The following is a 58661-nucleotide window of genomic DNA, read 5'->3' on the forward strand; positions in this document are numbered from 1 at the left end:
GGTGGGGTGAGTGTGGGGTGTGTAGAAGGGTGTGTGTTAGGGTGTGGGTGTGTGTGGGGGGCGCCTGTGGGGGTGGGGTGTGTGTGTGTGGGGGATATGGGTGTGGGTGTGTGTGTGTGGCTGCTGCCCATGAAATGTACCGGGAGAGTTTGGTACTGACTCTCCAAGATGAAGGTCTGGAGGGGTAAGCAGCCAACTGGAGTCACCAGGTACCCACCCTGCTTTTCACGCCAAAAATTCATAACATCTGGTTTCTATCTGGTGGGTTGCAGAATGGGAGCCTGCATGTTAATGAGATAGTAACGAGGGTGACTTTGGGTAATCACCCCATTGACTGGCTTCTCGCAGCTCACTGTTTTGGGGGCTTGGGACAGTGGGGAGAGAGGAGGTGAATGGGCAAATGTTAGAGCTTCTGCAATTGCACGAGAAAGTGCCATATGGGAGTGAGGACTTGTTAGGAGTGGAGCAGGGCATAAGTCCCTGCAGAATGCTGACAGCAGAGGGGAGGGGAAGATGGGGTTGACAGTGGTATCCTGCTGGAGATGGAATAAGTGGATGGAGGACAATCCTTTGAATTAAGAGTCTGTTGATGTGGAAAGTGAGGAAAAGTGGAACCCTATCATTGTTCTGGGAGGAAGGGGAAGGGGTGAGGGCAGAACTGCAGGAAATGGGTTGAACACATCATGAGGGATAGTCAAACACAATGGGGGAAAACTGAGGCCATGTTGGAGGTAGCCCAGTGGAAAGTCATAGTTGGAACTGATGAGATGGAGATGGATAATTTGGGAGAATGGAATGGAGGACCCTTGTAGGAAGCAGGGTGCAAGGAGGTGTAGGCAAGGTAACTGTGGGATTCGATGGGTCTATAACGGATACTGGTGGACAGCCTATTCCCAGAAACGGAAATAGCAAAGTCAAGCGAGAGAAGGGAAAAGTCAGAGATGGACACAAGTGAAGGTGAGAGGACGGAAATTAGAAGCAAAACTGATCATTTTTTTCAATTCCAGGCAAGATCTGGATGTTTAATGTGCTCAGTGCTGCCCCACTGAGCTTGCTACATTGCAAAGTAGCTGTAAAATCTTTCTCGTACGCTCTTAACTAAATAAGAGAGTCAAAGGTCAGTAGGAATGTGAAAGTGAGGCCATAATTTGATCAACCCTGAGTTTATTGAATGACAAAGCAGGCTTGAAGGGTTTTCTCTAACTCCTAAGTTGTACGTTTGTAGTAGGTTTTTCTTCTGAATCATTAATCAGGACATGTGTCTATGCTAGACATACACATATATAATCATGGATAAAGACAGTTACAAGTTTGGCAATAACATTCCCAATGACTGAACACCCTAGGGAAACTGAATACGAAATGACTTCAAGGAAAACTAGAGTTCAGACTCACATTCTGGGGGCCAGACAGCAGCCTCATAATGAAGGGCTCTAAGAGTGGTAGCTGGCTCCAATTAATGACGGAGCCTGGTGGACGCAGGCTGTAAAGACACAATCCCACAGGTAATTTATATTGCCTAGATTAGGTAAAGAACAGAATGACCTGAAGGTGTTCTGTGGGTTGTTATGTTAAGGTAAGGAAGTAAAACCTGAGAAGCTGCTAGCTTGTCTTTCACTGAATAATTAAAATTTGTTCATAACTGTTTAACGAACATTTAAAGTGGTAGCCTTCCTAAGACAGTGAAAGTTCAAGAAGTTCACAAAGCATAGTCAACTATCATCCAATGTTTTACTTGCAATTTCAGTACAGTAGGAAAAGGAAATAATGTTGTATGTGGTTTCAGGACACTTTAAAGACTGAGAGAAAGACAACTTTAATTGGGGAGCTCTCAGAAACATTCTAAAATGCTTCACTTAGAACCTCTACATCAAGCTGATGTTCCAATATTTCTTGAGAATAACTACAAAAGTCATCTTGTTCACTGCAATGTCTCAAGAACAGCAAGAAGACACAGATCCACTGGGAAGAGGTTTTGGTGGCATAAACGAGGGAAGAGGGGAAATCCTAGCCTTCCTCAAATGTTGCCATAGAATCTTTATGCATTGATTTTTCTAAGGTAGATGCTGTCTGGGAGCAATCAGTCTGTCACCAACAAGCCAGTGCATCTGTAAGAACGAAGCAGGCTATGAGTTTCCTCTGGACCTTCATCTACCTATTGACAATGAATATCAGATGGACACATATTATTTGACACAGGGCCAGCATGGTTCTTAATAATGAGCACTGCTGTCTCACAGCGCCAAGAACCCGGGTTCGATTCCAGCCTTGGGAAACTGTTTGTGTGGAGTTTCCACATTCTCCTCGTGTCTGCACAGGTTTCCTCCGGTTTCTTCCCACAGTCCAAAGATGTGCAGGTCAGGTGGATTGACCATACTAAATTTCCCATCGTGTTCAGATATGTGAAGGTTAGGTGCATTCGTCAGGGGCAATGTAAAGTAATAGTTTAGCGAAATGGATTTGGATGGGTCACTCTTTGGAGGGTCGGTGTGGACCTGTTGGGCCAAATAGCCTGTTTCCACACTGTAGGGATCCTATGATTAAAGCAACATATAGTATAGTAATATGCCTATACTGTACTCATTTCGTATTGTTCATTGAAGCTTAATTTTCCGGCAGGTAGTTTTGAATTGAGTAATCCATTGTTAGCCTAAAGCATAATGTATGAACGTCCCAATAGTTCCAAAATCCTTATCTTCCACAACATCAACTTCATTCTGCTGGAACTGCAGCAACTTAAGAAAGATCTGAAGTATCTTGGCAGACTGCATTAGAGTAAACTGGCAACAGGGTACCAATTGAGAGCTAAGAGAGGAAGTAAGTTAATGTGTGAAAAATGGTGGTGTCTGGAAAGGAGGGGGCTGTTGATTTGACTCAAGGCTTTGATTTTTATTCTGAGAATCAGGGGGTAGGTGGACAGTAAGGTTGAGAGGCAATTCCTATGTTGAAGCAGGAAAGCAATTGTTGCTGATGCTCAAGATGCCCAAAGCTCTGACAGGATTTTGTGGAAGTTGTTACTCAAGTGCTTCAAAATAAAGCACATCATAAAAACTAAGCTACAGGTACACAAGTGAATACAAAACCCATCAGCAAATGAGAAGCAGTAACATTGTTCTGCAATAAGTATTGAAGCAGTAAAATACAGACTTTTCTTGACAATAATAGCGCACTGTTTAAAATAGCAACTCTTGATACAGTGGCATTGGGCTTTTCTGGGAGAGGTCTGACCTCTCAGCAATGCAGCAGTTGTACAGAAATTTTTAATACACATACATCAGATGCAGTTGTACCTCAGCACAGTTAGGTTATCCACACAGAATGCCATCGTGAAAACTCAGAGTATGTTAGTCAGGTACAGAATGGCAAGAACAATTAGCACCTGGAAAAGTGATTTCTAAATACTGAAACACAATGATGATTCAAGGTCTCAGGTGAAGGGTTGTACATTCCAAAACACAGCATTCCTTGGTTGTGTATTCAAGTTCTGGACACTGGCTTGAGCAAGCAATCATCTCTCCGAAGTGAGAGTGTTCTTGACTGAGGCAATTTGGAGGAAGAGGGGTGTCAGGAGGGAATTCCAAAGGCCAGGGGCCAGAATCCTAATGATAGGCCATTGTTCCTTGAGCAGAGAAAGATGGTGAGGAAAAGCAGCAATTGACTGCTATGGTTAGAGAAGATCAGGCAGGTTGGTCTGTTTGTGGTAATGAAAGAACTTGAAACTGGGGTCAAGGACCTCAAAAGTAATTAATCAGAGGGTTAGATAGGGTGGACAGGGAGAGCCTTTTTCCAAGTATGGGGACGGCAAACACGAGGGGACACAACTTTAAAGTGAGGGGAGATAGGTATAAGACAGATGTCAGAGGTAGTTTCTTTACTCAGAGTAGTAAGGGTATGGAATGCTTTGCCTGCAACGGTAGTAGATTCACCAAGTTTAAGTGCATTTAAGTCGTCATTGGACAGGCATATGGTCGTACATGGAATAGTGTAGGTGGGATGGGCTTCAGATTAGTTTGACAGGGCGGTGCAACATCGACGGCTGAAGGGCCTGGACTGCGCTGTAATGTTCTATGTTCTATGTTAATTTGACATGTGGAACTTGGGCTGAATGGAGCATTGGATATGAAGGATAAAGTCTGAAAAGTATTGAATGTATGAAAGCTCTTCTGTTATTACATAGATTCCAAACCACACTCTTAGGTGACATGTGAAATTCCAGGACAAAGCTACCCAGCTCACTTTCAGTAGTAGACAGTCAGTGCTAGTTCATAGCAGTAGCAGTCACTGTAGCTTTGGTCTTTGTATTCAGTAAGTGCAGAGCTCCCAGACTGTATGTAAGGCTGAGATCTTATAGCAGTTTGCATAGTTAACATTGATAATAAATTTCAAGGCATCTGCCTCACCAAGCATCCTGTCTTCATTACAAGATTTAACATGAAGGGAACATTCAGATCATGTCATATTGAAAGTATGTTTTATAAAAGGAACCAAATAAGTAGCAGCTGTGTATCTAATCTACAAGATGCACTGCAAATATTCACCAATAATCCTTACACAGCACCTTCCAAACCCATAGCCACTATCATTTAGAAGCACAAGGGCAGCAGATACATGGGAACACTGCCAAGGTCCTCACCACCCTGACCTGGAAGTGCATCACTGTTCCTTCAGAGCCACAAGTTCAAACATTTGGAACCTCCTCAAATGACATTAGGGGTGTGCCTACACCAAATGGATTGCAGTGGTTCAAAAAGGCAACTCACCACCACCTTCTCATGAGCAATTAGGGATAGACAATAAATGCTGAACCAGCCAGCAATATTCACATCCCCTGAATTAATTTTTTAAAAAGCAACAAAAGGAGGGTTTTGGAGAAGTTCACCCTAAAATGATTAAGTCATGGATGTGATGGCAACAGTAAAAAGTCAGTTCCAAATGGTGAAAGAATGAGAACAAATATATTGTAACAGCCTGGCAAGTGAACAAAAAGATCATTTTCATTCTTTAAATTTCAGCTGGAAGGATAGAAGGGAAGGCGATAGACTTGCAGCCAGAGAAACGTTGAGCTGGATGGCATCTGTCTTGCCATCTTTGAGCTGAAATTAATTTGAATTCTTTCAGGATCCAGAATTGAACACACACTCAGTGGGAATGGTTAGAGACTTGGATTCAGCAACAAGAGATCTCTTCACTTATCCTTCTGTTTATGAATTCCATCCTAGTTCAATCAATACAGACAATCTCTTCATCAAATCTATTCTTTCTCAATAGTTCATATCTGTGAAATTTCGCAACTAATTTTTGAAAAGACTTCATGACTGTACATTCTGACTTGTTGGTGTGTGTGAAATAATGTGATATTACACAGCAACAGTGTGTTCGCTGCCAGTAGACAGTGAGGAGGAATGATCTCCTTGATATAATTGTTAAATCTTAAATGAAACTAACCACTTGATAGATGTTAATGTTCAGACCCAGTGACTGTGAAAAGAAAACAACCAAAAACCGTACAAACTGTGTCTTCCTGCTTGTACACGGTACTCTATTTCAAGATTCCTTCACACCCCCACCCTCACCTTGTAAGCATCTGATAAAATTTCTTCCTGCTTAGGTCAAGTAAGAAAAGTAGATATTGAACTTAAGCCAGGAAGTCAGTTACTAGAAGCTAAAGTGAGAGAAATGTGGAACTCCACTGCTGCCCACAGTGTTTTATAAATGATTAAAAATTGACTGACAGAATTATATTGAAGAGAAATAAGAAAGAATGGTATTAAAGTCAGGTGATATTTACAGGCACTCAGATCAGTTTTAAACACAGGCATAAAGACAGAGCGCAGGCTGTCTACCCAGGCCTTGTGACCTAAAAACTCATCTGAATTTTGTTTTGCAGCAGGGATCCAACTGGAAAGACAAATTACATTCACCCTTCTGGATTGCATTATCATTATATAAGAAATATTAAGCAACAAGTGCACATCATACCTGTGGAATCATATCATGAACCTTTTCCACGTTTGCTGCTTCAGATGTATCCTCACCACCATTTATGGGACAAGGACACCAAGTCAGGATCCTGGAATGTACTAATTCCATCAGCATTCCCTCATGGCTAAACCGACAAACTCTACATTAGCTCAGGCTGAATTGGCCATTGTGAATGAGCTCCTAGGCATCCATATTCTGCTATAAGGACAGCTGTAAGTGAAGTAAGAAACTTGTAGACAATCACAATGATTACTGGGAGACAGTTGCTGACAGGCATGACCTCTAGGCACTAATGGTTTGGAAGTTTGAAGTTCAGAAAAGATTTACAAGGATTTTGCCAGAGTTGGAGGATTGGAGCTATAGGGAGAGGCTGAATAGGCTGGGGCTGTTTTCCCTGGAGCGTTGAAGGCTGTGGGTTGACCTTGTAGAGGTTTATAAAATGATAAGGGGCATGGATAGGATAGAAAAGGACTTTTCCCTCGGCTGGGGGAGTCCAGAACTAGAGGACATAGATTTAGGGTGAGAGGGAAAAGATTCAAAAGGCACCTAAGGGGCAACATTTTCACACAAGGGGTGGTGCGTGTATGAACTGAGGTGCCAGAGGAAGTATTGGAGGCTGGTACAATTACAATATTTAAAAGGCATCCGGATGGGTATATGAATAGAAAGGGTTTAGAGGGATATGGGCTGGGTGCTTGCAAATAGGACTAGATTGCGTTAGGATACCTGGTCGGCATGGACGAGAAGGACCGAGGGGTCTGTTTCCGTGCTGTACATCTCTATGATTCTATAACTCTAAGAGGGAGAGAGCAGAAATGAAAGTCTCAACTGGCCATGAAGATGGTCCAAAGGAAACAAAGGCCAGTGAATCACTTCTCAGCTCACTGTCGTCGTCTGCAATAAACACAGCAGAAACTGCCCTGTCAGAATGGGGCTGCTGAACCACACAGAGTTGACGATAATCGCACATACTGACATCTTATATTAATCAACTGCTGCCACCCTGATATATTCTTTTTTTTAAGGAGAATTTGGTTATGAGTAACAGCTTTTTTCTAGTTTTATAGAGTGTACAGGTCTGTAGCCTAGTGTAGAACACTATTTCCCTTCTTTGGTTTTAGTAATGTCTGTTACTGATAGTGATTAAGTTACTTGGTTGCATATGTTGCACGTTTCTGATGAAGGGCTAATGTCGGAAACATTGACTCTCCTGCTCCTCGGATGCTGCCTGACCAGCTGTGCTTTTTCTCGCACCAAGCTTTTCGACTCTGACTCTCCAGCATCTGCAGTCTTCACTTTCTCCTATTATGGTACTCAGTGTCTACTAATCCAAGTCAGATCTTGTAGAAAAAAGTAGAATGCGTTAAGGAAAAGTAAACTTTGCTTTTATGCACTTTCTGTACAGTTAAAAGCAGTGCCTTTCAATTCTTAAACTCACTGTATAAGGACTCTGTACACTGAGTGCCACCATGTGGCATGCCATTGCATTGCATATAGTAAAGTTCATTGGGTATCCAGAGATGATTTGACAGACTGTCAAAATCATGTGATTGTATGGTTCAGTTGAAGTGTGGACACTGACAGAAAAAAAAGACTTGCATTTATATAGTGTCTATCATAATCTTAGGACACTTCAAAGTACTTTATAATGAATGTTCGAAGTGCAATCACTTTGTAGGAAACATGGTAGACACAAATAGCAATGCAATAGTAAAAACTGAAAGAATGGTGAATACTGTAAATCAGAAACAAAAAATAGAGGAAAAGCTTAGTAGGTCAGGCAGCATCTGTGGAGAGAAATGACCAGTGGTGTGTCCCAAGAATTGGTGCTGGGTCTACTGCTATTCATCATTTATATAAATTATTTGGATGTGAACACAGGAAGTGTGGTTATTAAGTTTGCAGATGACACCAAAATTCGAGATGTAGTGCACAGCAAAGAAGGTTATTTCAGAGTATAATGGGATCTCGATCAGATGGGCCAATGGGCCGAGGAGTGGCAGATGGAGTCTAATTTAGATAAATGTAAGGTGCTGCATTTTGGAAAGGCAAATCAGGGCAGAACATATAGACTTAATGGTAAGGTCCTGGGGAGTGTTGCTGAACAAAGACTGCAGATTCATAGTTCCTCAAAAGTGGAGTTGCAGGTAGACAAGATAGAGAAGAAAGCATTTGGTATGCTTATCTTTATTGGTCAGCGCATTGAGTATAGGAGTTGGGAGGTCATGTTGAGGCTGTACAGGACATTGGTTAGGCCACTTTTGGAATACTGCATGCAGTTCTGGTCTCCATGCTCTAAGGGGGATGTTTTGAAACTTGAAAGGGTTCAGAAAAGATTTACAAGAATGTTGTCAGGGTTAGGGGTGTGTTTGACCTATAGCGAGAAGCTGAAAAGGCTGGGGCTATTTTCCCTGGAGGTCAGAGGCTTAGGGGTGACCTTATAGAAGTTGATAAAATCATGAGGGGCATGGATAGGGTAAAAAAACAAGGTGTTTTCCCCAGGGTGGTGAGTCCAAAACTAAAGGGCATAGGTTTAAGGAGAGAAGGGAAAAATTTTAAAGGGGCCTAAAGGACAACTTTTTCACACAGAGAGTGGTGTGTATACGGCATGAGCTGCCAGAGAAAACGGTGGAGGCTGGTACAATTACAATATTTAAATATCATCTGGATGGGTAAATGAATAGGAAGGGTGTAGAGGAATATGGGCCAAATGCTGGCAAAAGGGACTAGATTTATTTAGGATATCCAGTTGACATGGACGAGTTGGACTGAAGGGTCTCTTTCCACACCGAATATCTTTCTGACTTTATGACTCTAAATCAGAGTTTACATTTTGGGTCAGTTCTGAGGAAGGATCATTTGATCTGAACCGTTAACTCTGATTTCTCTCCACAGATGCTGCCAGGCCTGCTGAGATTTTCCATTAATCTCTAGCAATGTAATAGTAACTAGTTGCTACATTTTCGTGGTGTTGGCTGAAAGGTAATTATTGTCCAGATTAACAGGGAGATCCCCCCTACTCTAGACTGACTGCAATGTGATTGACTCTTACCTGTCCTCTGGGCAATAGGGATGGAAAATAAATACTGCCTAGCCAGCAATGCCCACATCCTGTGATTAAAAAATAAATAAAAGTATAACATGTAAATGTTAAAACACTGTTGTAATTAAAACATGAACATTCACTGACAATGCAGCATTACCTCAATGTTGAACTGAAGTGTCCATCAACACAATGTGTTCAAGTGATGAAATAGAACTTAGTACTAGAACATTCTGACACAGATGTATCATGGTCAAGTAGCAGCATAGTTCATGCTCTTAGACACAAAATAGAGAAGTTCCCTTTATACCACATGGAAGACTCAGCACCAAATTCACGGTGGATTAGTGTCAAAGAGAAACCAATGCAAGGAAGAAAGGCTCTGATCTGCATAACCTTATGATAAAGGACTCTGGAATGGGCATAAGTCACACAACAAGTCAACCATTTTACCAAAAGTTCCTTTTGTAGGGGTGACACAGTGGATCAGTGGTTAGCACTGCTGCCTCACAGTGCCAGGAACTTGGATTTGACTGTCTGTGTGGAGATTGCACATTCTCCCTTTGTCTGGGTGTTCCAGTTCCCTCCCACAGCCCTAAGATGTGCAGGTCAGGTGGATTGGCTGTGGGGTTGCAGGGATAGGGTGGGAAGTGGATCTGAGTGATATGCTGTTCATAGGATCAATGTGGACTCGATGGGCCAAATGGCCTGCTTCCACACTGTAGGGATTCTATGGTTAAGGCATGTTAAACCTGAAGAGCTTGTGCCCCAATCATGGATTCTCCTGTTCCTCGGGATGCTGCCTGGCCTACTGTGCTTTTCCAGTGCCACACTCTCAACTCTGAAGAATACCAGTCAACATGTGATGATGTAAATGTTCCATTCATGTTCTGTAGTATTCTATGACTCGATAATTAGTCATGGTACTTACCACTGAGTTTAGGCATCCAGGTGGGTAACACAAGATGAATTGTCCCATGCACATCCATTCACCAGCCTGACGAGGAGACTCAGACCAGGTAGGACAGCTGCTGGGAAATATTATCCAGAGGTTGGGTACAGAAATATCCACTCCAGGGCTTGGTAAATACCATGTTAAATTTGTAAAGGAGCACAGAGTTTCTGCTAATCTCTAGTGCTATTCATTCACTCTTAATTGACTCACCAGTGAGGAGATGTGTCATTGGGGGCAGGAATACTTCCCGTTTGACTCCAGGTAACCTGGCAGACAAGTTAAACTTCAACAGGTCCACAGTCTGGGAGGGCAGGAGAGGTGGGAAACCTCACAATCTTTAAATAGTGTGTGGCGAAGCCATTGAAGTGTCACCACATTCAAGGCTGTGGGCCAACTGCTGGAAAGTGGGATTGGTGGAGATAGATCGGCACAGACTATATGGGCCAAAGGGCCTTTTCTGTGCTGCATGACTCTATGAGTTTTCCTTAACACATTATGCTCTCCTAAACCTTGGCCTTACTGATTTGCACTTGTATGAGTGAGATGTGGTCTGCTGAGAACAATTTGGAGGTGTTGGTGTTGGACTGGGGAAGCACAAAGTTAAAAATCATACAAAACCAGATTATAGTCCAACAGGTTTATTTGGAAGCACTAGCTTTTGGAGCGCTGCTCCTTCATCAGATGGTTGTCCAACATTATTCTTAAACTTTTAATTGACACAACCACCTGATAAAGGAGCAATGCTCCGAAAGCTAGTGCTTCCAATAATCCTGCTGGACTATAACCTGGTGTTGTGTGATTTTTAACTCTGCTGGAGAAGGGTGCATGCACTCTACTACAGGCAGAACAGAAAATTACAGTTGCCTGAAGGTTTCTCAATAGTTGGAACTGCAGACTTTTAATGATGGTTTGTGGTTTTTGCCATTACAAACAATCAACTTCCAGTACTTAATGTGAACGTGAATAATTCAACACCCATGCAAGGTGAGGGGACTGCTCATGCTGATAGTCTCCAAGTAGAGGTGATGGCCCATTGGTGTTATCACTGGGCTGTTGACCCAGAAACTGTTCTGGGGACCTGGGTTTGAATCCTGCCATGACAGGCTGATGGATTTGAATTCAATAAAAGTCTGGAATTAGGAGCCTACTGGTGACCATGAATCCATTATCAGGAGAAAACCTATTTGGTTCATGAATATCCTTTAGGGAAAGAAGCTGCCTTTTTTACCTGGTCTGGTCCAAATGTGACTCCAGACCCACAGCAAAGTGGTTGACTCTTATTTGCCTTTTGGGCAATTAAGGATGGGTAATGAAACTGGCCTAGCCAGTGACACCCACGTCCTGTGAATGAATAACTTAAAAACTGTTGACTCTTTCAGGAAAGGAAAGAATGATGCATGTGTTATCATGTCTAGTATTTTGCCCTATATCAAACTGATGCCAGTACATGCCCAAAGTATCATTTAATGATCAAGATAGTATTCCAGCAACATTCATTCTGGTTTCTTTGATAATCTGCATTATCACTTTCAGTGAAATGAACCTTCCATGTCAGCGAGCAAACCTACATCCAAAACCTCAACCTGAGCTACAAATCTTCTCAAAACTCACTAAGACATACGGGCGCAAAAAGCTAAACCGGGCCCGAAAATGGGAAACGAATGCCATCCAACAGAGTGCCACCCGCGAACAGCTGTACATCCTGCACAAATGCCAAAGGAAACGGTTACTACCTAAATGTCTTCAATGCAAACCTCCCCTTAACACCCCACTAGCCGTAAGAATAACAGAGCAAAACAGCTGCAGAATGCTTAGAGAAATGATTAATGATGACAACCGGGAAATTTTGTGTCAAAAAATCTTTACTCAGTCATGCAACAGACCATGAATGGGCATACACAGTCCAAGCCATAGATATTAGACAACGACAAATACAGAAAATGAAAAAACTAGACCTGCAGAAAAACTAGACAAACTTACACGAAGTAACAACACTGACAACACAGAAGCATGGGTAAAAAACCTTACCTGACCGAACCTTAATAGACACTGAAAAAGCTGTCTTAGTAAGAGAATAAAATTACTACTTCCAGGATGCAGACAAGAAAGATTTCTTAGCAGCATTAAAAACAACACTAGAAGACAACCAAATCTCAGAAGAAACCAAACAATCCATCAGACAGGTAGTCGCACTAACATTAAGCAGAAAAAAGGAAGGAAACACAGTCAATACACAAGAAAGGAAGGCACTGGAAAGACTAAAAAAAGATAAAAACATTGTTATCCTACCTGCAGACAAAGGACACTTGACAGTTATTCTAAATCAAGGAGACTACATTAAAAAAGCAAACGCACTACTTACAGATACCAACACTTACCAACAAGTGGTGATAGACCCAACCCAACCGCTAGAGAACCGAATCACAGCCCTACTCAAACAACTTCAGAAATCTGGACAAATAAATAAGACCGACCTCCAAAGAAAATGAAACCAGACAGATCCAACACACCACGCTTCTACAGATTACCCGAAATTCACAAACCAGGAGCCCCCCTCAGACCCATAGTCTCGCTACCTGGAAACACCAACCTACAGACTGGCCAAGGAGCTACATCAAAGACTAAAACACCTAGTAGAAGACTCACACCACTCCAAGAATTCCTGAAGACCAAAGGCACTAAGAGAGAAGAGGATGAGTAATGGTCTCCTTTGATGTGACAGCCCTGTTTACTTCAATCAACATTAACCTGGCCAAGGAAACACTGACTACACTATTAGGAGACCCAAAGACACATACATCATACACCACTAACTTCATCAGCAAGGACAGTATCGTCAAGTTAGTGGACCTAGGCCTTACCACCCACTTCACCTTCAACAACAAAACTTACAGACAAATCAATGGAACACCCATGGGATCTCCGATTTCAGGGTTCTTAGCAGAGGCAGTAATGCAGAGACCTGAGCAAACAGCTCTGCCAACCATCCAACCCAAACTCTGGGTCCACCACATGGATGACACCTTTGTCATCACTAAACGAAACAAGTTAGAGGAAACCTTCAAGAGCATCAATAATACCCTTACTGGCATAAAATTCACTAAAGAGGAGGAAAACAGAAAATCACCTATACCGTGTATTCAAAAAGAATAGGTACCCAATGAACACAGTTTGCCGATTTCTCAGCAACAAACCTAAACAAGCAGACAAAACATATCCAGAAACCCTAGCCACTCTCCCTTACATCAAAGACATCTCAGAAATGACTGCCAGACTACTCAGACCCCTTGGCATCATGAAAGCCCACAAACCCACCAACATGCTAAAACAGCAGGTAATGAACTTGAAAGACCCTGTACAGATAATGAGCAAAACTAATGTCATTTACCAAAATACCATGCAAGGACTATAACAAACACTACATTGGACAAACAGGCAGAAAACTAGCCACCAGGATACATGAATACGAGCCACAAAAAGACATGACCCTCTCTCTAGTATCTTCTCATATGGATGAGGGAAGGACACCACTTTGACTGGGACAATACATACATCCTAGGACAAGCCAAACAAAGACATGCACAAGAATTCCTACAAGCATGGCATTTCAACCAGAACTCTATCAGCAAACACATCGAGTTCAACCCCATCTATCACCCCAGAGAAAAGGAACAGGAAGTTACCTCACCACAGGAAATGACATCACCAACCCAAAGAAACCCAAACATATAAATAGAAAGCAGGAATTTTCAGTATTGCTTCACATGAGGTCTACTGAAGATGTTACCTAGTAAGGTAACAAAATGTCTGGAAATGGACCTTTCAGCTTAGCGAGAAACCTACATCCAGTGCAGATATATATTTGGTAGTGCCAAGAAACATTAGATTGCATAAATAACCAGTTGCATTGGAAGACTGAAGGTATTTTAAGACATTCTATTTTTGATGAATGCCATTTGTCATAATGAAATAGTATTATCACACACGAAAGTGGCGGGACCTATCACATTGTTAGAAAGACAATGTGAATAGTCTGCTGGCTGACCATAAAATCTCATTGATAGTGACCATGAAGAACCATTTTCAAACTGGTCAGAGTGGGTTAGCTAATCTCAGCACAGAGTTTAAATAAAATGGAGAAATAATGAGCAGGAACAACTCGACATGTTTGCTTCGGCCAGACAACTGTAGTGATTAAAGTCAATCAGGAGAAATCAGAGAAAACGTTTTCACCAGAAATACTTCTTACACGAAAAAGTCAGGCTGAATTTTAGGTGCCTACACTGGATAGGTTTTTGGTGGGTTGGCAGGGACACCAACTAGCTAGCTCACCTTCTGTGCACACCCAAGCTCCCCCCATAATATGACAAGTGGGCCTGCCATTCTTAATTTAATAAATCAAGAGCATAGGAGTTGTTTAACAAGACATTTGACCTGAATAACACATTGCCTGTGCTAAAATACAATCCCCGATGAAGGGCTTATGCCTGGAATGTCAACTCTCCTGTTCCTTGGATGCCGCCTGACCTGCTATGCTTTTCCAGCACCACACTGTTCGACTCTAACTCTCTGACATCTGCAGTCCTCACTTTCTCCAAAATACAATTGGTATGGGTGGTAGAGCAGGAGTAGGCAAGTTATCTTTAATAGCACAGGCGAGAAATGGCAGGAGGCAGGTGGCTCCTCATTCAGGACCCAACTGCCAAGCCATTCTCCCCCTCCCTGGGCCCCCCAGGATTTACCTTCCAGAGCCATGATCCTTTTTGGGCCTCTGCCTGCATTCCCAGCAACACCCAATGCTAAGCTCTGGCACTGCAAGGAGTGATGGAGCGAGGGTGGATGTTTCGTTTGAGTGAGGGGTAGGATTCCCACTGACAACCAATTTCACTTTCCCGCAGCATGTAGCAGCCGCAGGATGGGCTTGCCAAGAGTGAATCGGCTCATGGTCAACTTTCCTGCTGGGAGATGGTGAGCAGTTTACCCTCCCCTACCCCACTCCACCCCCGTTAAATGCAGCCCATTGCACATCGATTGTATTGATCACTTTTGTGTCAGTGCTTCTGATAAACTGAATTCACAGAAGATATTTATTCCCATGACAGGAAGTTGCATTCCATCAGATTATAACAACCCAGATACAAATGACTTACTACCTGTTTCGACTCTTTCATTTGACACTTGATAACACTTAACAACTGGGCATCTACTCAGAGAGATCTGTCACAATGACATTCGAAGGCTCAAACGTCTCATTATTGTGTGATGTCCTTGTCATTAGCAGGAAGTTAATGATTCTATATTTCCTTCTTCTATACCAATGCATGAAAGTGAGAGAGCAAGACAATAACCAAAAAAATCAATTATCTCAATTATCAGCTGAATTTCTGATGTGTATTGATAGTGATGTTTTTTTAAAACAATAGGAATAAGTATATAATTATAAAAATAATTTTAGCATCCTTTTGTTTCATTACCTGTTTGTTTCAATTATATTTTTAAACTAAATGAATGTTGAATTGAGGGAATGAAGCTTGGCAGGTGGAGAGTAACAGTGAGAGAGAACGGATTTGTGGGAATGATAACAGAGCTCAATGCTCAAGACCTTGCCTTTTTGTAGTTTATGTTAATGATTTAGACTCCACTGTAGGGGGCATGATGTTTGTAGATGATTGATAATGATTGCTGCTGTTGATACGGAGGAAGGAAGCTTTAAGCTGTAGGAAGGTATCAAAGACTTGGTTGGTTAGGCAGAAAAGTGGATTTTCATCTGGGAGACATGAGGTAATGCATTTTGGGAGCTGTAACAGGACAAAGAGTACACAATACATGAGCTGGTACTGAGAAATGTGGAGAAACATTGAACTGATTGTCCACAGATCCAGGAAATTAACTGGACAAGTCATTAAGGTAGTTAAGATGACATAGGACATGCTTTAATTTATAAACCAAAACATAGAAAATAAAAGCAGTGTGATTATGTTAGAACTTCATAAAACATTCTTTCAAACACAACTCGATTTCAACAGACAGTTATGGTCATCACATTATTGGAAAGACTACAGAGTGTTCTAAAGAGACTGACAAGAATGTTGCCAGGACTGGAAACAATTAGCCCCAAGGAGAAAAGATTGATTTAGACTAGGGCTGTTTTTCTTGGAACAGAAGAGGCTGAGAATGACTTGATTGAGGTCTATAAAGTTATGTGAGGCCTAAATAGGGTAAATTGGAATGCACAGCAGTCAAAAACTAAGGGGCATGGATTTAAAATAATTGATAGAAAATGAGAGGTGAGATAAGGAAATATTTCCTTAAGGTAGAGGGTGGTAAAGAAGTTCCTGACATTGACAGTATGTGAAAGGTGAACTATCAATAAATATGCAATAAATCCAAAATAATGCATGGCCTTCCATTTGCAACCATTCAATTCCCTCTCATTGTTCAGTTGAAACTTATTATCCCCCAGAAAATCATTAAAAACCATATTGATATTTCAAAGAGCTATTGCCATCAAACACCTACTGCTTGTCTTGACAGCAATGTTTACATTTTAAAATGAAAACATAGATAGAATCATGTATAGATTAAGAATGTTTTTCTACAATTGGAAAATCAAAATTAATACAGACTTAACCCATTTTTAATTCAATTTAGTGCTTAGTGCTGGAAATTCTTAATGCTGGTGAGGCTGGCATTTTACACATTGATTTATTTATGCTATTATGAAAATGTAATATAGGACTGAACACAAAACTGGGAAATTGGGGATTATTGTTCTCTAATGCTGAATAGTCAGCATACAATCTGGATACAGTGAGAAATGCAAAAGTATCTCTTTCCTCAATTTTCCTCAGAAACAATTTCCGCTGAAGAATCTTCAAAATGTAACTTTTACATGAAAGGCACAGTGAATTCACTTTGTAAGCAATGGACTACAAGGAACAGGAAGCTGATGATAAATGTCATACGCCCTTTTCTTAGGTATAGGAGCAGATTTAAGACATTCAGCCCATCTAATCTGCTCTACTATTCAATCAGAGCTGATATGTTTTGCGACTCTGTTCTCCTGCCTTCTCTCTGTCATCTTTTGATCCCCATTCTAATCAAGAACGTATCTATCTTGTTTTAAATACACTCAATGACTTGGCCTCCACAGGCTTTTGTGACAATGAGTTCCACAGATTGACCAGCACCTGGCTGATGAAATTCCTCAGCATCTCAGTTCAAAAGGGTCATACCTTCATCCTGAGGCTATGCCATAGGTCCTGGTCTCTACTACTGGTGGAAACATCTTCTCCATTTTATTCAGACTTCTCAATATTCTGTAAGCTTCAATAATATACTCTGCCTCCTTCTAAACTCCATCGAGAACAGACAAAGGATCCTCAACCTTTCCTCACATGACAAACTCTTCATCTCCAGGATCATTCTTGTGAAAATTCTCTGGACCCCCTCCAATGCGAGCACATCCTTTCTTAGATAGAGGCCCAAAACTGCTCACAATATTCCAAATGCAGTCTGATGAGAGCTTCATACACCACCAGGACATCTCTGTTCTTATATTCTAGCCTTCTCAAAATAAATGCTAACATTGCATTTGCCTTTATAACTGCCAACTGAACCATGTTAACCTTAAGAAAATCCTAAATCCCTTTGTGTTTCAGTTTTCTGAAGCCTTTCCCCATTTAGAAAATAGACGTTTCTATTCTTCCTACCAAAGTGCATAACCTCACACTTTCCCACATTGTATCCCATTGCCTGTCCAAGTCCTTCTGCAGCCTTCCTTCCTCCCCAAAACTACCTAACACCACCCTCCCACCTATTTTTGTGTCATCTGCAAATTTAGTGACAAGGCCCTCTGTTCCTTTGTCCAGAATGAAAATACTTTTTAAACAATCTAAAACATACATAAAGTTTATGTCAGAAGTAAATCATGACTTTTTAAAAATATTTAAATCCCTTTCTCTTGCTCCACTGGGTTTGCATCTTCCCTTTCTGCCACTTACTGATTTTCATTTTTAATTAAGCATTTTCACAACAATTTTGGAAAGTAAATTCCAAATTGCTTGTCCCCTAATTTACCACAGACTTAGAGATTAAGCACTTTGTAAAATCTCCAGCCTTAGAACAGCAAGTGGATTTTTTAGTTCCTCAAATAGTGTCTCCTTTACGCTGAAAGCTTTGTTAATTTTCTAATTAATTTCAAATAAAAACAAGATGGATAATATTGAAGAAAAACATCTGGTAATTGCCAACAATTTGCTTACATGAAGAATTTGCTTATCAGGATTGCACAAAAGGTGAATTAATTTTGTGTTTCAGGAATTTACAGTCTCAATTAATTTGGCAAAATGTCTCATCTAAATTTAACAGATGGTCAAAAGGCCATAAAAGACTGACATAAATACCAAATTGTCCTCGGAATGACAAAGTGTTGGCTTTGGCCCAGTTACATTCTCAGCAGAAACAAGCAGCTGCTTTCCGAAACAGTGCCAATAACAGAAGTTCTGAGACTCACAGGTCAATGACAGGCAGTTTGAAAACTTCAAGTGCTTTGTCATTTGATCTGGAGCTGCCCATTTCCACAGGAGATTTAATAGTGCCTAATGTGAATGAATAACAGAGCAAGTGATTAAGATGCCAAATCTCACCTCATGACATAGCGGGAATAAAATGTGACCGTCAATTGAGAACTAATCACACAATTATTTTTCTTAATTTTTCCTGGGATGCAGGAGTCACTGGCAAGGCCAGGATTTGTAGCCCATCCCCAGTTTCCCATGAACTGAATAGCTTGCTCGACCACTTCAGAGGGCAGTTGGAGCCAACTATTTTTTTGTGGATCTGCAAACACATGACCAGATAAAGACAGCAGATATGCTTGCCTAAAAGACATCAGAGAAATAGATAGGTTTATGTTTACAACAATCAACAATAGTTCGATGGTCACCATTCCTGAGACTAGCTTTGTGTTGTATTGACTGAACTTGAATTCCACCAGCTGTCTTAGAAAGAAAAATGAAAGTACATGATATAAGGTAAGAAGATCAATAAGATTATATTTAACATTATCTGTAGTAAAATGCCCATTTTTCTCCACTTTATAACTTTTAAATAAAAATATAATTGTGATGTCATACAGACAGAGCAGAGCTATCCCCCTTGAGGGAAGATCATATCAATAAGGAATTGGGTAAAATAATGGAGTTGTCTCACTGCTCCTATAAAAGAAAATAAGTTTCCAGTCATCTATGTTATCACATTCTACTCTTCTCATTTGGAAGCTGGCAGGATCCCAAGAGTTCAGGCTATTCAAGAAACAACGCTGATTATAATCAGAAGTGGAAATTGCGATATTTCTCCACCAACACCGGCACGGAACACCAATACCATTTACAGCCTGAGTGGGCTCTCTCTGAATTAGCAAATACATCACACCCTGAAAATCACATCTAGGTCCCTCCCACATTGTGTAATTCTTTGAAATACAATATAACCTTCTAATTGCATATACATGCTATCACAAAGGTCGCTATACCCATCTTTGTAACATTGCCCTACTCTACCCCTGCCTTAGCTCATCTGTTGCTGAAGCCCTCATCCATGCTATCTTTAGACCAGACTGTTCTAATGCACTCTTAGCTGGCCTACAACATCGTACTTTCTAGTGCTTGAGATTATCCAAAATTTGATCTGTTTACTCCACCCATCATCTGACTCATAAAGTATAATAACTTAATAGCTCCCACTTAAGCACATCTCAATTTTAAAATATTTACCCTTGCTTACAAATCCCTCTGTGGCCTCATCCCTCTCTAGTTCTGCAATCTCTTGAAAACATGCATGTCTATATTTCAGGAATTTTGGCCTCTCGAGAATTTCTCCACCGTGGTCAATTGTGCCTTCAGCTGCCAAGATCATAAGATTTGAAATTTCCTTCCTACATGGTTCCACCTCTTATAATCTCATTCCTCATTTGGGATATTCATTAAGACTTACCTCAATGACCCCACTTTTACTCATCTCTCCCAAAATATCATTGTGGCTCTGTCCAGTTTTATTGGATAATGCTCCTGTGAAGTACCTTGAGACTTGTTGCTATGCTAAGGATGTTGTACAAGATTTTTGATCCTGTTATAGTGTATTTAGAAACTCACCATAATCCCTTTACTTCTTAACAAAGAAAAAGTAGTTTTAGAAGATTTGGTAGTGAATAAAAGAGGTTTGAAATAGTTAAGTAACTTTCTGTTCTTGTAATTTGTGGCTGAAGGTCAGATTGCCATGTTGTCACTCAACATTTTGCATTCAAAGACCTTGTCTGGTTGTATCACATAAGTCCTGGTGAAAGAATAATTTGTCCTTCCAAATTAGAAATTAATTTATCAAGGTTGAACTGTTGAAGGATATTGTTACAATAATTCAAAGACGTGCAGTCAATAGTGTCCTGACCATGGACCATAACTAGATCACTTACAGACACACTGAACTTTTAATTACAACATGTGCTGGTTAAATAAAAGGATATCCAGCCAAAAGATGATTGCAACTGCAAAATCAGTGGCTGTCTAAAGGGAAGGGCTCTGAAATGTACCTGGTGAGGTGTCAAGAAAACTTCAAAGCGACAGACTTAAAAGGGAAAAATACATTACAAACTGATCTGTAACATCCTAGGAATTATTTCAGACAGTTAACATGATGGGAGAGAAGACAGCCAATCTTTAGAGTGTTACACTTTGAAGAGTACACAAAAGCCAGTCTGTGTGTGCTAATGGAAGGAAGTGTGTCAGTGAACTGAGGTATCTCTATGTACCAGACTGGGTTCAGACACTACAGTGCTATGAAAGTCACAGTTGAAAAACAATCCACTAGTCATCCTGCATTGCAGATAAAAGACTCTGTCACTCTGAGTGTTAGAAGCTAACTAGTCAGCAAGCCAGTCAAAAGGAAACAGGGCAAAGGACGGATTCTTTCAGTCTGACTGCTGCCAACCAGCCATTGTTGAAAAGAATCACAACAAAGTAATTTCAATCTACTTGCAAAGTCAAAAATCTTGAAATCGACTGCTCAACTATCAATGTTCCACTATTTACTTTTCATGAATGACGTCAATTATCTTTACTTCAATTTCATCACTCACATATATTAGATTTTCTGACCAGATGATTGCAATGTATTAACTTAACTGCACTCTTATCACTTGGAACAGAACAGTGAATACAAATTTCATGCTCATAATTAATCTTGGAATATTTCTGAATGTAAATTTGAATCAGGGTACCACTATTCTCCCCGTGTTGGCATGGGTTTCCTTCGGGTGCTCTGGTTTCCTCCCACAGTTGGGCCGAAGGCCCTGTTTCCACACTGTAGGGAATCTAATCTAATTTAATCTATTTATTAGATTTTAGATGCATACTGAAATATATTTTCTTAGTATTTCAGCAAAATATTAATCCAAAGCATCGGTGTGACTGACTGAACACCTCCATATTGTACATATTATATAAAGAGAAAATATTTTTAATTTGCATTGTGTTTGATATGTTGTAAACAAAGGAAGACTTTTTATAACTTAAACAAAATAAAAATAAATATTCCTACATTATCATTTAAGTCTAAATTATTTCAGGCAGTTGATCTTATGAAAACATTTTCAAAGATTATAAAGAAGACATGGTTGATATAAAGCAGCACTTTAAGGACTTAAACCTTAGTAAGTTCATGAGAAATGGTACTAGATTGAAGCTTTGGTGTTGAGTGTTGCGGGAGCATTAAATATGATCAGCCAAATGTAGAGCTTGCTGCAATACCACATTACCTTTCCAGCTAGAAGAATATTTCCAGTGTTTGTTTTTGATACTAGAATCCAAATTTCTACTGCCATAAAAAAATGTAGGCAGAGCTTTTTAACTCCCAATCATGTCATTTGGAAAGTTCTTTTGCAAGTAAAGGTATACATCATACGAAACTTGACCTGCAAATGCACAATGATTTTAGAGAAAAATTTCTGTCATCGATCATTGTTTTTTCAAGGGAGGGAGGGAGTGTGCGTGTGCGTGTGTGGGAGAGAGAGAGAGAGACATGGATAGAAAGAAAATAGGAAAAATACTAAAGTGAAAATTACTTTTTAGAACAAAAGTGATTAGCACAATAAACGGAGAAAACATTTATCTGGGATAAAATGCTGAATGCAAATTTGAAAAAAAATAAGCTTCGCAAATACATCATGAAATATTGCAAAAGCTAAGAATGAAAAATGTTTTGTGAACATCCTGCACATACCACTTAACTTGTACATCATTAATATCTGTAGGCTCTCTCTTCAGACTGCATACTTCTGTGGCAGAAACTTGGCAAGGACGTACTGTAGGTATTTTGCCACTTGGGTCAGAAATGTCACTGCTCAAAAGGTTTGTTCAAAATAAAATTAAGTCATCCTGGTCAAGAGTTAATTTTTGTTCTATACTTCTATGTCACAAGATTAGGACAGCCGGCTTCTCCTCATCAAGAAAGTCAAAGAGTCCAAGGTTTTTTAAGAAATGCTCTGAAACTCTAGGAAGAAACATAATGAACATTATGTTCTCAGTGAAACAGATTCAAGCTGTTCTCGACTGGAGAATAACAATAATAAGTAAAGCCAGCTCAGAGATCATTTTTAACCACAAAACTATTTTGCAGCAACTTTAAACTGAACTAGAAATGTTATTTAATACTTTAATGACTGACAATTGATAGATAATTAACTCATTACTGGTTTCATATGGCATTTTATCATTGATGCCACAATTCTAGTTACTATTATTAAACCACAGAATATCACATAGCACAACTCCCTTAGTAAGTTTACATTTTCAATTCACTATCAATCTAGGAAAGACAACAGTTATCTCACCAAAATCAAATAGTCTGTATGTTTTGAAAAAAAAATCCAAACTTTTTTTATAGATCTCTGCAATATAACATAGTTATATTCATCATAATTGAAAAGTGGGTCAGAGCCCTCTGTACACATGCAACTGTAATTCAGTCAGGACTATCAACAACAATACCAGGCAAAAAGCAAGATTTACATAGATTGTCACAATATATGAATTTTATTGATTTTTATAATTCCATTCTTCCTCTGCCACTTATTTAAATGGTGGTAAGAAAACTATATTCTGTGCACATTGAGGATTGTTAAAACAATGTAAGAAATCAGAATTCACATGTAGGAGAAGTTACATGAAGATTGAAGTTCAGAGATGTGAGACATTAATCTCTGCACTTCAAAATTGTGAATGCCCTGTTGTATATTCAATTAAAATGAGGTGTTTATTATATTCTAATATTTATGCCTTTACAAATGCTACTATAGAATTGGATAGTAATAGATTTGAGTTTAAGGACAAGGTCATTACTTGAAGACACTAGTGATAATAGAAAATAGTTCATTTACACAATAGCCAAATGGAATTTCTTCCTTTTTAAAGGGGAAAGAAAAGACTCCTAGTCAGATTCTGGAAGAGCAATTCTTGAGCACTAAACTTTAGACTGTGCATGCTACATTGTACAAATACGACTAGACCATTCTCTACGTGATTTTGTTTGCAATCATACATCCTTCTTCCAGCAGGGAAGTACTCCTGCTGACAATTATCTTACAATCTCCAGGCAGTGCCTGGGGATTGGAGAATTGCAAACATCATGTCCTTCCCAGAAAAAGGTCGGAAAGATCAATCCAACAATTACACAGTAATTAGTTTAACTTCAGTGGTGGCGAAACTTCTCAAAACAAATGCTCAGGATAGAATTAGCAGTCACATGGAAGAATGTGAATTGTTTCAGAAGAGTCAGTATGGGTTTATTAAGTGAAAATTATGTCATATCTAACTTGCTGGAGTTTTGTGAAACACTACTGAGAGATTTGATGAAAGAAAGACTGTTTATATGGCATACAGGAAATTCCAAAAACGTTTGATACAGTGCCATACAAAAGACATGAGGAAATTTATAGGCCACGGAATAAAAGGGACATTGGCAACATGAATATAAAAGTAGATGAGGTATAGGAAACAAACAGAAATGGATAATGAGTGCTTTCATACTGGAAGAGGATTTGTAGCGGAATTCCCAGGGGTCGGTATCAGGACCGTCACTTTTCCTGATAGATGTTAATGATTTTGAACTTGGTATGGCAAGGTATTTTACTTTGCAGATGACACAAAACTTGGAAGAATTGTAAACTAAGGAAAACAGTATAAAACTTCAAAAAGGCATTGACAAGTTGGTGGAGCAGATAAACAGGTGCCAGATGGAGTTCAATGCAGGGGTGGAGGGCATTGTATTATTGAAAAAGGAAACCATCACCACAGTAATGAGGGGGGATGTCTTAGAAGCCTCATTTAAACAGCCTATCTGGACACAGATTAGATATGAAATAGGGGCAATCATTTGCTGTGATTACACTTGTTATAATATTTGTTGGGATTATAGGCCTCCCAACAATCAGAGGGACATAGAGAAGCAGATCTATAGGCAAATCACTGAAAGGTGAGAGACAAATACGATAATAGTTGCAGAGATTTCAACTTTGGTGACATTATCTAATTGTTTCTCTGTGATCCAAGTTAATGTGGAATTTTGAAAGATGGGGCTTTGATAGACCTAATTGTAGGGAGTGAAGTCAGTGGGCAAACAGTTTGGGGATAGTGACCATTATGTAAATCAATCAGATAGTGCAAAACTTTAGCATCTACATTGAAATTGGCCTTTCACCAATACCATTAGAGACACAATCAATATCATTAGAGACAGGATCCAGCAAATAAATTGGGAACAGATATTCCTGATGAAGGGCTTTTGCCCGAAATGTCGATTTTGCTGCTCCTTGGATGCTGCCTGCTTTTCCAGCACCACTCTAATCTAGAATTGGGTTTCCAGCATCTGCAATCATTGTTTTTACCTATTTGTAGGTAAGTGTACATTTGGAAAATGAGAATCTCTTAAAAGTAGTAGAGTGAAAGTTTGGGCCAACACGTTCCTTTAAGATTAAAGGACAAGAGTAGCAAATCCAGGAAACCCTGGATATCACAGGATATAGAGTTTGGTAAAGAAAAGGGAAGCATATGTTAGAACCAGAGCATTAAAAACAAAGGAGATTCTTCAAGTATAGTGTAGGCTGTGCTTAAAAATGAAATTAGGAAGGCAAAGAGGGGCCTAAAATATCTTTGGTAGACAGGATCAATGAAAACCCTAAGGCATATTATAAGTACATTAAGAGTAAGAAGATACCAGTGAAAGTGAGGAGCCTATTAGAGACCAAAGGGACAACCTTTATTGGAGCCAGAGGATGTGGGTGAGGTGATAAACAAATATTTCTCATCTGGATTAACAAAGGAGAAAAACATTGTGGTCAGGGATTTCAGCTGGGCATTTTAATAATGAGGTGGTACTAGATGTTGTAGTGTGATAAAGTGCATTAAGGGCCTGATGCGATGTATCCCAGGTTGCTATGGGAAGTAAGGGAGGAGATTGCTGGAGTTCTAGCAGAAATACTGAATCTTTCGCTTGCAATAGGTCAAGTGGCAGATGACTGGAGGTTAGCTAATATGTTCCTTTGTTCAAGAAGGGCAGCAAGGATAGACCAATTAGTCTGATGTCAGTGATAAGAAAACATTGAGGGACATGATTAATCAACACTTGGAAAGGAAGGGATTGATTGGGGCTAGTTAGCACAGGTCTGTAAGGGGGAGATCCAATCTAATTTTTTTTAAAAAAACAAGTGGTAAATTACATTGAGGAGAGTGATGCCGCTTGTGAGATTTACATGGATTACAGCAAGGTCTTTGGCAAGATCCCACATGGAAGGCTGGTCCAAAAAGTAAGAGCCGATGGGACCTTGGGCAAGTTGGCAAACTGGATCCAAAATTGACTAACACATAGAAGGCAGAGAGTGACAGTGGAGGGTGTTTTTGTAATTGGAAGCCTGTGACAAGGTTATTCAAAATTATGAGAGGCATCGACAGGGCAGATTATGAGAATCTTTTCCCGCAGCAAGATATTTGTAAGACCAGAGGGAGTAAGTTTAAGGTGAGGATTAAGTGGCTTAGAGATCAGAGGAAAAATGTTTCACCTAGAAGGTGGTAGAAATCTGGAATACTGCCTGAGACAGTGGAGGACATAGATACTCTTGCAACATTTAAGAAACATACGCATTTCAAATCCCCAAGGCATTGTAAGTGGACCAAGTGCAAGTTAATGGGATAAGTAGTTTGGTGTTTGATAGTCAGCATAGACTTGGTGGGCTGAAGGGCCTGTTTCTATGACACCTCTGACCTTATGGATGAAGGGTCATTGAAACAGCTGAAAACAGTCTGGCATAGCACATTTCCCTGAGGAACTATCTTGTGGGATAGTGGTAATGTCTCTACCGCTGAGCTAGGAGGGCCCAGTTTAAGTCCCATCTGCTCCAGAAGTGCATAATAGCATCTTTGAACAGGTAGATTAGGAAACAACTACCTGAGCCTTTAATGGGCTCTGTGGCATGGTGCAAGTGTATCCAAATACAGTTTGAACAGATTGTTTAGAAAAACATGTATCCTGAGGAATCCACTTCATTGCCAACACTCTGCATCGTCATTAGCCAACTGAGCTAACCAACCCCACATTTTAAAAGGATTGCTGTCTCATTAAACAGAGATAACTGGTAATGGTTTAACCGGAGAGTCACCACACCTCAGACAAGGAGGGGGAGTCGAGAAGAGTGCTTCATGGTAACCTCAGTCATTGCAGTAATGTAACACTCTCTCAAACCAGACATCGAGCCAACTTAGATAACTGACCCCGCCACATAGGTGCTGCCAGACCTGCTGACCTTATCCGGTATTGTTCAGTTTAGCCGAGTGTTGCTGGATGTAGCGGAAGAGGAGACTAATGAGCAGTCAACGTTAGATTAAAAGGGCAACTCAAATGCAGAGGAGAAACATTTTAAAAAAACACTTTTATTACTCTGAAACATTTCAAAGAGAAACCAACAATACTTCCTTAGTATGGGTCATTGTTATATACAGTTACGATGAAATAAATCTTTGAGCCCATAATCACAAATGATCAACCACATTAGAAATACATTTTAATATTCAAACTCCAGTTTTGAGTTATTGTTCCCTGGAGATGGACTTTCCTACATAACTATTTTTTAAGAATTTAAAACACAAAGTAGACAATGGCACCACACCAGACCTACACCTATTCTCATCACTCCACTATTCTCGACTTTATACAGAAATAATTTCAGACCATCAAGCCTGTTTTTGGGCAAGCAAACTGCCTTCTGAAGTATTTACAATCTTTATATACTTCTTTACACGACCCTAGGACATCTCAGAGCACTTTACAGCCAGTGAAGTATTTCTGAAGTGCAGCTACTGTTGTAATGAATTAAACAGCATAAATCTATATATGGCAAGGTCACACAAAGAGAAATAAGGTAATGACCAGATAATCTGTTTTATTGTTGCCGGATGGGGGAATAAATAAGACACGGGAGAATGTGACGTTCTTGTTTAATTAGGGCCCTGGGATCTTTATTGCTCATCTGACAGGGCAGATGAAGCCTCAGCCTAATGTCTCATTCCAAAAGGCACCACCTACAACAGTTGGCATATTCTTGTAACAGGAGTATTAGCTAAGATGTTGCATTCAAGTCTCTGAAGCACAAAACACACGGCAAGAAATTAATCATTTGCCTGAAGTAAATCTAAGAGATATTGAATGCTGGCAAACCACAATACTACTTCCCACAAATCATTTCATTCTAGTGCTTCCTTCTTCAATAAACTCATGTTCTGTTCTGGTCCTGCAAATAATTTCAATACTCATTTCAATAACTGAGAGAAGTATTAGAAGCTCTAAATCATATGTATATTCACATGGATGACAGAATAAATCTGAAATTTTAATGTACACAGCAAAGCCAGTGATTTCCTAACTTTTGAAGTGCATCAAGTTAAGGAAGGTAAAACAATACACTATACTTTTTAAGGTTTATAAGAAGGGGCTCACTCTATAAAGTGGGATTACTAAACCTATAAGAATCTAGATTAGTTAGTTAAATGTTGTGTTCATGTTTGAACATGCAATTTCTGGAAATGGTTATAGGCACCATTTATTAAAATGATGCCAGGGTTGATTGGTTTAAATACAGAGCAGTTCTAAGGAAACTGAGCCATTTTCAACAGTACAGAAAAAGCAGAGAAAAGGGAATTTGAAATTCCAGATTATGAACAGCTTTGATAAATCAAATCAGAAAAAAAGTTGGTTGGCAAGTGATAAAATCATTTTAAAAAAAAAATGGAGGGAGAGTGGTTAGTACACTATTTCAAAATGCAGAATGTTTAAAACATGAATCACCAACACCAAACCTCATTCCCATACCAGAAGCTGTGAAGATACCTATCAGAAAAAGCATTAGAAGAATCGGTTCTGATGAAAAGTCATTGATGAGAAATCTGAACTCTATCAACAGATGCTGCCTTGACAGCTGAATACTTGCACCATTCTGCTTTGTTTCAGATTTCCAGCAAACACAGTAGTCTGCTTGGTGCATTTAGTGTTGAAGCTGAATTTAGAATAGATACATTTGAAAAAAATAGGAGTCTTGTGAAGGTATTGTAAAATGCAAAGCTCTAGAGGAAAAGTTCCAGCACTGCAAAACTGATTGAGTCACTATCTCACAGCGCCAGGGCCGCGAGGTCGATTCCACCTCTGTGTGTGGAGTTCTCCCAATGGCTGCATGGATTTCCTCTGGGCACTCCAATTTCCTCCTCCAGTCTGAAGATGTGTACGTTAGATGGATCGGCTATGGGAAATGCAGGGTTACAGGGAGGGTAGGATGCTCTTTGGAGGCAGATGGGCCGAATGACCTGCTTCCACACTTTAGGGATTCTAGGATTCACTAACATCTTACAAAGAAAAATCATCAGGGTGATAAAGCAAAATCTCTGGTGATTTTAAACCGGAATGGACTGTTGGGATATTTGCTCAGTTTATTTGTTTGAGAGATTTAGTAATATTACCAGCCACACTAAGTTTGCCCTGAATTTCTAGGCAGTCCACTGGAACTTCAGTTACATTTTAGTGCCCAAACTGTCCTTTGTCTAGCTGCCATTTAACACAGCATGGATGATACAAAGCAATGCTACAAAAAATATTGATTTAACATCATATTAACATCATAATAGATCTGCAAGAAAATGCATTCCCTCATCTGGAGGAGTTCAAATGACACCCAACTCCAGAATAGCTACATGAAACTAGCAAGCAACCAGCAATAATTTAGTAAAGACAATAGAAAGATCAGATTCAGCAGTGGGGTCATCATATTCAGTCTGTTAACCCAATATATTGACTATACATATTTTAAATAATAGCACATTCATGAATTTATCCTTGAAAATGTTGCAACAGCTGCACGACTCAAGGAATAAATAAAGGAAAGCTACCAGTATTCATCACATCGTTAATTTGGCAAGACCATAAGACAAGCTCTGGTTAAATAAGAAAGTTTGTACTATTCATTCACTCCTCACTCGAGGTTGAACCAAGTAAGATATTAAATAATTACAATAGAAGCTTCTTTAAATCAGTTCAGCATTAAAACAATTTAAAGTTAAAAACACTGATACCTTGAAACAGCCAAACAGTTTTGATAACAAAAAACAGAGCAAGTTTCAAGAATTAATTGAATTCAAAACGACCCGTTTTGTCATGACGACATTTTCAATTTTGTTATTTATATTTTCAATAACACGTTTCCAGTCAATTTACTTTATCCTGTTTTTAGAGAGGACATGAGGCGACTGCAGTACAAGTCACACAGTTTTTCCCCAAAATAATCTGTATCTTTATAAGCTTCACAGCTCTTCCACCAAGAGTGCGGGATATTATCTTTTCCATAATAAGCCCCAGCAATTGCTCCAGCCATAGTAGCAATCGTATCAGTGTCTCCACCTAGTGAAATGCTGTAGATTATTGTCCTTTCAAGTCCATTGTAGTTTTCTGGAATTTCAGGATCAGGGTCCATGCATCGCAAAAAGGAATAAATAGCAGTTGGCACAGATTCAAAAGCGGCTATTCCATTCCCTAAAAGTAAGCAAAAGAAAGGATTTAAATTTTATTTTGATTTAGATATTATTGTCACCTGTACTTCTGTACTTGAGCACAGAAGTATAATGAAAAAAAAGTGTCTAATGGCACCACACACAGCACCATCTTAGGTGCGAAAAACTCAGGTACAAGCAGTAAAAGAAACAAAGTTAAACATTACAGACATTCAAATCATATCAACCATGTAAGCTCCACAGATAGATATGGTATCCATGGATAGACATTAAGAGTACATAACTCATAGCACTGTACCTCGTATACCCAAGTGGAATACTGCTGGCTATTTAAGGAAGTTCATTTGAAAATTCCATGAGACTTATAAAGGATTTTATGCCACAGCTTAAAGATAAGTGATTTTTTGTCAAACCATTATTCCTGTTGCAGCATGACTTTTTGGAAGAAAATGAATATCTCAGAGCATATTGAAAAAGCGAGTACAAAAGTTTAACATAAAAGACATTATAAATAACAGCCCGAAAAAAGAGGGAGAAGATATTTACTGAATAGTTTCTACATGTATGAATATTGCAGATTGACACAATATTTGATATTCAGATATTTTTCTTCTTCTCCTCAATCATAAAGAAATAATGAAATTAGACTAGAGCAGATTAGCTAGGAAGGACTTAAAAAGAAAGTTAAGAAGAGCAAGGAGGGGACATGAGCAGTCTTTAGCAGGTATAATAAAAGGAGAAACTTAAAGCTTTCTACGTGAGGAATAAAAGGATGACTAGGGTAGGAAAAGGGCCAGTCAAAGACAGAAGTGGGAAGTTGTGTGTGGACCCTGTGGAGATCGGAGAGGTGATAAACGAATATTTCTCATCTGTTTTCACCCAGGAAAAGGAGAATATTTTAGAGGAGAAGATTTGGATACAGGCTATTAGACTAGAAAGGATGGAGCTGGAAATGTGTTGCTGGAAAAGCGCAGCAGGTCAGGCAGCATCCAGGGAACAGGAGAATCGACGTTTCGGGCATAAGCCCTTCTTCAGGCAGAGAAGGGCTTATGCCCGAAACGTCGATTCTCCTGTTCCCTGATTGCTGCCTGACCTGCTGCGCTTTTCCAGCAACACATTTCCAGCTCTGATCTCCAGCATCTGCAGACCTCACTTTCTCCTCCTAGAAAGGATGGAGGTTAACAAGGAGGATGTATTATCAATTCAAGAAGGTGTGAAAGTAGGTAAGTCCCCTGGGCCAGATGGGATTTATCTAAGGATTCTCTGGGAAGCTAGGGAGGAGATGGCTGACTTATGGTCTTGATCTTTGAGTCATCATTGTCTACAGATGTAGTACCAGAGGACTGAATGATTGCAAACATTGTGACTTGTTCAAGGGCAGTAGAGATGACCCAGGTAATTATAGATCAGTGAGCCTTACATCTGTTGTAGGAGAAATTTTGGAAAGGATTAAGAGATAGGATTTACAACCATCTAGCAAGCAACAATTTAATTGAAGATAGTCAACAGTTTCATCAAGGGCAGGTCGTGTCTCTCAAACTTCATTGCATTTTTTGAGAGGGTCACCAATTATGTGGATGAGGGTGGGACAGTTGACGTGGTGTACATAGACTTCAGTAAAGTCTTTGATAAGGTTCCACATGGTAGGCCTTTGGAGAAAATGCAGAGGCATGGGATTGAGTGTGATTTAGTAGTTTGGATTAGAAACTGGCTTTCTATAAGAAGGCAGTGAGTGGTAATTGATGGAAAATATTCAGCCTGCAATCCAGTTACTAGTGGTGAGCCACAAAGATCTGTTTTGGGATCACCTCTTTTATAAATTACTTGGACGCAGGCTTAGGTGGATAGGTTAGTAAGTTTGCAGATAACATTAAAGTCGGTAGAGTGGTGTATAGTGTGGAAGAATGTTGCAGGTTACAGGGGTTCTTGGATAAACTGCAGAATTGGGCTGAGAGGTGGCAAATGGAGTTCAATGCAGATAAATGAGGTGATTCACTTTGCTACTGCCCAAATCATGAAGCGTGCAAGCACAGACTGCTTCATTATATGAAGAATAACATGAAGGCAGATTACTGGGTCAATGGAAAGATTCATAGCAGTGTGGATGTGCAGAGGGATTTTAGTGACATGTACACAGATCCCTGAAAGTTGCCGCCCAGGTTGATAGTGCGTGTATTACGTTTTATTGGTAGATGGATTGAGTTCCGGAGCAGAGATGTCATGCTGCAACTGTACAAAACGCTAGTGCAGCCACACTTGAAATGTTGTGTACAGTTCTGGTCACCCCATTACAGGAATGGAAGCAATGGAAAAGGTGCAGAGGAGATTTACCAGGATGTTGCCTGGTCTGGAGGGAAGGTCTTATCAGGAGTGGATGAGGGACTTGGGTTTGTTCTCATTGAAGAGAAGGTGGCTAAGAAGGGATTTAATTGAGACATACAAGATGATGAGAGGATTAGATAGGGTGGACAGTGAGAGTCTTTTCCTAGGATGTTGTCTTGTACAAGGGGGCATAGCTACAAATTGAGGGGTGATAGATTTAAGACAGTTGTTAGGGGCAGGTTCTTTACTCAATGGTAAGAGCGTTGAATGCCCTGCCTGCCAATGTAGTTAACTCAGCTACATGAGGGGCATTTTGAAAAATCCTTGGATAAGCATATGGATGATGATGGGATAATGTCAGGGGATGGGCTTAGATTAGCTCACAGGTCGGCGCAACATCGAGGGCCGAAGGGGCTGTTCTGTGTTCACGCAACTGTTGCTATTAGGAATTTTGTGGCTGACTTCAGTAAAATTTCACTTCAATGGTAACTTCCAGAATGTTGAAAGTGGGATTTCAGTGAAGCAAATGTTATTGAATATCAAATGGACATGGTTAAACTCTTTGTCAGAATGATCCTTACCTGGTAATGTGGCATAAATGTTACTTGCTATTGCCCAAGTCATGAAGCGTGCAAGCACAGACTGCTCCATTATATGAGGAATTCCAGACAGAACTGATTTGTGTGATCGACAGTGAACATTCCCACTTCTTACCTGAAGTAGGTGAAGTGGTCATTCATGAAGCAGAAGATAGTTCTGCTAAGGACATTACCTTAATAAAATCTTTGGACTCTTGTAGTGTAGCAGTAGAATCGGAGACAGAACCCCTGGGTTCAAGACCTGCCTGCTCCAGTTGGTGTGTCATACCTTCTCTGAACAGTTGATTAGAAAATATCAACTCCTAGAAACTCAAGACACTGGCTCAGTCCCCAAGTCAGAGGTAGTGCCATTGAGTCTAACATCAGCCATGATTGCACCCAGTGGCATGATTCTTGTTTAGAGTTTCATCAAGGGTTCTAGATTCAAATCCAAGAAAAATATTCAGGGTGTGGGATGAGCCTGGAGAATGAAATTAACCAATTCATTCTTAGCCTCATTAGGCACAGGCACTGGCACTAATGAATCAAATAGCTTCCTTATTAGTTGTTTTAATAATCTTTGTGCCAGATAACGACATCATCCAATGGAGAGCTTTGCCAATTTCACTAATTCCAATTTCACTAGGCCTTCTTGCCTTAAAGTCAAAGCAATTATCCTCATCTCGACTCAGCAATTCAACTGTTCTATCCATGTTGGTATCAATGAGAACTGGAACCAAGTGAAGTCAATAAATAGGTGAAAGTTGAATAATTCATTTAAATGGTGATTTCAAATGACAGACGGACAGACAGACATCAGCAGGAAACAGCTTCTATCCTGAACTCCTGGTACAAATGATCTTTCTTCCAACTGGCACAGTTCTCTTTCCTGTCATTTAATACTATCAAAGTTAAACAGGCTGTCCAAAAAATAAAGAAAATTAAGGCTCAATACAGAACAATGTCAAGGAAAAATCAACTCTTACCCAATTCATTAACCACCTCTTCCTTTGAAACATCTCTTCGGGTTAAAAATGCTTTCATTTTCTTTAGTCGACTGCAATAAGGGAACTCTTGAAAGCTGAAAAAGGAAGATGATTTTTTAATATTAAAAAAGGAATCCGGTAGGGAAAATTCAATTACTCAGACTGAAATTCAGGCAAGTCCAGCTTGACTATTTTGTGCAAGTACTGTACCGTATTTAAATGTCAACTTTCTGCCCACAAGTATTTAGACTCAGCACAGAACACAAGAACATAACTAGGAGGAATAGCCCCTTGAGTTTGTTCTGCCATTCAATACCATCATGGCTATTTAATCTTGGCCTCGACTCCACTTTAGCAAAGACAGCAAACACGTAAATGCAGTACAGCAATTGTAATGTTATTTTTAAAATGTAGAACTAAAATGACCTACTTTTAAATCAAGCCTCTTAGTTGTCACTTCATTGTTACAACTTCACATTTAAAATGCCTGCAGAATGCAGTCAGTAATCGTTTGTAAAACTCCTTAAATGTTAATTTCATGAAAGGGTGACATTCCACTTGCGACAAACACTCCAAGTTATGTACTTTATTGGAACACATCTTTAATGTCAAAGCAAAAGAAGAATATACCACAAACTACAAAGGAATTTAACACATCTAGGTAGTACAGGGTTAAGGCAGGCCCCCATAGCTGTGCAGAGATCCCTCTTTCTAACACTTTGGACTAAACAGCAATTCAGGTTGAACAGTGCTCTTTGAGCACAATAACATTCCACAAATAACCCAAAGATGCTTTTGCCAGCTTTGCAAGATTGCCATTTTAGAAGTCAAACTTTTAAATCTGGAATAATCTGTCATATAACATAATATAATTTTAGACATTCTGTTACATCAAGATAAAAGTGGGCGGCACGGTGGCACAGTGGTTAGCACTGCTGCCTCACAGCGCTAGAGATCCGGGTTCAATTCCCGACTCAGGTGACTGACTGTGTGGAGTTTGCACGTTCTCCCCGTGTCTGCGTGGGTTTCCTCCGGGTGCTCCGGTTTCCTCCCACAGTCCAAAGATGTGCAGGGTCAGGTGAACTGGCCATACTAAATTGCCCGTAGTGTTAGGTAAGGGGTATGGGTGGGTTTCGCTTCGGCGGGTCGGTGTGGACTTGTTGGGCCGAAGGGCCTGTTTCCACACTGTAATCTAATCTAATCTAATCTAAAAGATACAAAAGCTGTGATTTGAAGTGCTTCTGAATCGGTTACCAAACATACACCACATCCATTCTCAAAACCAAAATATCGTGTACCAGGTACGGTACTGCATGAATCCACTCTACAAAGGTAAACATAGAAAATAGGAGCGGGGGAAAGCCATTCAGCCCTTTAAGTCTGCTCTGCCATTCATCATGATCATGGCTGATCATCTGATTTAATAGTCTAATCCTGCTTTCATCCCAAGTGCTATATCTAGCTGCCTCGAGTACATTCAATGTTTTGGCATCAACTACTTCATCTGGTAATGAATTCCCCAGGCTCACCACTCTTTGGGTGAAGAAATGTCTCATCTGCATCCTAAATGGTCTACCCAGAATCCTCAGACTGTGATCCCTGGTTCTGGGCATACCCACCGTCAGGAACATCCTTCCTGCATCTTCCCTATCTAGTCCTGTTAAAATTTTAAAAGTCTCTATGAGATCACATGCATCATATTAGCCCACAGTTTAAACAGCACTTTATATTTGCACAACAGTGCTATGTCTTATTCTAGCCGTGTAAAATACAATAGGTCATTCAGACCTTCACAACCGCTCCACCATTTGATAAAATCAAAAAAAAATTCAATGGCCCTGCTTCCACAATTTAAAGAATTCCACCGACTCATGACCCTCAAATATTTTCTCCATTTTTCAGTTGTAAATAGAAGACATTTTAAGCTGCATTCCAAAAGTCTAATCAAGTCCCTTCACTATTTTGGATACACTTAAGTGAATAGCATTTGTTTACCATTGTACAGGTTCTTAGGAAAATATTTTGCTGGAGGGAGGAAGAATCTAAAATGCAAAACAAATTTATCATCATGCCACAATCAGTTTTTGGGATCTTGCTCTGTAAATTATTCATGTCTCTGTTCCCACTCTATTCGAAAATATCATTTATTGCCATTGTTGAACATTTGGTAAAGTTGAATAAAGGTTAATTGCTTATTTAAAAACAATTTTGAAGAAGGACATCATGAAAAGTTAAACAAACACACATTTCTTCAAGGTTCTTCCAGAACTTTAACCCTGGAATGTTTTGAAAACAGTACATTCTCTTCTAAACATTGCTTTCCCCCCTCTCAAGGCTGAACCTCAAAACAAATTAAGTTTCTTTTCTTAAGAAGCCTTATCTTCAGAATTTCTGATGACCTTTAACTGTTCAAAATAATTCAACAGATTAAGATTCAAAAGGAGTTTGAACTCATAAATCTGTTTTCCTACTTGCATGTCATATAACCATCCCTGCCTCTTAGGACAAATTAAAGACTATTGCTAACATCATTCTCTCTTCTGTCAGTGATCATGCCCTCTTCTGTACACATAACAAGCAGGAATACAGGTTTGCACCCTTTAAAACATACGATCTTTATCCAAACTGAAAATGTGTTGCTGGAAAAGCAACAGGAGGTCTCATGCCCGAAATGTCGATTCTCCTGCTCCTTGAATGCTGCCTGACCTGCTGTGCTTTTCCAGCAACACATTTTCAGCTCTGATCTCCAGCATCTGCAGTCCTCACTTTCTCCTAGATCTTTATCCAAAATAAGGCACCTCGATGCATACAGCCCTATCTACTTTATCTTGCAACAATTATGTGCAGCAATCACCAGTACGTACTGCAATTGTCATTTGAGTTAATGGTTTGGACTATCGAGAGCATTAAGTAAAATTAGTTACATGCATTGCCCAAGGGTATAGTTAAAAATACCAGAACTGTGAAATCTTACGTATGCTATTTGGGACCCAATTCATGCAACTAAAGACAGTACAGCAAGCTTAGGGAAGATGATAAATGAGTTTACTGGCAATCCATTTTCCAGAATCAGACTAGACCTTTATTTTGAAAAAAAATCAAGTCTTTTTTTAAAAAATATATTATATTCATACACAAGACATGGACGAAATTGGCTGGACTTCCGTTCATTGACTGTTACCGCCTTGAATCGAGCACTTGCTAGGCCGTTTCAGAAGTCAGAGGTCAATTAAAAAGTCATATTATTGCAGGATAGGAGTCACATGTAGATTTATTTCCTTTCAGAGCACTACTTCATCAGATGGGTATTTACAATGAACAACGAGACTAGTATTAATTCTGGATTTTTATCGTATTCAAATTTACCATTCACCATGATAGCATTCAGAACGTTGCCCCTACAACATATATCTACAGTTCTGGTTTATAGTCCAGTATCATTACGGCCACACCACATTCTTAGGAAGGAATTAAAGTCCATTACAAATTGATTTTTTTGGAAAATTTTCATATACATTTTGGGGACAATCCAGAATAAAAAATTACAATATTTATTTTTCATAACACATTTTTGGATTTGACAACAAAGGCAATTTAAAGAGCTACACGGGCAGGAAAACAAAAAAAACTGTATATTTTCAAAAGACCTGCTACATTCACAAGCTTATCTTCGGTTGGCACAGGAGGTTCAAGGATCCAGGTTTGATTCCACCCTTGGGTGTCTGTCTGTGTGGAGTTTGCACAGTCTACCAGTGTCCACATGGGTTTTCTCTGGGTGCTCTAATTTTGTCCCACAGTCCAAAGATGTGCAGGTTAGGTGGATTAGCCATGTGAAATAGAGTTATAGGGGAAGGGGGTGGGATTGGAGTGGGACGATCTTCAGAGGTTCAGTATGGCCTTGATGGGCTCAACAGCCTGCTTCCACACTGCTGGAATTCTAAGATTTGTTTATTGCCTCAAATGGTATCCCCACCAACCGATCAACTGTAAGTTGCACATATTGGAAAAGAATACACAATCTCAGCATGCCAGAGCAACCTTCCAGAGGAAGGCTTTTTTAAAAAAAAAAATCATTTGAATCTTAACGCAAATTGACACACAGTTGTAAAAACAAAAACATCAGATACCCCAGCAAAATTCACAACCCAACAGAAAAATAACGTTAATTCCTCCCTTAATGCTAAATTGACAAAATTAACAGTGGCCAAGTCTATTCTGAGCTCAGACAAGCTGAGCAGTCAAAGGCACTATAGAGAAAGGTTAATCCAGCAGATGTAGCAAAAACAAAGTATGCCATTCTACAGGACACAGCAACTAAAAAACATTTTAGCAAAACAATTTACTTTCTTTTTCAACACATCTCAGCTACACAAAATCTTTTGCATTAGCTGAGCAAAAGTGAGAAAATCAAAGACTCAACATTAAACTTTGCCAGTCTTCTCGCACTCAAAACAAATAAGGACTTTTTAAATGTCATTTTAAAATCCTTTAACAAACTTCAACTTAAATTAGAATTTCCAAGTTTGATTTCCAACACGCGCAGAGTTAAATGAATCCAGGTTCTATATAATAATATAGCAAAGAATGGAAGCCATTCAACCAAGAGTCTGTGCTGATCAAATTGTAAGACAGGTTGCTACAATTGACTTTGAGGCATTCTGGATTACAGGGCAAATGGAGCGAGGTGTCTTGAACACACTACGGTAAATTATACGTCCCATTACATTCCAATAACTTGTCAATATTTGTTGCCTAAAATTATATATGGAAGGCTTCATCGCTAGAATGAAGCACCGGTGAGGGAGGAAATGCGGAAGCAGAGGGTGCATACATGAGGATCAGTGGTTGGCACAACATCGTGGGCTGAAGGGCCTGCTCTGTGCTGTACTGTTCTATGTTCTATTAGAAGTGAAGAGAAAAAAATGCTTGCTAGAGAGTAAACATCAAATGACATATCTTTCACGATTCTCTCAGTATGAAATTTATGAGCTGATAGAAACCTAAGTTAACCCGAGAAAAATTATGGTAAGAAATATCTTCTACTTTATCTTACAGTCTTTAGTAGCAGAAACAACATTTCCTCTTAGCACCTTAATATTCAATGTTATACAAGTAGAATATAATTAAAAGGTCAATTCTTGTAACATATCGATAAATATATACATGGATAAAACCATAAGATTTTCATATCAAGTTATCAAAAGATATGAAGCCATTAGCCACCAGAGGCCAGTACTCACTCTCTTGCATCTGACAGAGATTTTTCATCATTCTCAAGCAACTGCATTTCTCCAATGAGGTAATCCAAATAGTTGTCCTTCTGTAACTCCCCTTGTAGAGCGTGATGGACAGCAAGGGCTTGCAAGATAGCACCGTTATAACCCAGTGAGGAAGCATGCGTCACTTCAGCATTTTTCTTTGCAAACTATTATTAAAAAAATTAAAGTTAGCATAGACAGATTATAATAACATTCTTCTTTAGCTGATGAAGTTCATGTATACACAGATTGTATTTTGAATGAAAATACTGAGCTGATATTGTACTAAAGTGTCTCTGGCCAATAATAATTGTATAGATAGCTAAATACTGAACATTTGTTCCCTACACTTTAACTTTCAACACCTCATCAAATCTTCAGAAATATAACCCTTTGATAGTAGTTTTCCAAATGCAATCCCTCTGCTTGAGGCACTAAAAAAAAAGTACATTTTACTGGACTCAAGTTTGGAACTTAGCTTTTTGACATGTTTTCAACTTAGCTGAATGTATAACACAAATTAAGTCAATCTTTCACTAGCATTTAGAGATTATTTTAAGTTAGGATGTACTATTCAAACGTTCACCTCAAATCATTAAATGAATGACAATGTGTTGGCTGTGAAAAAAAAAACGGAGTAGTATTTTGTATTTGAAAACAAAGTGTTCCTTTTAATAGCATAGAAATATTTGTTTAAATATAACTGGTTCCATTTTGAACAACATGTTTGGGATTCTTCAGTGTTACTATTCATGAGTTGAACAGCCAAAAATAAAAAGAACCGTCAACTATTTGGAGCTGAAACATTATTGTCACCATGATTTGAGCTTGCAAATATATAGTGTTCCAGGTAGGGACTCCTGTCTTTACCTTTAACATGACCAGTAATATTCATCTGTCATGTTCACTACAGTGTGCACCCAAAATTCCCAAGAAAAAAAAAAGGTGAATTATGTTATTTCCCCACCCCTCCCAGTGTAATATTTCTATACAATTTAAATATTATATTACCAGTTGTATACCTGTTTTTAAATTTTCTAGAGTTATTTCAACAAACCTGCAATCAAAGATCTAAATTGAAAGAAAGCGGACTTTAATAAGGTCAAATATGGCTTGGGCAGACTAGACTGGGAACCTGAAAGTATGTCTCGGAATAGTGGGATGTATTCAAGATGGAAATAAGAGTATGGGCCAACATGTTACAATAGAGAAAGAGGGTGGGACCATCAAATCCTGTGAACCCTAGATAGAGTGTTATACAGCAGTGGATTAAGAAAAAAGGGGAAGCTTACGGTAAATGGAGGGTTCAAATAGCAGAGGTTCCAGAGGAATGTAGAATGTGCAAGAGGGAACTTAAAAAGAGAGCCAAAACAGGAAAGGATACTAGCAGGTAAAATAAAAGGAAATTCCATGTGGTTTTAGAGAAGCATTAAAGGCAAAAGGATAAGGGAAGAGTATGGCACATTAAGGATCACAGTGGAAATTCGTGCATGGAACTAGATGTAGGTGGGTTCTAAATTAATACTCTTGAGGGGGAAAATATGGGTATAGAAATCAAGGAGAAGCTCTGTGAAAACAATTTTAACATGTGCAGAGATAGAGGAGGTTCCGAGGGGTCTGGCAGGCTTAAAGGTAGATAAGCATCCAGGACTAGATGAAATGTATCCTAGGTTGTTGGATGAGGCAAGGAAGTAAACAGCAGAGACATTTGCAAAAATTTTCAATTCCTCAGGCCACAGGAGGCGTGCTGGAGTACTGAAGGACAGCCAATGTGGTACCATTATTCAAGAAGGGAGCAAAGGATAAATGAGGAAACTACAAGGCAGTCTAACCTCAGTAATGGGGAAACTATTGGAAGCAATTCTGAGGGGCAGAATTAATCTGTATTTGAAGAGGGAGGGATTAATCAAGAATAGCCAGCATGGTTTTGTTAAGGGGAGGTCACATCTGACCAACTTGACTGAATTTTTCACAGAAGTGATCAGATGTGTAGATGAAGGTAATGCTTTTGATATGGTCAACTTGGACTTCAGCAAGGTTTTCAATAAAGTGCTACATGGGAGACTGAAGCAAAGATAAGAGCTCATGGGATTCAAAAAAATTGTCATAGTGGATCCACAATTAGCTGAGCGGCAGGTAACAGCAGCAGGGGGGTTTTCCAAACGGAGTTACGTCTCCAGTGCAGTCCCTAAGGGATCAGAACTGGGGACCTTGCTGTTTGTGGTTTACATTAAAAATGATTTAGACCTGAATGTAAGAGGGTTGATCAATAAATTTACAGATGATACAAAAATTGGTGTAAGGAATAAATAGTGAGGCGGAGAGCCTTAGATTGCAGGAGGATATAGATGGGCTGATCAGTGATAAATGGAATTCGATCTGGATAAATGTGAGATAATGGACTTGGGTAAGGCAAGACTTCGAATACATGATGAACTGTAGGGCCCATGGAAGCACCGAGGATCAGAGGGACCTTGGTGTGGATGCATACTAGCTCCCGCTCCCGCTCCCCCCCCCCCCCCCAAGGAATCAGGGCAGATGGATAAAGCGGTTAAGGTGGCATATGGTATACTTGCCTTTATTAGCTAAGGCATAGAGTTTAAAAGCAGGGTGGTTAAGCTGGAACCATAAAGTGCTAGTTAAGCTACAGCTAGAGTATTGCATGGAGTTCTGAAATCCACATTATTGGAATGTGACAGCACTGGAGAGGGTGCAGAAGACAGTATGCTGCCTGGGATGGAGAGTTTCACATGTGGATAATTGGACAGACAAGGAATAAACAAAGAACTGTGAATGTTGGAAGTCTGAAACAAAAACATAAATTGCTGGAAAAACTCAGCAGATCTTGCAGCATCTGGGGACAGAAAGCAGAGCTAACTTTTCAGGCCCATGAGGGTGAACAGGCTGGGGCTGTTTTCCCTGGAGCATCAAAAGCTGAGGGGTGACGTTCTGGAGGTTTATAAAATTGTGAGGGACATGGATAGGGTAAATAGACAAGATCTTTTCCCAGAGGTGGGGGAGTCCAGAACTAGAGGACATAGGTTTAGGATGAGGGGGGAAAAACTTAAAAGAGACCTAAGGGGAATCTTTTTCACACAGAAGGTGATGTGCATATGGAATGAGCTGCCAGAGGAAGTGGTGGAGGCTGGTACAATTACAACATTTAAAAGACATCTGAATGGGTATACGAATAGGAAAGGTTTAGAGGGATATGGACCAAGTGCTGGCAAATGGGACTAGATTAGGTTAGGATATCTGGTCAGCTTGGATGAGTTGGACTGAAGGATCTGTTTCCGTGCTGAACAGCTCTATAACTCTATGCTTCCACATCTGGTGAGTTTCTCCAGTAATTTCTGTTTTTGTTTTGTACAGACTAGGATTGTTTTTCCTTAGAGCAGAGAAATTTGAGGTGGGACACGATTGAGATGTATGAAATTACGAGGGACATAGACAGGTTAGGCAGGAAGAAACTTTTCCCCTTGATGGAGGAATCAATGACTGGGCATAGAGTAAAATAGGGACAGGAGGTTTGGAGGAGAGGCATAGAAAAACTTTCACCCAGAGGGTGATGGGAATCTGGAACTCACTATCTGTAAAGGGTAGTACAGGCAGAAATTCTCATTTCATTTAAGAAATATTTTAGATGCGCAACTCCAAAGAATACAAGGCTATGGGAAACAAAAGAAATTGCTTCAAAACCTCAGCAGATGTGGCAGGCACCATCTGTGGAGAGAAAGCAGAGTTAATGTTTTGGTTCCAGTGACCCTTCTTCAGAGGTTGGATCTTTGTTTTTGACCGGCGCAGACATGTTGGGCTGAGATGCCCTTTTCTGTGCTGTAGATCTCGATGACTGTGTATCATTGCAATCACTAATCGTACAGGTAAACCAGTGATATATTAAAACCAGTGAATCTCTCAAGAAGCTGCTTAAGGCACATCAGGCAAAAAAAAGTACTATAGCAAGCAACGCACATTAAGGATCTATGACAAACTGGACAAATGTAACAATATCAAGTTCTCTATAAAACAACTGGAAAACTAAGATAAGGGCTGCTAAGAGCTAATCAGTCTAGACAAAACATGAAAACTGTAGTCTTTTACAAGCCGTGGATTTAATCCTGGCAAACTTTTTCAGTTGACGCTGATGCCGTTCCCTCAACAAGACCGGATCTATATTCTTCAATAAAAACCAATTATTTACCCACTTTTGACCTACATTATATTTTTTTCTCTGCGTCCTCTAACACTCCCTTTGCCTTTTATTTTGTGTCAGCTCTTCTCTAATCCCCCTCACCCTCCCTTCATCCTGACCTTTCCTTCACTTCCACTTGCCCCTCTACATCACTTCCTACAATATCTAATCCATCACATTTCAATCGGTTTTCGCTTCCAAATGGTCAGATTGGACTTGAGAATATTAATTCTGTTTCGCTGCATAAACGTAACAAGAGCTACTGGTTTCTCCAGCACTACGTTTCAATACTGTCTAAATTTTTGCAAGAGAAAAAAGGTACATCATTCAGAACTCAAGATTGTGAAGATTGCTATGTGAATACAAATTTTTCTTCCTTTGTTTTGATTAGGAAGCTCCACTGAACTCTCATCAGCCTTTGCTCAATTGCTTGGAGTCCACAGATAGATTTAGCAGATAATATACAGGAGGTGATAAGTTGCCTTTGTTCTTTGATGCAAAGGTTTTGTACAAGATTGTTGGCTGGCTTCATACTTCCTCCTAAGAGCTTTCAGCTATCTCAGCCTGGGTTGATACCCTGACAGAAGTATTGAAGTTAAAACATACTGCTGTGGAATTTAAGCACAGTATCTGATTTTGTTTCTTAATATGTGGAACAAAGATAAATAAAGTATTAACATGTACTTTTTAGGATTAGTTCTCTGAGTAAATGTTAATCCTGCTTTTGCTTTCCAAGACTTCAGCAAATCAAATTTTAATAGTTCCCAGTTATCTATTTATATAACCAGCAATTGTTTAGTTACAGAACTCAAAAGTTGCTAAAAAGAGACAATGAGTTTAAGCTTTTTGTCTTGCAATATGACAAACAGCAGACTGGGTAAAAAGGGACAATTGAAGACGTCAGTCAGTCAGGTTTGCATTATGATTCAATTGCACTTGCTAGGAGTTACATATATTAACACACAGGACCCTGTTTATGTAAGTAAAAGGAATTTGTACAGTGTATAATTTTCATGAAATAAAAAAGGATCATGGACAAGGCCAATCTTTATTGTATCCCATGGCAACAGCCTCACCAATCAGAATCTACATGCCTGTTCTGAGAATTAAAATTGACAGTTAACTGCTCTTCTGCAATTCAATGTCAATGATGGCCTGACGTCTGTACATCCTGTAGATATAGGAGCCCCTTCTCCCCATCCACCAAAAGTCTTTAGTGATTGCATGACAGAAAGCTGAAGACGTATTGCCTTCTTTTAGCAATGTTTAAGTTATCCATTAACATGGGGCTACTTGTATTCAGTTTTCCAGAAAATCAAATCACTAACTTTATTGTCAGTGGTCAAATCCAACAAACTTCCCAAAATCAAACTATGAACATGCTCCTCTCTCTGTAGCCTCTGTCCATTTCACCAGCACCACCTCTAATTCACTATTAGCAAAGACCTGTCAAATCCATGGATATATAAAAATATAGCTTAGTTCATATCTGTCACAAAGCCAAGATCAGAGTGTGTTACAAACATAGAACAACTTTTAAATTTTGAGTGTTGCTGGCCCGGAATAAATAAGTTCAAAGCACTTCCCAATCTGCAATTATAAATTCAAAAGGAATTTGTAATTTTTAAAATCGACAGTGGCACTTAACAGCAATTAGACTTATCATCACAAAGCTCCTTATGTTAGTACTATGGGTATTACATAAAATAATGTTCCTAGTCCTCAAAAGACAGACCACCATCTAACTTCCCATAAGCAATGCCCCAGGTAATCCACTAGTCTAGATAAACTCTGGCAAGCGAACAAAAGCATAAGGGTACAATTAGTCCAAGATTAATTGTAAAATGTCAACCAAAGGAGTTTCACTCTTTTCCTGCAGCTGCCACTCCACCATACATGGCTTCCATAATTGTCTCAATCTCATTATATGTTACAGGCTGATTGACTAAATCCAAATTGTACCAATAATTAACTAAGATGAGTGGCAGGTGTGAGAAGAAAGCAGAGTTAATGCCACTTCATCAGAGCCATTAGTATCTAGCTGAAAGGGAAAAGAGTGAGCATGTGCTGAATGCAACCATATAATGTGATAGTGAGCTTAGGAGTAATTGGGAATGGAGACTGTGTTAAAAGCAACCCATGTCATAACAGGACAGTGAGAGAGATTGGTCCAAAAAAACACGTGGAAGGATGGAATCAGGCTCTGACATTATTGTACTCAACGTTGAGTCCTAGACGCTGCAGGATCCCCAAACAGAAAATGAGATGTTCTTCGAGCTGGCGCTGAGGCTAGCTGGAACACTTTGGCAGGTTTGCTACAAATATTAGGAGAAAGTGAGGACTGCTGATGCTGGAGACCAGAGTAGAAGAGTGTGGTGTCGGAGTGTGGTGCTACATTTGTAGCAAGAAAAGCAAAGTCGGTCAGCCAGCGTTCGAGGAGCAAAAGAATCAGGAATCCTGATGAAGGGCTTATGCTCAAAACATTGATGCGCCTGCTCCTCGGCTGTGCTTTTCTTGCTACAAATGTTGACATGGGAACACAGCGGAATATTGAAGTGCAAGCAATTGGAAGCTTAGGGTCCTTTTTGCATTAAATGCAAATGTGTGGGCTATGGGCTGGACGAATGCTTTACAGAACGCCTGCGCTCTGTCCATCAAAATGACCCCAAGCTTCCAGTTGTCACTGCTTCAACACACCACTTTGTTCCCATGCCAACATTTTCTAACTCATAGCTCTTACTATCACTTATTCAGCCTTTCTTCTGTCCTGGCCTACTAACTATTGTTTCCTTGTTTACCTACCCCTTTTATATCTCTCTCTGGGTTTTGATCCATCTCCATCTCCATCTCCATCCACCCTCCCCCAAAACTACCAAAACTTCTCTTGAAGAGTCACCAGCTCAAAAATACTCACTCTGGTTTCTTCCCACAGCTGCTTGCCAGTTTCTCCAGCAATTTCTGTTTTTGTTTTAAATCAAAGTAGAATTATCAAGTGAACAGACACTTGGAGGCCAAGAAAGATTGTGCAGTCATGATAGAGAAATGATGGGAATAATATTTAAACAATGAATTTTTCTGCTCTAAAAGATGGACTATTAATATTAATGGGGCAGTGGATGGAAGGAATAGAAAGTAAAATCAATAATAAAATCTCTTATTTGGACAAAACTAAACTACAAAAGCTCCATTAATCTGACCTTTTTAACATCCTGAACATCAGGATATGCCAGTGCTATTGGGGCAATCCTCATGGCACCTCCATTTCCGTAAGAACCCTTTCCTTTAAACTGTTCCCTTGCTGGTTTAAAGACATCATTACAGTTTGGATTTAGAAGTTTCTTAAATACACGAATGACACCATTTCCATACCCACGGTCCGGCTGTTCTTTGTATTCTTCAGCAAACCTAAGGTAGTAAAGACAAAAGTAATGCGTTTCTTATTTTTTTTCATAAACTTCAAACAGTATCTCATTCGTTATTGAAAAACATCAAAATATATATTCAGCAGTAAACGCTTTTTCAAATCTCATCTCGAAGAGGGATAATCAGAACTGGCAATGCTAGAACTTTCTCAACCAAAAAGTACTGGAAAATTTCAACAGGACTGGGACCATCTAAGGACAGCAAAACAGAGTCAACATTGAGTCTCACTGAGACCGAGTTACTTCTTCATTCTAACAGTTTTGGTTTTTATTTCACATCTCCAACATCTGCAATTTTTGCTTTTATATCACATACTTTCCTTCGATCATCACCATATCAATTTACAGTACACTTACCTAAACAGCAAAATTATCTTCCTAAAAGTTGTACTCCAATAGTATTTACCTTATAGGGCTACCTCAGACAAAGAATCCTGTATCCAGCCTCCTGATAGAAACCAATTTTCTTTTATTATCAGGATAGAAAGTGATAAACTGATGCAGAGTGCTTCAGCTGGTCCCATCTTTCATCCACTTGCAATATGACTAAACGGTTCATGCTTGTTATTCCTGCTTTATGTGGAACATGCCCGACCAGAGGGGAACATTATAGCCATTATAACAAGTTAGTCCTTAATCTTCATTTTAACTGCCCATAAGCAAGAGTTACTCATATGCAGCTGCTCTAAAATGACATTCTTGGCTTCTAAGTAACTGCCAGAACGTAGAACTAGACCATTCAGTTCAGGCCTGTACTTACACTTCACATGAGCGAATTGTTCTAATCAGAATTATTGTCCTGTTGCCAAATCACTTCATTAACTACCTGATCTAATCTTGAATATTAAATGGCTCCTGCGGCAAATACCAACTCTGGACATGATTTCAACAGCCTTGCAACTATTAAAGAAATTTATCTTAACCAATCTTCGAAATATCTTAAATCTGTGGCCTTTGATGTTAGATCGGTCAACAACTGAAAATTATTTATTCACTCTATCCCATCCTTTATATAAACATTCATCTGTCATTCACCTAGTAACCTGCATTATCCAAAAAGGACCCAATTTTGCAAGTCTGCTTTCCTATTTTTATTTTCTACATCAGGTAACAACTTAATATTCTGCAAATTGACTAAAGCTTGACAACCTATCTATAATGTGGAGCCCAATAATGCATGCAACACAGATCTTAAGATTTTTAAAGCTCATCATTGATTGCCTCTTGGCTTTTATATTTTATGCCCATTGATAAAATCTAATATTCAGTTTGTATTAACAGCCTTATCAATGCAAGGAAATGACCTTAATGTACTCTAAACATGAACAAGCAAATTCCTTGTTTGCATATACTGTTCTTTCCACTATCAAGTTTGTTTCAATTCACAGAATAATACCTGTTCTTTTTTTCCTGTTCAAACATTATTAGCATTGAGTTCTATTTTCATGTTTTTTGCCCATTCCCAGATATTGTTAATAATCTTGCACAGCTTCCTTTCATCACCTAAGAATGAATTATACCTATGCTTGTATCATTACAAATACTGACATTATTCCTCTACAGCATGTATCCAAACCACTGAAAAAATTATTTTAACTGATTTCTCAGTTCTCAATCCTATAAGGAATTCCACTCAATTCAATACTGCAAACCTTTCTTGTAATTTCTTGGATCGCACTTTATCATCCACTACATATTCAAAGCAATTCCCCTATCTACAACATTGAACTTCAGTGAAGAAATGATCAATCATACCACCTAAAATTCACACTGATTGCTAACCATTGTTTTCATAAGCTAGATACATGGGAATTTCAAGTTTATCTAAACTCTAAAATTTACTCTATCACTAATATTAAAAACTAACTGGCTGGTATGGACTATATTAACTCAGTCTCTCCAAAGATTATGTACTAGATTAGCCACACAAAGCCCTGAGATTATGATTTCTTGCTTCATTTCCCTTCAGATTGAAAAATATTTTCCACTAAGTCCTAGCACAGTAGCTTCTCAAGACGATTCATTTTTTCTATATTGCTCATCATACTCTCAAGATTCAATTCTCTCTAGTATCTTTCCTTTTTTAGCGAGGGATGTGAAATACTTCAATACTATTCAATTTTCTGATGTACAAAATTGACAATTTTTCTTTCTCCTGAATACAACTGATGATTGATAATTCCATTTTTTAAGCTGATTTAGTTGGAAGTTACTTTTCTGTTTTTTTTTTAAAGACAATTCCTGAATTATTTCTCAACTTGCCTTATCTTCTACTTTCAAATTATTTTTCTAATCTCTATAGATTTATTGCTCCAAATAAACTTAGCTTCTAACCACTACCAAAGGCAGTGGACCCAGCATCAAACCTTGTGGCACACCACTGGTCATGGTGGAACGTTTTCTCGCTTAAAACTGAGAATTATAATTTTAAATGCTGCGCCTCCACAAATCTTTTATTCAATTTAAAAACTCCACTGTCACTCTACAGTCAAATACCAAGCTTAGCTTCCATCTCACTGAACTCATTCCTCACCCTTCTAACATTTGTCTCAATACAATTTCATGCTGTAGTTTTTGTATTGGATTTCCTCTGTCTAAAAATGGATAATTGTCTCATGTCACTCTTCAGTTTCCAGTTTAAACAACCTCCTTATTCTCCTATGTAATCATTTTAGTTGTACAGTGTTAACCTCAGTCCAGATATAACCAATCCTTGAAGAATGGCTGCCATCTGTTTCAAAGCCAATGTCACTATCCAAAGTGGAATCCCTTTTCTGACATCACAAAGTCATCTTAAATAGATTTCTATGATCTTTCTATCTATTCTAGCACATGGCTGGGCAGGAAATCCTTAGTTTACAACCTGTGAAATCCTGCGCCTGAACTCATTTAGTTGGGCTTATTTGATGGTGCTGTCCAGAACCCCTCAGATTGCAAAAGCTTCAAATCTGAGAGAGAGTGTATGCATCTCTAGCCACTCTTAACATAACTCTCACTTCCCATCTTTCTGTATCCTCATATAGTCATCCATTTACCTTCCTCTGTCTCTTACTTGTGTGATTATACTTGAACTCATGTTACAAAAACACTCTCCCGCCCCCATAATACCACAGTCTTCATCCTCTTCACAGATTCTGACAGCTTGGGATTGAGCAATACGAGTTGGTGAAACTTCCCAGGAACAGTTTGCTTGAGTCAACAGTTAGCACTAAAAACACACAATGAAATTCTCTTCCAGTATTGCCTCTTTTAATCTGTTCTTGGAATACAGGGAAAATTGGCTATTTGGATACAGAACTGGTCTGAAAGGTAGGAGACAGAGGGTGGTGGTGGAAGGTTGCTTTTTAGACTGGAGGCCCGTGACCAGTGGTGTGCCACAACGATCGATGCTGGGTCTACTGCCTTTTGTCATTTCTATAATGATTTGAATGTGAACGTAGGAGGTATGGTTAGTAAGTTTTCAGATGGCACCACATTTGGTGGTGTAGTGAACAGCGAAGAAGGTTACACCTCAGAGTATAACGAGACCTTGATCAGATAGGCCAAGGCGTGGCAGATAGAGTTTCATTTAGATAAATGCAAGGTACTGCATTTTGGAAAGACAAATCACAGCAGGATTCATACACTTAGTGGTAAGGTCCTGGGAAGTGTTGCTGAACAAAGAAATCTTGGAGCCCAAGTTCATTGTTCCTTGAAAGTGGAGTTGCAGGTAGACAGGGTAGTGATAAAAGGCACATGTATGCTTGCCTTTATTGGTCAGTTCATTGAATAGAGAGGTCATGTTGTGGCTGTCCAGGACATTGGTAGGCCACTTGCAGTTCTGATCTCCTTGCTATAGAAAAGATGTTGTGAAACTTGAAAGGGTCAAAAAAAATTTACAAGGATGTTTTTTTTTTGGGGGGGGGGGTGCGGGGAGGGAGCTGTTGGCCTCTAGGGAGGCTGAATAAGCTGGGGCTACTTTCTCTGGAACATTGGAGTCTGAGCAATAACCTTACAGAAGTTTAAGGTCACGAGGGGCACATGTAGGGTGAATAGTCAAGATCTTTCCCTCAGTGTAGGGGAGTCCAAAACTAGAGGGCATAGGTTTAAGGTGAGAGGGAAAAGATTTAAAAGAGACCTAAAGGGGCAACTTTATCATGTAGAGGGTGGTGCGAGTATGGAATGAGCAGCCTGTGGAAGTGTTGGAGGCTACTGCAATTACAACATTTAAGAGGCAAATGGAGGGGTATGTGAATTGGAAGGATTTAGAGGGACATGGGCCAAATGTTGGCAAATAACTAGATTAATTTAGGATATCTGGTCAACATGCAGGTCTGAAGGGTCTTTTACCACGCTGGACATCTCATTGACTCTATACCATTTCTTTAACCAATAAAGCTTATTACCCTACCCTTCCACATCTATACCCAAGTTCCCATTCTAAAAGTTCCAACATGTTGTCATCTGTCACTTAATCTATTATCAGGTCACTATGACATGCTTTGTCCTACACTCCAGAATGGCCTGCATATATCAGTTGTTTCATTACCCTTGCTTCTGTGATATAAATCAATTGTCTCCCATGCAACATGCTTCACGTACACTACTTAATCATTGCTAATAATAGAACACTAGGACCTAGTTCTAAGCCACATGAGAAATAGGTTATAGTCAGGGGTATTTTGCAGAAAGAATTTTACCTAGTTTCTCTGTGAGAAAGCCAAAAGCAATGTATACCCAAGTTTTTGTTTTAAGTATCCTAATGGCTTTATATTCTAAAATGTAAAATTAATTGAGGGGAACATCATTGAACAGCCACCAACTTATCTCCAGAACAAAACTAGCAAAATAAAATAATTAAACAGAAGTTTATGCTTACCTTTTTTGAAAACCAGACAATATTGTAATGCATTTTTTTAAAGTGTAAAATTTGAGGAAGGAGTTAGAAAAGAAAATAAGGAGGATACAGATGGGGGACAGTTTTCTGTCATGAATCAGACATTCAGGAATACAAGTCCCACTTGAGAACTTGGAGCATAAAAATCTACACCAAAACCCCTTTATTTCCTCTCCCTACCCTATTCCACTAAAACAAAAAACGTTTTCTGCTTTGGGAAGAGTAAATAAACTGAAGAAGCCAGTGTAGAACGTCTCTGCATGGCTCATAGTAAATACTTGCACAGCCATTTCGCTAATCTTAACAGCCCATCCTAATCCTACAGCACAGCAAATCCAAGAATGATTAAGACTAGAAAAACACCTTCTTAAAAAGACCCTGGTCCTCCAAAAGAAAAAGTAGTTTCAGTTTATTAAATGTAGAAATATTAACAAATGCCTGCCTTTGTGATAAATGAAAGAAAAAAAAAGGTGATCAGTATCATCTTTGAGATTACTTACAGCGTGGAAACAGGCCCTTTCAGCCCAACAAGTGCACACCAACCCTCCGAACAGCAACCCACCCAGATCCTTCCCCTACATTTACCCCTTCACCTAACACTACGGGCAATTTTAGCATGGCCAATTCACCTAACCTGCACATTTTTGGACTGTGGGAGGAAACCCATGCAGACACGGGGAGAATGTGCAAACTCCACACAGACAGTTGCCTGAGACGGGAATTGAACCTGGGTCTCTGGAGCTGTGAGGCAGCAGTGCTAACCACTGTGCCACCGTGCTGCACGCCCCCCTCCCCACCAATTGTTTCATCAAAATATGGGGACTGCACTGTGTAATATAATTCTCTAAATCTCTGCTAGTTATCTGTAACTTTTAGTTATTGACCACAATGCCAATGGGATCAATTTCTTCCTAAATATTCTGACAAAATCCTTCTGTACAATGTCCTAATTCTTCAGTGTTAGGACCTATCTTGTATACTCAAACATATCTAACACTCTAGACACTGAAGTTGTTGACTTTCAATTCAACAGTTGGTACACTTCCAACGCAGAATAGGACTGAAAAAGAATGATCCAAAATTGTTTCTTCCACCACAAATATTCAGTCCAGATAATGGTCTCTGAAACTATGACCAAAATAGTTCTTCAAAAAGAGTAGGTCTGAGGAACAATTTTAAAGCAAGAGAGAAGTAGAGAAGCACAGAGATTTAGGGAGGGAATTACAGAACTTAGGGCCTGGGCACCTGAGAGTATGACCAATAGTAGCAGAGTGAGGAATCAAGATATACAAGCACACAAAATATAAATACATGCAACAGGATAAGGCAAAAAACTACTTTGCGTTAAGACAAACTGTCTTTCCACCAATATGTTTTCAAGTCCTTTCTACATAAAGATTATAAATTTCCAAGATCATAATGTCATAGTAAGTAAATCAGAGCAATAAACAAAATATCACAGAAAATAATGAAGGGGATGTTAAGAGCTCGGTATGTTTGCAATGACTTTTAGGTTTAAGTCATAACACTTTCATAGACAATTTAACAAGATCTCCACTGTACGGTACTTTCACCCTTTAAATTGAATCTATTACCTTTTAGCCATATCAATTTCATCAAAGTCTTGTTTTATAATCAGCGACTGTGCCACACACCTCGTCATTGCTGTGTCATCTGAATACATTAAAGAGCCTGAAAAATAAATTCATTGTCTAAAATAATCCACTGTGATAAACCAAAACATAGAAAATACATAAATATAACAAATAGCTAAAATCAAGCATTAGCCTCAGGGTACTGTAGCAGTGAATACTTGGCCACAAAACAAAAACATTCACCATATCCATATAAATAGCAACTAACACTTGAAGCATTCATGCAGGCTGACAAGCACAATTGCAAGAAAGCATTTTGTTTAATGTATTGTGTTGCTAAATAAAACAGAAGTCGATCAACAATTTAAAATAATAATTCTGCTCAATCTTCAGGTGCTACCGGAGGTACTGAATATTTCCCACATGGCATTATATTAAAAACATTACAACCCTGTTCGATTTCAAATACCAACATACATGATGGTGGCGTTCTAAGCAAAAGAAAAGCAAGACTGCCTTGCTTGGTTCTCAAGGTCAAGAAGCTAAGCATTGGAGATCAGTATCCACGAACCACATTATTAATGTGTTTTCTGGTCTATAGTAAACTCGATGATATTGATGGTAGGAGATTCAATGATGGACATGCCACTGACAACAGCAGCATGTGGTCAGATTTACTTTTTTTTGGGAGATGGTCATTATCTGATACTTGCATGGCATAAATGTTACTTGCTATTTATTACCCCAAGCTTAAAAATGAGTTGGTGGAAAAGCGCAGCAGGTCAGCAGCATCAAAGGAGAAGGAGAATTGACGCTTCGGGCATAAGCCCTTCTTCAGGAATGAGGAAGGTGTGCCAAGCAGGCTAAGATAAAACCTTCTTCCTCCTTTGGCACACCCTCCTCATTCCTGAAGAAGGGCTTATGCCCGAAACATCGATTCTCCTTCTTCTTTGTTGTTGCCTGACCTGCTGCGCTTTTCCAGCAACACATTTTTAAGCTCTGATCCCCAGCATCTGCAGTCCTCACTTTCTCCTACTTATTACCCCAAGCCTAAATACTGCGCAGGTCATGCCACATGTGGATGTGGACCATTTTGTTTTACAATGCTGTACAATCAAACAACACCAGTTTTGACATGATAATGGAAGGTCCATTATAAATTAAGTAGTTGAAGATGGTATAGCTGCAGGAGTGGCTCTGGGTTACATCCTAATGATGACTGACATTTGTCAAACACAAGCATCTGCCTTTGTGTTAGACTTGACTCTGACCAATTGAATATTCACCCCGACTCTCATTCACTTCAATTTTATCTGTTGCCAGAATTGGTCACAAATTGTTTTTGACAGCACGAGTCATTCTCTCCTCACCTTTATGATTCAATTCTTCTGTCCATATTTGGAGCAAGGCTGTAAATGCAGTCTGGGGCCAAGTGATCTAGATCAACCCAAACTGACGTGACGAGTGCAAGCAAATTATTGGTACCTGCTGCTTGACAATAGCACTGAAAACACCGACTATCACTTCAGCAATGATCAAGTGCAGGCTGATGGAGTGGTAATTTGCTTATTTGGCTTTATGCAGCTTTTTGGGAATGGGACAAACTGGGGTAATTTCCTATCAGGTCTTGTAGCTATACAAAAACAGTTGCCTTGAGGCACAGCTAATTCTGCAGATGGCTCTTTACTACTACAAATGACAACAGGCCTTTGCTACATCTAATGTGCTCAACCAATTCTTTATATCACATGGCATGACTGGAGTTGCCCGATGAGGGACAACTGGGATCGAAGGAACTTCAGGAGAAGCCGAGATGGACTATTCACTTGACACACTGACTGCAGGGGGCTGAAATCATTTAGCTTTGTCTTTTGCACACACGTATCTGTGATTAATTTTCTATCATTACTCAGGACTAATGCCCTCCGAGATGTGTGATCACACAGCAACCTAAAAGTTTTTAGAGAAGCCAAATAAGTCAGTTTGTTTCTAATACTGTATGTGTATGGTTGCACACTTAAATAAACCCAAACAGCTAGAAAAGAAAAGCACTTTATCTTCCAATTAAGTGCCATACAATCTTCTAGATTAAGTAAGGATTTCAATAAATCTAGACCATCACCTCTATCTCCAATTTTCTAGAAAGCATTTATTGGCTATTCTTCCATTTGTCTCCTCCATACACATCTGTTGTTGCTTTAATTTCCCCATTATCATTTAATCTTCCTTGTACCATTGTCCCTTTTATCATTTAGTCTCTCATCTTCAGGTCAGAGGACTTTTGTTGGATTCTGCCCCCTTTTTCCAGACTATGCACTTACATAAACCGTGTTGCCCTTCTAACCTTTTCCAGTTCCACTGAAAAGTCCTCAACCCCAAACATTAATTATTTTTTTTTTAATTTCCTATTCCCAAGCTCACAAAGCAATGTCTTCACAGAAAAGTTGCTGCTATTAAAATAATGCAGCATTTGCTTATGCCACAATGAAGTAGGGGGGGGAAGCCATTTAAAAATATTAAAGCTGACCCGACATGGAGACTGCAAGTCAGTGTGGACATTCATTCCTACATTATTTCGATAAACAGGACAACGTCAGACACACAGAACATTTATCCCGCGATGAAGGCTACTACCTTTCCAAGCTGCCAGGCAAAAAGCAGACGGGGCAGGGCAAGATTTGAATCCTATTATTTACTTCTCCGATGGAAATTGAACTGACACTATCAGTGGAAGGAGATTAAAAAAAAAACACGGATTTCCGGGAAAGGTTGCGTCCAGACTCCATCGTCAGAAACGAAAATGGACCAGGCAGTCCAAAAATAAACTCGGTAAAAACAATGACTGCAGATGCTGTAAACCAGGCTCTGGAATTAGTGGTGCTGCCTGAACTGTTGTGCTTTTCCAGCACCACTAACCCAGTCCAAAACTAAACATCAACCCACCCCAAATTAAACTTCACCCAAGAACGTGCTCGACAGCAACACATGGGATGCACAGTGAGGGGCAGCCGATGAGTAAGGTTCCGGATGGGAATTGAGGCGGGGGTGGGGGTGGATGACAGGGTTTATTTTGTGTTGGAGAGGAGGTGGTGGGCCCGGGTTGGAGAGGAGGTGGTGGGCCGGGGTTGGAGAGGAGGAGGTGGTGGGCCGGTGTTGGAGAGGAGGTGGTGGGCCCGGGTTGGAGAGGAGGTGGTGGGCCGGGGTTGGAGAGGAGGAGGTGGTGGGCCGGTGTTGGAGAGGAGGTGGTGGGCCCGGGTTGGAGAGGAGGTGGTGGGCCGGGGTTGGAGAGGAGGAGGTGGTGGGCCGGTGTTGGAGAGGAGCCCCCTCCCCCGGGGGCCGGGGAGGTGTTGACATCAAAGGGCGGTCGGTACTGATGGGCTTTCGGGCAATTACCTTCCTCCTGCCTGTGCTCCTCCAGGGCGCGGACGGCTCCGATCACGTCCTGCAGCCGAACGAGCTCCTTCCCCTCGAACTCGCCGCCGATACAGTCCCCCAAGAGCGCGCCGGCCATGGCCCCGTGGAAACGGCACAGAGCGGGCGGGCTCAGCGCCTTGCTCACCGCCGACATGTTGGCTCGAGTGGGGGGGGCGGGGCATGCAGGCGGGACGGGCGCGCGGTGAGCGCTGATTGGCGGCGCCATGCCCAATCGCAAACAGTAGACGGACGTCACGGACGAACATCAGCCAATAGAAAGACGGTATCTGCCGCCTGGGTTTGGGGGGCGGGGGGAGAAATCGGGCTCTGAATCTGATCCAATGGGATCCGCGGAAAGGCAGAGGAGCTGACCAATCCGGTGGGTCTCCTCGCAGCAAGGTGAGGCGGCCCTTCAGCCCCTCCGCTGGCTGCTGGTCATCTGTCCCAGGAGCAACTGACTGCAGATGCTGGCATCGGAACTGAAAACAAAACGTGCTGGAGATCACAGCGGGTCAGGCAGCATCCACGGAGACAGGGCAAGCTAACAATTCAAATCTGGATAACTCTTATTTATCTATCCGAGATGCATTTCCCAGCAAAGTATGGCATTTGCCTCCCAGAAGGAGAAACCAGCAAAACTTGCAACTGGTCCAACGTGTTTTGCATACCTTGGCACATTGCTCCAGTACCGCCAGTACATTCACTTCCCAGTATTACTGTTTTGTTTTTAAACCGCTGGGTTTCATTTAAATAGTTTTTAAACGTCTTGATGACATGCGTGAATCCTCAAATCCCCCGTAAATGTCCTGACCCTTATCTTAAATATGTGTCCAGCTATTGACACCTCTACTAACATACGTTCTCGCAAAGCTGCGCGACTGCAGGGGGGATTCTCCCCGAGTCCACTCACCCCAGTTGCTGTGTTGACAGACCGATCTCCAATTTCGGAAGAGAAGACTAGCGGAGGTAAAGGGAACTGTTACTAAGCTGCCAATTTTGCTACTAAGAGGTACAGTTCTCCCTATCTACCCTCTCTCTGTCCCTCATACTTTGTACACCTTAATCAGGAATTAGGTCACGTCTCAGTCTTCTCTGCTCTAAAGAAAACAAATCTTGTACGATATCGTCTCTCTTAAGAGCTAAATCACTCCAGTCGAGGCACACATCCTGAATCCAAGTCAGTTCATTCTTCGTCAAATGGTGAGTGGATCCTCCACTGCAGCACTTCCAGAGTCCGTGTCCTCCCATAATCTGAGTGTCCAATACATCAGGAAATTTGATGATTCATTTGAGCAGGTGCAGTGGAACATCAGAGCAGCAATGGTGCTGGGGAGCTTGTGCATACAAACAAAGAGACTTACCATGTCTGGCAGCATCTGTGGAGAGAAAAGCCAATCTAATATTACAAATTCAATGACTTCTCTTGAGCTAGAGTATAGAGTCATAGAGATTTACAGCATTGAAACAGACCCTTCGGTCCAATCCGTCCATGCTCACCAGATATCCCAACCCAATCTAGTCCCACCTGCCAGCATCCGGCCCATATCCCTCCAAACCCTTCCTATTCATATACCCATCCAAATGCCTCTTAAATGTTGCAATTGTACCAGTCTCCACTACTTACTCTGGCAGCTCATTCCATATACGTAACACCCTCTGAGTGAAAAAGTTGCCCCTTAGGTCTCTTTTATATCTTTCCCCTCTGACCCTAAACCTATGCCCTCGAGTTCTGGGCTCCACCACCCCAGGAGAAAGTGAGGACTGCAGATGCTGGAGATCTGAAGAAGGGCTCATGCCCGAAACGTCGATTCTCCTGCTCCTTGGATGCTGCCTGACCTGCTGCGCTTTTCCAGCAACACATTTTCAGCTCCACCACTCCAGGGAAAAGACTTTCTCTATTTACCCTATCCATGCCCCTCATGATTTTATAAACCTCTATAAA

General features: G+C 40.0%; 1 protein-coding gene across 1 annotated transcript; it reads right to left on the reverse strand.

Annotated features, from left to right (window-relative positions):
• Nucleotides 1-26940: 26940 nt before the first annotated feature.
• adprs (ADP-ribosylserine hydrolase) lies at nucleotides 26941-56882 on the reverse strand. The gene is made up of 6 exons (XM_043717694.1): nucleotides 56699-56882; nucleotides 53306-53402; nucleotides 46610-46817; nucleotides 39203-39387; nucleotides 33963-34057; nucleotides 26941-30098 (listed from the first exon to the last, which is right to left on the reverse strand). Exons 1-6 carry the CDS (start codon nucleotides 56871-56873, stop codon nucleotides 29785-29787), a joined length of 1074 nt encoding a protein of 357 aa, XP_043573629.1. The 5' UTR covers nucleotides 56874-56882; the 3' UTR covers nucleotides 26941-29784.
• Between the last annotated feature and the right edge of the window lie 1779 nt (nucleotides 56883-58661).

Source organism: Chiloscyllium plagiosum, chromosome 27 (assembly GCF_004010195.1).
Source record: "Chiloscyllium plagiosum isolate BGI_BamShark_2017 chromosome 27, ASM401019v2, whole genome shotgun sequence".
Taxonomy (NCBI): domain Eukaryota; kingdom Metazoa; phylum Chordata; class Chondrichthyes; order Orectolobiformes; family Hemiscylliidae; genus Chiloscyllium; species Chiloscyllium plagiosum.

Bases quoted from the DNA above. Each gene is read 5' to 3' on its own strand.
- adprs (XM_043717694.1), bottom strand. From the start codon at position 56,873: ATGTCGGCGGTGAGCAAGGCGCTGAGCCCGCCCGCTCTGTGCCGTTTC. The intron at 46,818-53,305 runs GTAATAGATTCA...TTACTACCTTAG, and splicing joins GAAATTGATATGGCTAAAAG to GTTTGCTGAAGAATACAAAG. The intron at 30,099-33,962 runs GTAAGAGTTGAT...GCTTACTTTTAG, and splicing joins AGAGGTGGTTAATGAATTGG to GGAATGGAATAGCCGCTTTT.